Raw genomic sequence first — 60,948 nt, 5'->3', positions numbered from 1 at the left:
ATGCAGAATATAACAATTGCAAACGATAACCCTCTAGAAGGCTTCACGGTGCACCACGTATTCTTTCTGGAGTATGTGAGTTTATCTAAGTTTATTTAAGCCGGATTTTCCTCTCACATACTCACTAAATATTGCTCATTCCCTTGAGAACGGCGAGAACATGCTTGCCGAAACGTCGGGATTGGGTAGGCCCTTTTCAGGGCCACACACTTACCCCAGAAAGAATATGTGGTGCACCGTGAAGCCTTCTACCACCCAACGTTCTACCACCACGGAAGCCTTCAAAGATTTCAAGATAACCGTCTATCAATATGTCTGTCGGTTTTTGCTCCCTTAGTTTAATCATCGTTTACCTAAATCCCGCGATATGCTTTGCTCAATATCATTGTTATTCTCAAAGTTTTGATAGATCTTGTTGAGCCATGCCAGGAACTGTGTGGGACTATAGACTTTCAGTGGTAGATTTAAACACAGAAGCTGAAAACAACAGGTTCGCTACTCTTACAGAGACTGATCTAAACAACATCGTAGATGATAAGGACACAAAGAAAACAAAGGATGTCATCAATACGCCCTACGAATTTTGGACTCCTACTACTGTTCTGAAAAAGGAATCAGTCTGACGCATATTGAAAGCAAGTCAACCCAAGATTTGTGCCGCTTTCTCCGTACATTCTATGTGGAAGTGCACCGTGGAAATGGGGAATTATACGCTAAGCGCTCTTAGATCACACTACGCTACGGACTTCAATGACATTTTCAACACACTCTTGGCATCAACACTTGCAGTGATGGTGACTTCAATGATGGTGACTTGCTACACAAGGTGAAAATCAATGCCTAAAACGCCTGGCTTGTGTTTAAATCTGGTTGCACTTAGACCAGTGTTTCTACAATACATCATGTAGTCCTGGTCCTGGATTCAGTAGATCCACTAGCACTAGCTCTGTCGCTCGTAGATCTATAAAGGCTAGTCTAACGTTACAGCTGGACTCTCGTCACCCCATACTTCTCCTGTCAACATCAGCTCCAGCATAAATACTCACCAGCAACTTAATTTTCATGGGTGCAAAGTCAAAATTTATTATCAGAAGTAAAAGAACAATAGTTACAATAGTTAACATTTTCAACTTTGCAGACATTTCATCATTCACACTCCTCACAGACAACAGTTGGCCTTACCAAAATCACATATGATTTTTTTCAATAATGTGAAAGAACCATATTATATGACATACTAGATTGCATCCACACAAAGTATCAATAATGCCCAGTGAAATACTTGCACTAATCTTCAAGTCTACTCTGACATTCTATCATCCTGTATATGACTGACAACAACCGAACTCTTGCATAAAAGCTTGCTCTTCTGTAACAGTTAAACTGGCGAAGTGTACTGCAATGTTTAGAAATATGATCCAGAACAAAAAGGAATACATATTTCTTCTTATGAATAATCTACCGGAAAGACCTTGAGTTTGAGCACACAGGATAGCATCACATCTTGTTGGCATGACAACAAGATGGAGAAGATAACATAACTATGCAGGCGACGCTGCTGGAAGACACCATAACATTTCCAAGTCGGCAGCCTCTGGCGATGGTCATCTGCTCTCCCTGAGACGTTTCCACACCGCTGCACGCAGCTCTTCCAGACTCCCTGCCAATGTCTCCCTCCTGATGCTCCTCAGGGCGGAGGAGGGGCAGAATGAGATGCAGTGGTGGAGGAGGCGGGTACAGGACAACATCAGTTCGGTGGTCAGAACCTCACCCTATCCATCAACAAAAGGAGATCAAAGAATACAGTCAGGTCACAACAAGGAAAAGTAGAAATTACGTGGTGCGTAATATATGTCCCCGCCGGAAGTAGCATTTTGTAACAAAATGTGCAATATAGGTAAAAAATCAAGGTCAAAGGTCAAAGAAGTCAAAGGTCAAAATTCTGTGTAGAAGTTTTGAAGCCCTCACCTAGTGCCATCACATAAAGCAAATGGAATCGAAATTGGGTTAGAAATGGCGAAGGAGTAGCATTTTGTACCCAATGTACAATGTAGGTCAAAAATCAAGGTCAAAGGTCAAAGAAGACAAAGGTCAAAATTCTGTGTAGAAGTTTTGAAGCCCTTACCTAGTGCTATCACATAAAGCAAACGGAATCGAAATCGCGTTAGAAATGGCGAAGGAGTAGCATTTTGTAGCAAAATGCACAATATCGGTCAAAAATCAAGGTCAAAGGTCAAAGAAGTCAAAGGTCAAAATTCTGTGTAGAAGTTTTGAAGCCCTCAACTAGTGCCATCACATAAAGCAAACGGAATCAAAATCGGGTTAGAAATGGCGAAGGAGTAGCATTTTGTAGCAAAATGTACAATATAGGTCAAAGGTCAAGGTCAAAGGTCACAACTGAAATTCTGTGTAGAAGTTTTAAAGCTCCCATGTAGTGCTATCATATAAAGCAAACAGAATCAAAATTGGCTCATAAATGACAGAGAAGTAGCAAATTGAACATTTTGATCACACACGGACGCACACACGGACGGACGCACGGACAGACGGACGGACGGACACACACACGTACGGAGCCCGTTTCATAGTCCCCTGCTCGAACTCGTTCGGCGGGGACAATAAGTCCATCAATGACAAGACAGACATTAGAAGGTGATGTGTTTCCTCTTTGGTGGATAAGACACTTGAATGATGCCCTGAGGAAAACCATGGATGTATAAGGCTTTTTTTTTTTTTAATGGACATAACCGCCCTGATCTTTGAAGGACTTAGATAGCTCCTCAGCCAGTGTTCTCAAGTAGTAGAATACGAATTTATTAGCAAGCATAAAATTTGGTTTCCATTGTAGCAGGGATGTGACAACAGGATGACAATAGGCACAATGTTTTAATTCAAGATATACTGAAGAGGATACAGAGAGGCAGCATTTAAAAATACAATCTTTTCTTGAGGCATTCAAATAGTGAAAATAATAACATTCTACTGTGGACATATGCACAAGAATGACAATGTGCATCTAAGCTAGGAGACCAAATGTGTTCAAGTGTTCATGTGTTCAAGGAAGAAAAATGTCTAAAACTCTGAGCAATTCATGATTTCTCTCATCAATCAAATTTTCAGATTAATGTGCCAAACAATCAGTCATCTTAATGGCAAAGGATAGAGTTACAGACTGTAAAATTGTTCATTCAACATTCCATTGACATCAACTAATTAATTGATTCACTCATTCATTCATTCATGAATACATGTAAATCAAGTAATTAATTGATTTATCAATCAGTTCCTTCCAGGAAATATTCCTCCAGTCCCACCTCGTCGAGTCTGACATGTTTTCTGATCCCTGGGGTTGGCTGGGGCTGCTCCACCCCCACCCGACAGTAGAGCTCTCGCATTGCATTGTGGGACTGCAGTAGGGTGGCCATCAGCTGAGGATGCTGGGATAGCAGAGACTGCATTTGACCTTTCACCTCAAGGAATGACCTTAGAAAACAAATCAACAAGTATGGATTTACAGCTCATAGTACAGTCAAATGTGTGGGCAACCAGTAAATGTTGTACATCAAAGTGAAAAAGAAGAATGTGTTGCTTTGATTCAATTCATAACTGAACACTGTGTGCTCATGGCATATAAGGCTATTTGCCAATTTACATTTCAAAGTTTTCTCAAGAAACAGCATTGTGCTAGTGATATACTCAGCTTAATGCAAACCGTTGGGAACAAATGAATTAGTTGCCAATTAAACAGTTTGTTTCTTGCCACCAACATTGAATCTTTATGAACAGTAGCACTGTTTGGCATGTAGAAAGTATAATAGAGAATTTTGATCTTTTCCTTGAAACCTGCATATTCACTTTGTACATAATTACTGACTGAAGACCGAAAGAATAGAGGCCACTCCTGTTATAACAAAGTCCTTGTGACCAGCATTTTCCTCTTTTTTGGATCAAAATTTCATTACAGCCAAATAAATAAAGAATCTAAAGATATGTAGACGATGATTTGGGAACCTGAAGTTTTACTTTGTCTTAAAAAGAATTTCTCTATTACTGTGTTCATTATAATGGGAGTGTTTTGCATCATAAACTGATAGATAAAGTACACATACAGTGTAACTGTTGTGAATTCAAATGCCTGTGTGTGGACGTGTTTGTTTGTTTGTGTGTGTGAGTGTGTGTGTGTGTGTGTGTGTGTGTGTGTGTGTGAAGATTTGGTATTGGTAATTTCAACATGTTGAGAACCAACCTTAGGATGACAACAGGGTATAACGATGAAGCAGATTCAGAAACCACCCCTTTAGGAAGACCTCTCAGATCTAGAAATAAACAATACAAAAACAATGTGTGTGAATTTAGGTCAAAGCACATTTCAAAATGGAAATCAAATTAATGCTTTAACAATACTTCTCTAAAATATTAAATCACCATAACTACGCAAAAATAAGCAGCCTGGAAATCTCGATCCACAAAAACGATTATGTTTGTCTGATTACGTCTTTCTCCCTGTCTTTCTCTCTACACCCTTTCTCCATCTGTCTGTACCTCTTCCTTTCAATCTAGCCATTTATTCTTCTATAAATCTATCTACTGTAAAACAAGATGCATTCGCAGCATGAAATTTTCACAAATTGCCACTGGCATTCAATGCATATAGTGTAGATAAGAAGTTTCATGTGTGTTTTAATTTCATGACTCTTAGTTCTCATGAAATTCACGAAATTAAAATGCATGTGAACATTCCTCATTTTACAGTAATGTATCTATCTATCTATCTTTATCTATCTATCTATCTATCTATCTATCTATCTATATATCTTTATCTATCTATCTATCTATCTATCTTTATCTACCTACCTATCTATCTATCTACCTATCTATCTATCTATCTATCTATCTATCTATCTATCTATCTATCTATCTATCTATCTATCTACCTATCTATCTATCTATCTATCTATCTATCTATCTATCTATCTATCTATTTATCTTCTATCTATCTATCTATCTATCTATCTATCTTTATCTACCTATCTATCTATCTATCTATCTATCTATCTATCTATCTATCTATCTATCTATCTATCTATCTATCTATCCTCCCCCATAATTACTTGTCCTCTTGTGTCTAAAGTACTTGCATAACATATCACATGTTGTTCTTTTGTGATTTCAGACCTAAAATCTCATTTTGTGCAGAATGAACACCTATTGGTACTTTACGGTTCCTACAAGAAACTTTGTCATATTCCTTGGTTCGTGACTCCTTTACGTCAAGGCAATAAAGAAAAATTGATAAACTCTTCTAGGATGAGAGAGGTCACTGACCTGATAAAGCCTGGAGAAGGAAAGGGATGTTCTTGGTGATGAGATGAGTCGTGGTTGGATGATCCCATCTTTTGGTCTGTCCCTCCACCATACCCCAAGCCTTGTCTGCTATCAGACATTCAATCAGTCCTACACTGATCTAGGTAAGTTTAAATATGAAAGAAAAATATAATGGTGTTATGTTTTACCTTATACGTTTCAATGGGGATGATCGTTGTGCTACAGTGATGTGTATCCAGTCATGATTAAGCATTTCCTAAATACAAGGATTATGTTTTTCAATACAAGAATTATGTATGCAATACAAGGGTTGTGTCATTGCAACTGATTGACAAATTGCCCTACATCGAAATAAATATGCACTGAATTGATCAGTGTTTTAGTAGTAGCAATGATTTTTTTATCATGGCTACTACTAAAACACTGATCAATTCAGAGCTTATTCACGTCGATGTAGGGCAATTTGGCAACCAGTTGCAATGAAAAACATCTCGACCGAAGAATTTCATGAATTTGGAAGGATTATGTCATGTAGTGCTGCATCAGGTCATGTGATTTTGGAGCTTAAGTGCAAATTTCTGTGCGGTGATACTGGGCAAAATTTGGATAGGTTGTCAAATATGGCTTCTTCGCCTAACCCTCTGAAAAACCAGTATTTTTACATAACACAGACATTGCATGAAGTGCACTTACCGGTGGTAATACCTGAGTTAAAGGGTATAAATGAGAGACTGGACATGAATAGACTTTTTATGTCAGAAAAAGGAAAGGTCTTAAGAACACTCAATACATGCAGAATATTATTTCTGATAAAGGGCAGAATGAAAAATGAAATATGAGACTTGCTCCACAAAGACATATAGATGAAGAAATGATCAGCTTGGTTGTGTTCTGACCTCTGAACAGCTGGTAAAAATGTCAATGACATTCAAAAGATTGTCCATTGCTCATATTCGTGCTTTGGTTTTTGCACAAGTACAGGATGATATGATTCCTTGGTATTTCTTACAAACTCCTCTTCAATTCTATAACTTCCAGTAAATGAGCGACAACATTTACTTTCTGGAGTCCTAAAAGCATTTTGACACTAATAGTCATATGACAAGTCTGATGGTATCATACAAATTGACAAGTTGGTACCAATACATGCTCAAAGCTCAAAGGACAAAATGATGAAAGGGAAATACTGCAGATGCAACGAATCATCAAAGATTGAGGGGAAGGTGGTTGTTGTAGCAGCAATCAACTGCAAATGAGGGGATAAACAACGCTCAAAAGATTTGTCTTCTTGGAGGACTACTCATACCGATTGCTGCTCTTGGCGATCCTTGGATACCAGATGCAGGACCGCATCCAGGGTGGCACTTCTGTCTTCTGGTCTGCACTGCTGCATGACTGCCTTGTGGATTGCGACAGCACGTAGCCATGGAGGGGTTGCCGTGGAAACACCAACATCAGTTCTGACTCCCAGAGCCATGGATTTCAACAAACTAGATGAGGTAGAAAGAGTGGATGATGATGCTGATGTTCTTTTATGAATACTTCTGCCTTTCTTGACAATACCCTGAGCACTGTTAAAGAGATCCCTGAATTGCTGGAAAACCTCTGGAGCTGGTTTTTGCCCGTAGCCATGCATGATGAACGGCCACAATCGACTCCAATGAACCTGCGAGATGCAATGACAACAAAATACATCTCTTATAATGCAAGTAGGTGGTTAGCAGTCACAATCACAAGAAACGTACATCACATGGAATCAAAAAATTGAGTGAAGGTCAAAGGACAAATATCATAATTTTTCTGTGGTGAGCAGGAGATCACTGCAAAGTATCACAGCAAAGTTCATATGAAAGTTAAAGAATCACACTCTGGTCTGACATTTTTTTCTGACAATGCTTCACTTGTTTCTGGCAAAAAAACCAAGCACAGAAAAGTTGTGATATTCCTAATGTTGCAATTTTCCCTACCAGTATGACCACCCTGTAATATGACTGTATAAGTAAGAAGCACATTCCATCACTCTATTGTACTCACCAGTATGGAGGAGACCAGAATAGGACAAGATACCAGAAAAGACCTGAGGAGCGCATCACTGGTCTGTCTGGACACCAGCATCACACCCTGAGAATAATATACATAAGATATACTTAACATACAGCTTAGTTCCTCATTCCGTCAGAATGTCCACAAACATTTACATCATCCACTCACAGGTAAAGTTGTTGGAGATCGCAATTTGCCTTGAGTCACACATACTTGACCACATGATTGTTATGTATATTTGTATTATTTTGAGAAAAGGACAACAAATAAAGTTTTAGAGTATCTGAAAGCAACTTCATGTGTCACACAGTGCAGCAAGTACAGTTAAATCATTATCATATAATAATAATATATTACCCAGGGTAGTCTCTTCAGTGTTGTCACTGCTCTACCAGAGGGCCCTGCCATTATTATTACCCTAGCATTGCCAGGTACCCATTTATACACCTGGGTCGAGAGGGACATGGTGGGTAAAAGCATCTTGTCCAAGGGCGTAAGTACTGGGCGGGATTCGGACTTGGGTCCTCCGATTGGGAGTTGGGAGTCTTATCCGCTACGCCACAGCGCCCCATCATTGGCATCATTGGCATCAGAAGGGGTAGGGATAGGGATAGGGGGAGGGGAACGAGTATGAGTATGACAATTAATATGATAGTATTTATAGTATTAACTGAACTTACTGCAATGCTGTTTCATTACGGTAATTAAATATATACCTTGACAAGATGTGCAGTTATCAGGTATGGTAAGCTGCCCCATGCCTCCACACAGTGTCTTCTCTGGTGAATAAAAAAATATAAAGACATGATGTAAACAGCAGGTTATACCCAATCCCTGAAATAAACATAAATTTGAACAAATCAAACAAATTCAACATATGATTGAAGTCAATCTTCATTGACTAGGGGTGCGTTCGAGCGCTCTCCTAAAGCGAACTGTACGGTACCATACCCGTGCCAGAGGAGCGCTCGAACGCTCCTAAAGTGTACCGTACCGTACTGTACCGAGCCAAAAGTGGACCACTTCCCGATGTGCTCCAAAAGCGTACCAAAGCGTACCAAAAGTTCGTTGTAAAGCATGCACGTATCATGCGCATACGTCACAAGGCAAATGCATCATTCTCTTTGTTCGGGACAGGTGTAAGTAGTTCAAGCGCCAGGTGGATGACATTACTTGCTACAAACAAGCTCGACCTTTTCTAAAAATAACTCATGAGGTACGCTTTCTCCACAGAGCGCTCGAACGCTCCAAAACTGGCACAGTTCGGTACGGTACACTTTGGTTCAGTTCGCTTAGGTTTGCTTTAGAGCGCTCGAATGCACCCAAAGTAAAAACTACATATCATACTGAATGGCCAAAATCTACAAGTAATTGTATAGTTGATGAAAACTATTTGTACTGCGCATGAATTCTACAATGGAGTGCAAAAGCAGGGATGACTATCCAGGAATTTCTTGAAAACATAGCAGTATGAAGCCAGCATCATCTGCACCAACCTTCACGATGGAGAAACACAAACAAATAAAGGGATATCTGCTACACAAATATATGAAATTAGGCCATTTCAAATCTCAAAATGCAAATTACATTTACGTTGTGACAACAATTATATTAAAAGGATCGTATAGTTTTGGTTGAGACCTAATTTCAGGTTTCTATCATTTTTTGGTGAGATAATGAGACACCTCTTATGAAATATGAAAGAGCATGTAATTCCATGAGGAATATGTTTATTTGATGAAAATTGGTTTTGAAATGGCTGAGATATCCAAAACAGAGCGATTCTAATAAGTTTGAGACCCACACTTTATTACGATCGCTTTGTTTGAATTTGTTTTGGGATGTTTCAGTCATTCCAAACCCGATTTTCATCAAATAAATTTTGAATTCCTCTTAAAATAGTATGCTCTGTACTATTTCATAAGAATTTTCTTGATATCTCGCAAAAACTTAAAAGCCCCTTTCTCATCTCTACCAATACTGTACCATCCCTTTAACCCAACGAATACAAGTCCGGAGTATATATTTATCTGTCTCACTATCTATCTACTCATCTATTTGTCTATTTATCTATCTATTCATTATGTATCTATCTTTCCTATCTATCTATATTATCTATCTTTCCCATAAATCGTCCCATCTATCTGTCTATCTATTTATCTATCTATCCTACCTCTCTATATACCTATCTATCTCTCCTATATCTATCTATCTATCTATCCATCTGTCTATCCATGTATCATTCCTATTTATCTGTCTCTCTATCTATCTATCTACTCATCTATTTTCTATTTATCTATCTATTCATTTACATATGTATCTATCTTTCCTATCTATATTATCTATCTTTCCCATAAATCTTCCTATCTATCTGTCTGTCTATCTATCTATCTGTCTATTTCTATCTATTTATCTATCTATCCTACCTCTCTATATACCTTTCTATCTCTCCTATATCTACCTATCTATCTATCTGTCAATCTATCTATCTATCTATGTATCCATTTATCTATTTATTCTAATCTGCAAACTGGATGCAGAATGGCAAATAGTCAAGATAGCTCACTTAAGCCGTTCAGCTCAGGTGAGCTGGTACCGTAAAACGAAGACTGTTTGCGTGCAGTTTAATTTCGCGAGCGCCAACATTCGCAAAGTTAAAATGCATGTGAAAGTTCTTACCTACACAATATGCATTGTATGCCAGTGGCAAGTCGCAAAAATTTCATGCTGCAGGAAAGGCCGTCAGCTCCAATTCACGAAATTTTCATGCCGCGAATATATCGTGTTTTTCAGTAAGTACAACAGAGACCTGTATGTGATGACAAATGGCAGGATGGACTCTATCAATTTGTGGATTCTGGATCTTACCAAGAGTTGGTTGATGAAAGTAGACAGCTTCTGCAGACTGCTTTCACTTGGTACTTTGCCAGGATGAGATGAGAAGATCAGATAGGGTGGCAGACAACACATCAACCTTTTCAAAACCAGCCATCATGGAAAAAAAGAACACATACACAATATATGTCTTTATCAGACGTAGAAATAAAATGAAATGAAGTAAAGTACAAATGAAAAACTGAAAACAAGAACAAAGTGTTGAAACTGACTGACAAATTACCCTTCATTGACATAAATACACACAGATGATTTAGTGTTTTGAGTATAACAGCCAATCAAAGATTGGGCATAGATTCACAGGCATAGATACTTGGGTGGGAAGCCACGACATCCTGATTGCTTGACAGGCATCATATCCACTAGACTACCAAGCATTTTTGTCAATCTGTTGCAATAAAAACAATTTGACTATACAGTATGTCCCCAAAAAAAATACAATCAATTTTTTGCATTGATAACACCCAATATGATTAAACTGTCTAAATGCTACTTCAGGGTCTTGAAATATAACATCTTAGCTCTATTTTGCAGAAAACCCTATTCAATTTGGTTAGGCGGTCACAGAGAAATATGGAATGTTGTAAAGCCTGTCATGAGTCTGATTCTTCCAAGTTTAGCACTCTGATGCTTTTGTGTGTGAATACAATAGACAGAACTTGGAGGGAAGAGATTCTCGACATCCTCTACAAAATTCCTCATTTCTCTTTGACCACTGAAGCAAATCGAATGGGGTTTTCTGCAAGATGTGGGCAATGAGTTATAGTTTCATACCCTGAATTTGTATTTGGATTGATTCACTATTTTTAAAGATATCATTGAGCAGGGTCCTGTTTTAATTTTTTTGGGACATATCGTAGAATCATTAATTTGAATAAATATGCTGTACCTGCCATTATAAGGGATCAGAATCATCACTGGCTATAATTGGGAATAACCAAATTTTGAACAGAAGACATTGTTTGGCATAACAAGCATGAACATTAACCTAGCATCACTTTACTCATCACTTTAATGTGTCACTTTAATCATGTCAATCATGGCCTCACCTTGTAAATGACTGAACTTCAATGGCCTCTAGAGGGAAGCACACACCACTGGATGCAGAGTCACTGGTCCCTTTGGAGGTAACACTGTCCAGTCTCTTATTGAGAACTCCAAGCAGCCATATGTCATGTGACTTGTCCTCCTCACCACCTGACACATGGGTGGGGGCATCATCCAGGCCAATCATTGGAATGAGCTCCTGCCGGAAAAAGTTTGCAAAGGTGAATGAATTACTTACAGTGCAGATGATAAGTATTCTATCTACCAGTCACTTGAAAACATGAGACGCATATCGTCGCTGGGGTGATAAGACCTTGTATCTGCAATTTTGGTGAAAATGACTTTTTTGGATTAATGGTCAAATAATGGGTCAAGTGATGTCCTGTCCAAATCCCAACTGTCTTACTCCAAAAATGAAGCCATCACGGCATGTCAAAGGAAAGGCTATCCCATTCGCCACAGTGCTTTGGCCGTCATGTTTTTTGGCTCTCCTGAACATTTGACATTTTGTAGATTCGAGGTCTTATCGCCCCAGCGACGATATGCTCCTTGAATATTATAAGTACTATGCGAAATCTGAATAAATCTCACAATTCAGGACAAGCTGAGAAGAAATGTGTGTTAACTGTCACTCAAATGGATTGTCACAATGACTGAGTTAAGAGCATCTTTCAAGAATTTACACACTGCATGCACCGGTCAGTTAAAATACAAATAGTGAATGGTCACAAGTGCAATGGAACAAGATTTGGCATGAGGAGAAAGATAGAGGCGCTCTATTCAACGAGGTGAAGATGAGTTGCATAGTGCACCTCATCTTTTATTGAGTACAAAATCTTGTTTCACTGCATGAGTAAAGATCATACACTATTTGCTTTATTCAACACCCTATACGTCAACATAATGTCGTTCCCATACCGGTTCTTGAATTCAGTACAGAAATGGCAACCATTTGTGACCCGCTACAACAAAAAGGTCCTAAAGTCGCGCACGGTCGAAGCCTTGAAAATCGAGTTTGAAGTCAGAGCATCATAATTGGTCAAAATGTACGATTTTCTGATTTTGACATATTATTGGAGTCTGACATGTCTTCTATCATCTGTCGAAATTTTGAAGCAAAATGATGAAAGGAAAGACCAAAAAATAGCGTGTTTCTGGGCCATGTTTTTGGCGTTTCAACCATGCAGAAACCGGTTCGAAAATTTGGATTGAGCGCCACATACAGGCTCCGCCCCTAACAACGACCGGAGTGATCTCATCGGTCAGTTTGCTGCTTGCCGCTAACCGAAGCGTGAAGCTCGCATACAGCGAAGTCGACTGGTGCGTGCGGGCGGGGTGCGCTATGCCCAGCCGCTTCTCCTGGCATCCTGGTCACTGATTGGTCGGTGAGGAGACCGCCGACGCTGTGCTTGAATGAGCATTTCGGGGGTTGCTAGGGTTTACCTTCCGGAGGTGAAAACTGGCTACGTGCCCCTTGATCGCGATTGCGTTGCAAAGAAAAGTTTTAGGGCGCTTTTCTCGAAACAGTGATTTCCCATACGTCTCGACATGCTCTCTTTTAAACATCGATATCTCCGCACCCGATTATTTTCATAAGATGTGTTATATATCAATTTAAAGCAGAAAGATTAGGGAATTTTGTCATGCAATTTTCAAATAATCGACCTCACCCGACTTTAGGATCATTTTGTTGTAGCGGGTCACATTTTTTTTTTTTTCATCAAAAGGCAAACGAGCGGCACAGTACAGTCAGTTGTACACAAAAGCGATCAGTTGAAGTTGTGATCAGTAAAAATGAGTGACTGAACGTGCCCTTGTAACTGATTTAGTGCGCATGACAAAGGAATATCCATTGTGACGTCAGAGGCATGCAATGGTCCAAAAACTATGAGTAATTCTCACGAGTTCAACACAGGAGTCGATGTAAATTGGGGATGTCAGCTGTGCATTATCCATTTTCGCTCACACAAAGTTGCATGGCTCATCAGCAACAGTGTGCAATAGTCCATTGAACTGCATGTCACATGATGAGCAATCAACCAATCAGATAGCTAGAATCTTTTTAGATGTTGTATAAAGCCAGTCTGTACCTGCAGCATCTGAAGCAGTTCTCTCCAGCAGGTGTGTTGGTTGCCATGGGGATACCAGGGAGGGCATGGGGCAGGGTGTGGCTCCAAGAGGTCAGCCTCACTCGACCCTGCTGAGGTGCCATCCTGGGGATTAACCTCATTGTGTGTTGCCACGCCCATGGCCCTGGTCTGGTGGTCCAGCAAGCCATGCACCAGGTCCTCACACACCTGTCTGTGGGACCCTTGACAACCCCCCTGGGTCTTGGGGTGGGGTAGGAAGTGACAGAGGAGAGCCCACTGATGAAAGTCGTGCCTGGAGTTAAAATGAAACAAGTTTTCACAAAGCACATCAACAAACAATGAAATTCATTTTTTCAAAATTTTGTTTCCATTTTGTTTCCACAGACCAGGTTTCACAAAAGCAACATGTACAAAACACTGTATGTTGATTTTTTCTTCTTTTTCTGTCATTCATAAATAAGTAGACTGATACTTTTAAACATTTCATAATTACTGTAAAACATGATATATTCGCGGCATGATTTTTTCGCGAATTGGAGCCGACGGCCTTTTTTGCGGCATGAAATTTTCGCGAACTGCCACTGGCATTCAATGCATATAGCTAGTGTAGAAAAGAACTTTCACGTGCATTTTAATTTCGCGAATCTTCGCGCTCGCAAAATTCGCGAAATTAAAATGCACGCAAACATTCCTCGTTTTACAGTAGTCAGAGCAAAGTTTTAGATCCCTACTGTCTTGAGTTTGCCTTGTGTGGATGGTGCACCAACACTTTTTTCTTTAAGATAGCATGCATTTCTCCTCATTTCAGTTATAAAAATGGTGATCAATATCTCTAATAATACAAAAATTACACAGTAAAAAAAAATAAAAGCAGGAGGAAGCATCAAAACAAAAGAAAACTTACTCTGTCTATGCTAATAGTTATACTTACCATAATATTCAATTCATCATCATAATCATGACAGGAAAATGAATTTGACAGAATATTACATCTCATGAGGAAGAAACATAAAATGGGACACTCACCTTTCAGAGTCATTTAGGTAATCTTCATGAGGGAGCACACACAGTTCACAGGCTATCCACTTTGTCAATGAGAGCTGGAAGGTGTAAGCAGTAAGAAATGCAAGACTACATGAACACAGAACTGTGCTGAACACTTGTAAAGCAGCGTTCATCGCAAAGTTCTTGTGATAAAGTCTTGTGATTATAAAAATAATAAATAATACACACATTTCTAAAGTGCAGAAACTATATGCATTGTATGTATAATATAGCTATACATTCCTGTAGCTGTAAGAACTCCTTGTAGCTTGTATGATGAACTGATAAATCTTATCAGAAGGAACAAATTACTCTATCTGCAATCAACAAACATAAACCTTTTTTTATATACACATTTTTCTTCAGGCTGAGAAAAAAACAGCCAATCACTCTATAATCACTACAGTACAGTACTCATCACACTGATACACAAAATAACACTCAACGTACAAACCAAGATTCACCCCAGCACAATGCACACCGCACTGCACTGCACACCCTTCGCACAATTACTTCCCACTCAGTGAGTGGCAAGATTTTCTTTATGTATCTCTTTATTGTGCCCTTCGTACAATTACCCCCCACTCAGTGAGTGGCAAGATTTTCTTTATGTATCTCTTTACCTGGGACCATCTTCCTCGTCAAGCTTAGCTTATGATGATGGTCCCCTGCATTTCATTTTCATCATTTCCTATTGCTTCCTTTTATATATAATATTCGTTCTTGAAAAAAAAAAATGTATGTATGATCCAAACGTTACGAATATTAGCTCTGTAAATGACTACGTAAGTATTTTGTTGATTTGTTGATTTGTATTGATTTTGAAATGCAGAAATAACTAGAAATGACGCTTTGGCGACTGGTATGCCTCCGCCATAATGCATGATTTTCCCAATAGGTCTAGATAGTACATGTGGACAATGTGTGATTACATTTTCACAAAATTGGCAAAATATTGAAATGACAAGTTTGTCACAAATGTGTTGAATGTTCACCTTCCTTGACCTAGGTTTAATTGGATGAATAGGAGAGCATGTATCTGGGGATTTAAGGACTTTAACTTGACTTTGACCCATTCATACATTTAGGCATTGAGTTATTTTCAAGGTACAGGTGTGGAGAAAAAGTGCAATTTCTGAATTGAATAGTAAATTGTTACCATTTTCATCTGGCCCTTGACCCTAAAATTCATAAGATAATCACTTTTCAGGTAGAACATGCATAATATGTACTAAGTTTCAAGATAACTTGAACCACTTCGAGATATGGAGGAAAAAGTTAGTTCAGCACTCTCACTTGACCTTTTGACCTTTGAGGCAAAAAAAGAAGAAAAAAAAAACTTTCCAGAGAATTTCTATTAGGTTACACATGCATACACCAAGTGTAAAAAAATAATAACCCTGCTGGCATTGCATAAATATGAGGGAAATAGTAAAATTTTGAAGTGTTGCACTTGACCTTTGACCCCTGACCTTTGACCCCATGAACCCTACATTCTCTAGATAATCACTTCCAGTCAGTACATGTATATACTATGTTCCATGAAGATACCTTGAACAATTTTCCAAGGCACAGAGAAAAAAAAGAAGTTTTGATATTTTTACTTGACCTTTTGACCTTTGACCTCATGACCCAAACTTTCACCAGAGAATCTTAATTGGGTAATACATGTATACACTAAGTTTCAAGAAAATATCTTCAGGCATTCAATAGATATGGCGAAAATAGTGAAATTTCACGTATTTGACCCTGACCTTTTGACCTTTGACCTTTGACCTCATGACGCAAACTTTCACCAGAGAATCTTAATTGGGTAATACATGTATACACTAAGTTTCAAGAAAATATCTTCAGGCATTCAATAGAAAATAGTGAAATTTTATGTATTTGACCTTGACCTTTTGACCTTTGACCTTGAGCATGTGCACCCAAAAGTTGATAGGCACAACTTCACCCCCTAATACACATACATGCTAAGTTTCATTAGGATACCTCAACAGGTTTTGATAGTTACCTTGTCCACAAAATTCATTACGGACGGACGGACGGACGGACGGACGGACAACCCGAAAACATAATGCCTCCGGCACCACTTCATGGCGGAGGCATAAAAACTGAACTGAACTGAACTGAACTGAAGTACTAACAACAATAATAAATCACTTAAAGTTTCAAACATTCAATTGCCGGCATGGTGGTGAGAATTCATGGCCAGATGAAATAAAAGAATATGAATGATGAGTTCCATGTTGAAATCAATATGAGCGCAAGTATTACCATCCTTCTTAAAGCCTTTGGACATACTAACCGGAGTTCTACAAAGTTGACTGAGAAGTGATCGGGTAGACAGAATTCTCTTCCCACAAGAAATCAAGACATCTTCCTCTGAGTATGAGAAACACACAGATAGGAACAAAACAGTGAAAGAACATAAGTCAACTTTGTATTTTTGGACGAAAGTTTCAAAATGATTGAAGGGTCTGTAATCTGTAAGTCTGTCATGTATCAGTACAAGTTGTGACAAAATGCATACTTGGAGTCAAGAAGGCCTGAGCTTTTGATCCTAGAAGAAACTTTGTCAGAAGCAAAATGACAAACAAGTATGGATGCAATCACGTGTAAGGATTACAGGCAAGAAGAACAGTCTGGGCAGGGTTAGGAAGGGATACAGAACAAAGAGAAGAAAAGGGGGTGGGTTAGAAGTCAAAGGCAGGCCAGGAGCCAAACATGTATGGAGGGGGATTAAAGCAAGGGTGGTGAGTAGACAAAAGGCAGAGGTGGGCCAGCGATAATCCCAAGGATCATAAGGAGCAACCTGTGAAGGATGAAGGTGAATAGGGAGGCAACATCAAGCAACATAAGGAACAATAAAAGGGTGAAAAATAGGAAAAGAGTGTAACAGCAACAGCATGAGTGAAGGGGGGGGGGTAGTTGAACAAGCAGCAAGAAATACTTGATACATTTTCTACTGAGAAGATACATAAGACAAGGGGCCTGTTTCCTAAGAGTTACGATTGGTCTTGCGCTTGATTCATTGAGCGCAGGGAATTGAGTGTAAGATCAATCTTACTATCATTCTTCATGAGACATGCCCCAGATGTACAGTTTGATATATCAATATATTGGATCATACGAGATTATCATACTGCTAATGTGGAATATTTCATGGTATGGAAATTTTCACAAATTTAATGGTCTTCATAACTATGGCTTGGATCAAAACATGTGAATATTTTGGGGAAATACTGAAATATGCACAGGATTATTCTCATCCACAAAATCAAATGCAAGAGACCTTCAAACTTGTGAAAGTTTTCACTTTTACAGAATAGTATACTTGATATCAGATAAGACATAAACAGTGCATGCAAATTCTTCTTTATTTATATTGGTTTGATCATTTTTGACTAAGGTAGGTTTTGTATCTAGTTTCCAAAATAATCAATTTATATGCTTGTGATGGATGAAAACCACTCAATACCTAGTATATCATGTGACAATTTAACAGCAATATGAACATCTTTTTCTCACAAAAGCACACATACAATGTACCTTCTTGAAGACAGAGGTCGACTGCATAATCACTGCTCTCCCTCAACACAGAATGGACTCGAGGCATGATGAAACAGAACTACACAAAATAAAGAATAGTAGACACATTTTCTGTGATTAGACTGCAGCGACATCAAACTCAAAATAAAAGTGAATCAAAGTGGCAATCAACTCCCATTTCAATTTTGACTGTGATGAAAAGAGTAACTTCAGATATACAGGAAAAGGACTGCAACTAATTGACAAATGTCCTACATCGACATAAATAAAACACTGATCAATTCAGTGCTTATTTACGTCGATGTAGGGCAATTTGACAATCAGTTGCAATGAAAACATCTCAACGACATCTCAGCAACAAACTTTGCTTCCGATGAGTGACCGATAAGAGAAAATCTCTGTGGAATTGGGGTATAATGCAGATCACAGACTAGCAACAAACACTGTCCATCAAGGGTAAAACCTCACAAAAGGATCAATCATCAGATACTATAAAACACAATATTTTCGCGGCATGAAATTTTTGCGAATGGGAGCTGACGGCCTTATTTGCGGCATGAAATTTTCGTGAGTTGCCTCTAACATTCAATACGTATAGTGTAGACAAGAACTTTCACATGCATTTTAATTTCGCGAATCTTGGCTCTCCCAAAACTAAATTGCACACGAACATTCCTCGTTTTACAGTAATCAGAAGCAACATGGGATACGTACCTTGTCTAGAAGAGCCTGAGGTATGTCGCCCTCTAGAGAGCTAGTGGCCATCTGCTCAGGGTTATTGCACTTTCTTGTGATCAAAAAGAGATGCAGGATGACTGATGTAAACCTGGAGCAAAAAAAACCAACAAAACAAAACAAGGAAAAGTAGAAATTACGCGGTGCGTAATATATGTCCCCGCCGGAAGTAGCATTTTGTAGCAAAATGTACAATATAGGTCAAAAATCAAGGTCAAAGGTCAAAGAAGTCAAAGGTCAAAATTCTGCGCAGAAGTTTTGAAGCCCTCACCTAGTGCCATCACATAAAGCAAACAGAATCGAAATGGGGTTAGAAATGGCGAAGGAGTAGCATTTTGTAGCCAATGTACAATAAAATAATTTGTCTGTTCTGCACATGGAGACGGACGAGTAGTTGTCACTGCTCCTTCGGCTACCACTCTTATTTCAACACGAATACCTTCATTCGCGCTATTTTCGAAACCAGCGCTTTTCAGGACTACCCACATCCTTTCAACTTCGTCAGACTTTTCTTCTATTCTGTAATTTGGTGAATTTTCGACGTTTCTACCACTAACTTGTCATGGCTCCCCCTGCTACTCGCTCGAAGACCGCACCCAACACCCAACCAAAACCACTGGCTGACGAAACAGCGGAGAGCCAGGCCACCCCTTCTTCTCCGGTTGCCCACCAGCCCACGCTTGCCGATATACAGCGCAGCATTACGGAATCATCTGCTAACCTAAGCTCTAAGCTCGTCACCCTCACCAGTGAGGTTACCTTACTCAGAGGGAAAATGTCGGAAATAGAAGCTTCAGTGACCATGAATTCCGACAAAATTATTGAAATGGAGCGCAAACAACTGCCCGAAATTGAAAGCAAAATGGCGGCCGAAATTGCGGATCTGAAGGAAAAGCTTATGACTATGGAATTGTACAACCGGCGCTCTAACCTTTTGTTCTACGGCGTAGAGGAGAAACGTGATGAAAATATCTACCAAGTTCTATCGGACACCTTCGCCTATCTCGGCCTCGAAGTCGATGACGCCAATAACATCGCCATGGTGGACGCTCACCGATTGCCGCGACGCCAGGTTTCCGATGGCCAGGCTGAGCAGGATCGCCCACCCCAACCCAACCCCATTATCGCGAAGTTTGTTCACATGCGGGACAGAAACAGGATCCTAACGGCTTTTGAGGATCGTCAACGCAAGCCCGACCTCGCTTCTCAAGATTCTGTCGCGACTCCCTCCCCACCTCCCCACCAACGGAAAAGAATCACGGTCCGCACTGATTTGCCACCGGCCATGAAAATCACTAGAGGACAGCTAGCCAAAACTGCCTACAGACTGAGGAAAGAGAAAGGTGTGTCAACCAAGATTGCTGTCGTGGGAACGAAGGTAATCTTGAAATGGAAAGAAAAAAATACTAGCAAATGGAATGACTACAGTGATTAGAACGAGTCAACTTTGTTTCATGCATCCTTATTACTGCAACGAAGCATTTTGTCACACTCGTCTTATCATGTATAATAGATTTCAATACAGATAATTTCCTATGCATACAATCAATGCTTGTCTATGTTACGCGGTGATCCTGTTAATGGTTATAGTCGTTCGCATTGACCTCATAGACAGTTTTTTCTCCACAGATTTAATGCTTTGTTGAGATAAACGTCAGCAATGAGTAACGTTAAGTCTTTTTTTCGTATTGCAAACGAAATTTTGAAATGCAAGGAAAAATACTAACAAAGGAATAACTACAATGATTAGAACGAGTCAACTTTGTTACATGCATTTTGGTTACAAGAAAGAAATTAGTCATAAAATTTCGTCTTGTCACGTATAATAGATATCAATACAGATATCTTCTTATGCTACAATCAATGCTTGGCTATATTAAGTGGTAATATACATGTACTTCTCAACGGTGATAGTCGTCTGCATTGACCACCAAGACAGTTTTTTTCTACGAGATAAACGTTAGCAGTGACTAACGTTGTGTGTGTGGGTTTTTGTGGTTTTTTTTGCATTGCTCTAGTGCGTATGCTTGCTCAGCGTGTCTATACAGTTTCTCTGACTCCACTACCATTATCGTGCTTAATTGACATTGCTTTCCGTCAGTGTACAAGCTAAAAGATGCTGTTTTAGTTATTTGTTAAAAAAAAAAAAAACAGGAAGAAACTTCATTGATGTCGTTTTATGGGCATAACTAATCGTACTGCGAGTTTTGTGTAGGATTATGTAGGCCCATAGTGCTGAACACATCACTGCAGTCCGCATTTTGTTCATTGATTTATAGTTCAGCCCAAACTGGTGGCTGAGAGCAGACAACCGTGTCTTCTCTATGACGAGATTCTTGTCTAGTTCCTTTTTCCACTCCATTACTTGTGACCTTGACTTAGGTCCATGTTTCGTATCTGACATATATGTACATTTTTTCTTTTGTTTTTGTCTTGTCTTTCTGTTTCCGGGATCTTTCCCATGGAGTTTCGTTTGTACTGTATGTTTTTCTTGTGGAAAATTTATCAGCAGTTTCCGTTCACACAAAACACTAGCTGTATACGAGTACTCAAATAGCACTTTTTTACTTCTGATAGAATTAAGAAATCTCTTGTCTCTCACCTGGTTTACTAGAAGAACATTCTTGTGTACCACGCTCCAGAAGCATTTCTTATATTCTTTATTGATAAGATTCCTCTTACATATGCATTTGTGTGAATTAATGCATGACTCACCCGTTTTCGTAACGGCAATTTGCATTTTTGGCGTCAGTTTGTTGCTTGGTATCGCAATCTACCAACTGGCATTTCTCGCTGTTTACGTTTTACACCAGCTTGTCTTAAATGTCTCTTCCTATAATGGCAATGTCAGGTATTTTCTGCTTCCTTGTGAAATGTTTATATGCTACTTGGCAACGAAATCTCCCAATTGTTATTCACACGGTGTTTCCGATTCTGGCAAAGTATGTCAAAGTGTCTCTTTGTTTAGTACTAATGTCATGCTTTTCTCGTATTTGCAGTGTCAATATGTTACGCGATGTACATTGGAACCTCCCAACAGGTGTTATTTTCGTATGTCACACGTTTGGGAACCATGCCTCGTTTGTTTCTCCGTCCCGCAAGAAAGTGGTAGTTTCTTTGCTGTCAACTTTCCCTCCCCCACTAGTTGTAATCTAACTCACAATGGCTAATGACGTTAATATAAACTCCTCATTTAGGACCGAGATTTCAGATTGTACTGACAACCCTGGCTTTTTACGGTCAATTTATACGGCCACACCTGAGTTGCAATTTGATTTTGATCCCAATGATCGGTTAGTTTACAACATCACTACTAATTATCACTCTGTGAATGAAATGATTGAACAAATGCAAAAGACTTCCACAAGTGAACTTCTTCTTTTGCATTACAATATCAGAAGTCTTAATAAAAAGATTGATCAGCTGCAAATATTTTTAAACCAAGTGAAATCTGATTGTTCTGTTATTGGTATCTCAGAAACTTGGATAAACAATTTGCCGTCCTCGTTTTTTTCTATTCCTGGGTATACATTTCATTCGAATAATAGGCTTGATAGGAAAGGGGGTGGTGTAGGATTTTTTGTTACAAACAATTTGAAAGTTAAAATATTGAAAGATTTGAATATAATGTGTGATAGTTTGGAATGTATTTTTATTGAAATCGAATTATCAAAACAAAAGAATATTGTAGTTGGTGAAGTATATAAGCCACCGTCTTCCAATTTCCGGGACTTTCTTGATGCTTTTTCTGATTTGTTGCTAACGCCTTCCCTATACCAAAAAAATATTTTCATTATGGGAGATTTTAATTTGAATTTGCTTCACTACAGTGAAAATGTTCACTGCCAAGAATTTTTAGATCTGATGTTATCCAAATACCTTATACCGTTAATAAGAAAACCTACCCGTGTGACTGACACATCATCCACGTTGATAGACAATATTTTTTGTAACAATATTTCATCAGTATTATCTGGTGTCATAGTATCCGACATATCTGATCATTTCCCGATATACGCAAAGGTTCCTCTCGCGAAAAGTTGTTGTCTTAAGTCTCAAGGATTTACTTTTCGAGATTTTTCTGAAGGAAACATCGATAGACTCAGGGAGAGATTGTTGATTGCTAACTGGGATGAAGTCTTTGGTATTGATAATGATGTAGAAACTGCATTTAATATTTTTTTGGATAAATTTTCACTGCTTTATGACGAAATTATTCCTTTACGACAATCCACCCGTTTTACCAATAAAAAAGCACCAAGAATGCCTTGGATCACCAAATCCCTCCTTAAGTCTATCAATCATAAGAACAATTTATTTTGTAAATATAAGAGGAATCCAAATGATAAAACGAAAGGTAAATATGCTCGTTATCGTAATATTCTTACAACTACTTTGAGACTTGCTAAGAGGAGTTATTTCACAAGGCAGTTTGACCTTTACAAAAACGATACCAAGAGCACGTGGAAGGTGATTAATAAAGTTCTCAGAGTTAAAGATAAACCAGAACAAGTCAAGGAAATATCCCAGCATGGTATTTTGATCCAAAATCCGATACATGTTGCTAATGCGTTTAATTATTTTTTTGTTGATTTAGGCCCCAATCTTGCTAGTAATATCCCAGTAACAGATAAAGAATTTCATTATTTCTTATCTGATCCAAATCCTCAATCTACGTTTTTTACTCCCATCCAAGAATACGAGGTGAGGGATGTAGTTCTTAAGTTAAAAGCAAAAAAGGGTGCTGGACATGATGGTATTACGAATTTTGTACTGAAAAATATTATATCCGCAATATTGTCTCCTTTAACGTATATATTGAATTTGTCCCTTGCTACTGGCGTAGTGCCTAGTCAAATGAAACTTGCCAAAGTTGTTCCGGTTTATAAAAAAGGTAATAAACAAGATGTAAGTAATTATCGTCCTATTTCTCTTTTGACGGCGATTTCTAAGATTCTTGAATATTTGATATATTCTCGTGTAATTAAATTCTTAAATGAATGTAATATCTTTTGTGAGTCTCAATTTGGATTTAGGAAAAAACACTCTACTACTCACGCTGTGCTTGCTTTTATAGATAAAGTAGCCCACGCTATAGACGACTCATCTCATACTGTTGGTATATTCCTGGACCTGTCCAAGGCCTTTGACACTATCGATCATGGTATTTTGTTATATAAACTCTCACATTATGGGATACGTGGAAAGGCCTTGGACTGGTTCAGGAGCTATTTAACTAACAGGAAACAGTTTGTAAATATCAACGGATTTAGTTCCAGTCTAAAAACATTATCTTGCGGGGTCCCTCAAGGATCCCTTTTAGGCCCACTTTTGTTTATTCTTTATATAAATGACTTTAGAAATTCATCAAATGTTTTATCTTTTCTCCTTTTTGCCGATGATTCTAATATTTTCTTTTCACATCGAGATCCAACAACTCTTTTAGAAGTAGTGAACAGAGAATTAATGTCGGTTCAAATGTGGATTCAAGCTAATAAGTTATCTCTTAATGTAAACAAAACTGTTTATATGTTATTTAGTAACTCCGTTACGCATTTGCCTGGCGACATAAAAATGAATAATGATTGTTTGACTCAAGTTGAATCGTCCAAATTTTTAGGTCTTTATATTGACCATGAATTAACATGGAAACATCATATAGATTATTTGTCTAAGATGCTTTCGAGAAATACTGGGATCTTAAATAAGCTAAAACATTTTTTTCCCAAGTATATTTTAAAAAATTTATATTCAACGCTTGTTTTACCCTATCTCAGTTACGGTATACTTGCCTGGGGCAACTGTGCCAAATTACACATTGATAAAATTTTCAAACTACAAAAACGGGCTATTCGTTCAGTTAATCTAGCCGATTTTTATTGTCACACGAATCATTTTTTCTTTGAAAACAGACTCCTTAAGGTTGCTGACTTGTTTTTATATAACTTAGGCACATTTATGTTTCAGTTATCAGCCAACGGCTTGCCTGACGTATTTACCCACATGTTTCAGAAAAACTATGCCGTCCATGCTTACCCGACAAGACAAAGAGATTCATTTCACCTTCCACGTACTCGTACACTCCTTGCTCAAAAAACAATTGTTTTTACCGGACCTAAATTCTGGAATGATCTTCCCACCGATTTAATCAATTGCTCTAGTATGTTTATATTCAAACAAAAATTGAAATCAAAGTTAATAAATGAATATAATCAGTCTGATTAGAATTTTTCTTTGATATGTTATCTGCAGTATCCTTATTCAATGTATGATGAATCAACCTGCAGTTTATGATTGTTTGCTTCTGGTTTATGCTCCCATTATATAATCACTGCATCCGTACCATTGTAGTAACATATTGAACTCGTTATGAATTTGATTCTAGATATGTGTGAGTATATACTTGTGTATCTATATGCTAAATTAACTTTTTACCCTGTTGTTATTCCTTAGGTTCTTGGTTTTTTTCCTTTTCTTTTTCATCTCTTTTATTTTCTTTTTCCTTTGTACCTTGATAATCTAGTTTTTATATAGTTTCGTCATTGTTACTTTGTGTCCTATCTCCATTGAATGCATATCAAATTTACACTGGTATATTTTCTTGGAACCTGCGTTTACAAGCTTTGCTTTTGCGGTTCCATCATATTTCACAAGTTATAGAGAATTGTCTTATGTACATTATATACGCTGACACACTTTCTGTCCATGCCCCGATTTATAACATATTTTGTATCTTGCTTGGTTTGTATTCTTTTTAGTGTATTTTGATGAAATGTATATCTCATGTGAAATATGAAAATAAATATGCTGGAACTGTTTACTGTGTCTCGAGTGTAAGACCGGTGCAGTTTCAGTTATTCAATTCAATTCAATTCAATTCAATTCAATTCAAAATGTCGGTCAAAAATCAAGGTCAAAGGTCAAAGAAGTCAAAGGTCAAAATTCTGTGTAGAAGTTTTGAAGTCCTCACGTAGTGCCATCACATAAAGCAAACGGAATCAAAATCGGGTTAGAAATGGCAAAGGAGTAGCATTTTGTAGCAAAATGTAAAATACAGGTCAAAAATCAAGGTCAAAGGTCAAAGAAGTCAAAGGTCAAAATTCTGTGTAGAAGTTTTGAAGCCCTCACCTAGTGCCATCACATACAGCAAACGGAATCGAAATCGGGTTAGAAATGGCGAAGGAGTAGCATTTTGTAGCCAATGTACAATATGGGTCAAAAATCAAGGTCAAAGGTTAAAGAAGTCAAAGGTCAAAATTCTGTGTAGAAGTTTTGAAGCCCTCACCTAGTGCCATCACATAAAGCAAACGGAATCGAAATCGGATTAGTAATAGCGAAGGAGTAGCATTTTGTAGCAAAATGTACAATACAGGTCAAAAATCAAGGTCAAAGGTCAAAGAAGTCAAAGGTCAAAATTCTGTGTAGAAGTTTTGAAGCCCTCACCTAGTGCCATCACATACAGCAAACGGAATCGAAATCGGGTTAGAAATGGCGAAGGAGTAGCATTTTGTTGCCAATGTACAATATGGGTCAAAAATCAAGGTCAAAGGTTAAAGAAGTCAAAGGTCAAAATTCTGTGTAGCAGTTTTGAAGCCCTCACCTCGTGCCATCACATAAAGCAAACGGAATCGAAATCGGATTAGAAATAGCGAAGGAGTAGCATTTTGTAGCAAAATGTACAATACAGGTCAAAAATCAAGGTCAAAGGTCAAAGAAGTCAAAGGTCAAAATTCTGTGTAGCAGTTTTGAAGCCCTCACCTAGTGCCATCACATAAAGCAAACGGAATCAAAATGGGGTTAGAAATGGCAAAGGAGTAGCATTTTGTAGCAAAATGTACAATATAGGTCAAAAATCAAGGTCAAAGGTCAAAATTCTGTGTAGAAGTTTTGAAGCCCTCACCTAGTGCCATCACATAAAGCAAACGGAATCGAAATCGGGTTAGAAATGGCGAAGGAGTAGCATTTTGTAGCAAAATGTACAATATAGGTCAAAGGTCAAGGTCAAAGGTCACAATTGAAATTCTGTGTAGAAGTTTCAAAGCTACCATGTAGTGCTATCATATAAAGCACACAGAATCAAAATTGGCTCATAAATGACAGAGAAGTAGCAAATTGAAGATTTTGATCACGCACGGACGCACAGGACACACGGACAGACACATGGACACACACACGTACGGAGCCCGTTTCATAGTCCCCTGCTCGAACTCGTTCGGCGGGGACAAAAAAAACCAGACATGAATACCAGCTTTAACCCTAAAACATAGTTCTCTGATGGGCTCAAAATTCATCCTCCATCATTTGGAATTTGCTTGCAATACAACAAAAGGGTCTACCAAGAAACCTGTCAGGGTGATGAGATTTGGCAGGATAATGGGCTGTTGTGGAGTGTTTTGAGATCAAAAGTGTGAAATCATAAAAGTCGTTGTACTCAGCTTTTATTTCTGAAGCAACCTTCCTGTTCAGTTGTGGGTAGATTGACCATGGCTAGTTTATATGATGATTTAAATGTGCCCTGCAGTAGCATTCAATTGCATATGGTAAAAGCTGTGCAATTCACTCCCATGTAACGGATACTACTATGGCCCGATGTATTGTAATCAATGTAATAGATTTAATAAAACCACATTGCAACCGCAATCAGGAATACCTTTTCCTAGTGCTCTTGTTGTTGTACTGTAGCTTTATAGGGACTGTACAGTACAGGTTGAGGTGAGGATTCAGGTTTATAACATTTTTCAGTGAGATAATGAGAAACCTCTTATGAAGCATGTAATTTTGAGAAGGATTCAACGTTTATTTAATGAAAATTGGCATTGAAATGACTGAGATATCCAAAAAAGCAATCCTAATAAAATTGACAGGCTACAACTTTCATTGGGATCTCTGTTTTACCTTGTTTATATATATATCTCAGTCATTTCAAAACCGATTTTCATCAAATAAACTTTTGATTCCCCTTAGAATTGTATGCTCTTTAACATTTCTGTGGTAAATGGACAATGCTGTCTGTTATTGTTGCGTCATTGCGTTAGGGCGCGTTGTGACCATGCCAATGACGCAGCGTGCGTGTGGTTGGCATGGGTACAACGCAACTTTTATTTTCATGAGATAAGATGACGCAGATTTAATTGATTCTTGACTTTTGACTTTGACTTGTGAGACAAATGGACGTGGACATAGTCTCTGCGAGCTCTTTGGTGTCGAATAATCAAAAGTTCGACTATATTTGTTATTCTGTACAGAGTCTAGTCTTACTGGCGCATTGAATGTACGCATGAGTATAATACGGAGTAACGGAGTTCATACATGTATCGGCAGACTGAGACTGTTTGATTTGTTCAGTAAAATCTATGCAACGTCAACTGGAGACTGTCAGTGTCATCATTAACCCGGCTTACAACATTTCACAGTGGTTTCTAAATATTTTGCAAAATGTTACAAGCTGAATCCTCACCTCAACCAGTACTGTACTGTCCCTTTAAATGAAGACATCACCCATCAATAATGTGAAGTGTATAGCCTGATCTTACCTTGCAGTAAATTGCATCTGTGACGAAGTGCTGATTGATAGCTGCCTTGATACTTCTTCTAACAGACTGCATGCTCCCTGAATGAGAAAATGTGTTCACATCTGGATTAGATTTCACACGTAACTTTCGATATAATAGGGTGGAAACATAAGTGTACCACATTAAATGACATTAACACATTACACCTTCTCTATAGCATTCTGCTGATACTAAGAATGTTGCAACCTTGCTTGATGAATAAAGTCAATTTCTGATTTCACCACACAAATTTTCTTTGTATACAGTATGTTGCTAGATTTTAGATATTACACAAGAGAATGTTTCAAACTCACTGAATTTAAACAAACAATTAATACATGTAAAAATTGATGCATAAATAACATGTTGAAATTGAATAGATGCGCTTCTTCATCATGCACCCTCTACACGACCGCAATTCATTTGAGGATGTGTTAAGTTTGCATTTTGTTTTTGGTTCGAAACTCAAACATAGCAGTACATAGCTGTTTTACACAGATGCTTCTTCAAATGGCACTCAAGAAGTTAAAAAAAAAAATGTTGGGATGAATTTATTCTAGGACTGTTAGCAGAAACTCCAACCACAAGCATCTCTTAAACTGGAGATTCTCCTGTCTGGACCCCCAAACAAACGGCAGACTTTTGATGTATACAAATTAATTAGTATGTGCATGTAGTGCATTGAGGGTGCGCAGTGAAACCTCCCTTGCGGATAGTCTCAGGCTGTGTAAGTGCCTTGGAAGCTTTAGGGTTTTACAATCTCCGTAGTGCGATCTTAGCTTAATTTTTTGATGTATGACAAAACTAAAATTTGACAGGATGAAGCTAAAATCTTACATGAGAGAAAATACATCTTAACCAGTTGAGGATGGACTGATTTTGCTACAACATGCATTTCCCATAGACAGCTGCCTGAGTAAACTCATGACTCGACCTCAACGGGATAAACAGGAGACACACAGCTAGAGCAGAAGAACTTCAAACTCAAGTGGGAGATTTTTTTTTTTTTTTTTTTTTTTTAAAGAAAATGGCCTCAAAGCGAGAGATATTCCCCTGAAAGTGGGAGAGTTTCTGTGTGTGTTAGATATGAGTGAGCATGAGATACTTTACCCCACGTCCATTGGAAGGAAGAACAGGAGGGAGCAGGGCTTTCTCAAGCTGTAAGCAGACCAGGAAGCAGGCTAGACCGGTAAGTGTATCCCCACTGGTGGAGGAATCCTGAGATTTTTGGAAAGATGAGAGAATGAAACATACCACATGGTAGTAACAGAAGTCTTGGTAATTTCGAAGAAGTTTGATCATTGAAAACAAAAGTTTTGATAATTCAACATAGACATTTCTCCAGTCTGTTTCAAAGCTCGTTATTTCATAAAATTTTGCGAATATGTATATCAGGATTTGGAGGAAATGGCATAAGAGTGGGCAAAAGTTGTAACACTACAAGCTGACGTGACTAACTGATGTAAAGATCTGTCTACAGTAGTCTGTCTGATTACAGGCAATTTCCCTGCAGTTTGATTTCTTGGTTCTTGCCAGTTGGCCCAAGAGAAACCTGTACTGCAATATTAGTTATGACAAATAAAGGTATACAGACTTCCATCTTCATAGATGCTCTTCCAACTACCTGACATGAAATATGAACATGACAAACATGACTGCTGATATGATGGCATAAAATATTGATCAATAAGAAAATATACCACAATAACACCATGGTGTGTACCCACAAAACAATACAAATATATGTACTTATCTCTATTTATCCAGCTACTTTCTATCTATCTACGGTATCTATCTATCTATCTTTCTTTCTATTTATTTATCTATTTATTTATCTACCTATCTATCTATCTTTCTACCTAAATATATCTAAATATATCTATCTACCTGTCTATTTATCTATCTATCTATCTATTTATCTATACATCTATCTTTCTTTCTATTTATCTACCTATCTATCTATCTTTCTATATATTTGCCTATCTTTCTATCTATCTATCTATATATATATCTATCTTTCTATCTATCTACCTGTCTATCTGTCTATCTATCTATTTATCTATCTATTTATCTATTTATCTATCTATCTATCTATCTATATATTTATCTTTCTATCTATCTGTCTATCTTTCCATCTATCTATCTATATATCTATCTTTCCATCTATCTATCTATCTATCTGTCCATCTGTCTATCTATCTGTCCACCTGTCTATCTATCTACCCAGCTGTCTGTCTGTCTGTTTATCTATCTTTCCATGTCCCAATCAGAGAGATCAAGAGAGAGCACGCCAGAGGGAGACACATACACGCACAGAAAGACAGACAGACAAACAAAAAAGAACAGACAAAGTGGTATGGAGAGACAGAGCACAGAATGAAGGACAAATAATGCAACACACATTCACAGAGAGAACCAACCCCACCCCAAGTCATGGATTACCGCACCTGCTGACACACAGAGGTCCACACCCTGTGATAGAGGGCAGAGCACAAATCAGTGAACCTGCTCAACATGCGAACAGCTTGTCTAGCCCAGCCCATGTCTACAAACTTTGCTGTAGGCTCTGTAGGATTCTGATTTAGGACAGCCAGCTTCGAGCAGATGCTGCTGAAAGCATCCAGGATAACTTCTGCAACCTATGACAAAATGAAGAAAGACATGGATAGGTAGAGAAATAAAGAAAGAGGGGAGGGGGTAGGCACAGCTGCATATCTGAACTGTGTTTAAATAGAGTCTAGAGTAATTATCCCTGTTTGCAACAGAGTGTCTATTTGCATCAGAGGCTGTTTTATTCATTGATAAAGTAGCTAAAGAGCATCAAATGTGCTAGTCCCACTTTAGAACAGAAGCAGGAGTTACTCAAAAGTGTTATGGGAAGTAAGGGTACTCTCGCACAAGATCGGGCCTTTTCAGCAATGAATGAAAATGCCCCTGCTGCAAATAGGCACCCTGTCGCAAACAGGGATGATTGCTCTAGTATTTAGTAATACTATTTTTACATTAATAGTTTACAATCTGTAGATGGTCACGCAGTCTTTTTTGTCATGCAGTCTGTACTATGAAGCTAAGAACCAGGTAGAATAGCTCTCTTTCTGTAAGTTTTAGAAACAACAGTCTGTGACTGTACAACATATCTAACAGATCCATAGTACAATGATCATTTTACTTTGTTTTATATAGCTCTTCCTATTCTTTTTGGAGTTTAAAGCTGTATGTAAGAATGTTGGTCACACATGTGACATCCCCTCCATTTTGTATTATCATATGATAGACCTACTACCCTGGTCACTCCCAGGAGTCAGACCTGTTAGAAAGTTAAACATGGCCACTATGAAACTGCCCAGGTGCATTCAGCATCTTCGTGCCTCTCACATCTGGAAACTAATTAGATGCAGGAGGGCACTACAACTGTAATCTAACCTGCTGAAGAGCCGGACTGTGCTTGCAATTGGAGATATCGATTGGTGTCGTGCCACAGGCATTAGTAGCTGGTTGTGGGGGCGGGGCATCAAGACCCATGGCAACCGCAATCCGGTCGGCAAGGAGAGTCATCTGTGCCGTGAGCTCACCTAGGAGACAGAGGTGATCCAGAAAACAGTGTATGGCTGTGAAATTGACCCAAAGATATATTTGTATTAAATTCAATTTTTCTTTTAGCTTTCCATACAGTTTATTTTCCAATCATGCCCCTAATCATTTTTCTCACACTTAGCCTCCCATACATCCCAACTCCTTTCCCTTTCCTTGTGCCTATTATACACTTTCCAGTACCTTCTTTACTTCTCACCAATCTCCACATCCATCTGCACACCTCATGACTCTTTTGTTCTGCATACAAACATGTCTGGTTTTACAGTAAGTAAAGGCTGAGATACCACATGAAATAGATTTCTCTGTCTTACCTTCTCCTCCTCCTCCTGCTGTAACACATGTCTGCAGTTTCTGTAGTCCCACCTGTAGGGCTTCCTGTGGCTCCATACAGTCCTCCAAGGCATCTTCAGAGAATGCTCCTGGATGTAAGATGAACATCAAGACAGATATGACTCTGTTGCTACTGATTGACAAATTGCCCTCCATCGATGGAAATAAGTACTGTTTATTCAATGTATAAGTAGTACCTTAGCCATGATATATATCTTGGCTACTACTAAAACTCTGAACAATTTATGTATGGATGCAGATGAAGGCTAAGATGTGCCTTTGCCTTGGAATAATCCAATCTTGCAATTTAAACCTTTATATGCCCAGGGGGAACTTGCCAAGCCATTTCATCAGCCTTCAGTCATCCATCCAAACTTGACCTAGTTATAAAGTTAGCAAGCCCACTCAGGCATAGGAACATACTTCAGACCAATAAAGGGGCATGGTGGCACAATTAATCGGGATTAGGGTGATTAGGTAATCTCTATTCACTGACAGTTTAGTTTCCAGACATCTGTACCAACATTGATATGAAAAGCACAGTCCTGGTTTGGGAAATAGCTATCTGGTTTTGTGCTGCTGATATCATTCTTTGTCTTCGGGAAAGTTAACCGACAGATAAACTATGAACTACAGTCCACTGCAGTCACTCAACCAAAAGCAAGCACACATTTTGAAATAAAAGGATAGCCAGCATAAACAAATTTTACCCTCTAATCATCCCCCCCCCAAAAAAAAAAACAACAAAAAACAACACCTTATCTAAAGTTGTACAAAGAGAGAAAAGTTGTATCTCTCAGACACAACTTTAAAGCATATTACATGTCAGCCTCAAATTCAATGTGGTTCGCAATCTTTTGTGATACAGCTGACTCATCTTGTATTGCTTTTTTTTTTTTTTTTGGTAAGGACTGTCTAAAATCAACTTCAGTTCTCCATCATCACTGTTAAAATAACATAATACATTTGTAACAAAGAATAACAACAAACCTACTGCCATCATCACTGCACCGACAATGAACTTCAAAGCTAAGCAAACTTTTTTCAGAAGCAATGGACATGTAATCCACAAGGAGATGTACACTTGTAGAAACCTTGCTTGATTATTCTTGGCAAACGTTTAGTATGGAGATTGATATGTAACGCATGTAATTATATTACAGATGTATATATGTAATAAATATTTTTGAAATTGTACCAAAATAACCACATTGTGTAATGACACATTTACAAATACAATGTTTATTGAAACTGCTGGAAATTGATGTAATTGTAAAGCAGTGCCATACAGAGAGAGTAAATCAAATTAAATCTTATCAGATCAAATCACAACCTACCATCCAGGAGTTCATTGAGTTCCTTGGCACAGGCCTCCTCGTACTGACGGTAGAGACTGCTTGGAATCTTGTTAGCACTGTAAGAGATCCACAGTCACACACAGAACAGACTTCTTTCAATACAATAGCCACATGCTACACACACTCACTTTGCACTACCCTCTTTCCCCATCACAAATTCTAGAAGTAATGTCTTTCATGTCAATCCCAAAGTGTCAAAAGTCTTCTCAGTACATGGTGCCCACAACACGCTGCAGACAGTAAATTGCTCTTCATAAACCCTTCACTGAAACCAAGTAAGGAAGTCTTCTTTATAGTACATGGTGACCACATCATGCAGTAGATAATAAAGTGCTCTTCAGAAATCTGTCATTTACCGGTAAACAAAGTAATGACATAAATCATTACACATGAAATATCATGCATGTAGCAATTCCTTCCATTTAATAAATAGCTATGATAGGAGGGTTGACATCCTGTATCCTTCATAAAACTTATTTATCAAGACTTTCTTTTTTTTTAAATGAAGAGTGACAGACTCCTCATATCAACCCATTGAGGATGAGCTGATTTTGCTATAAAATGCATTTCCCATCATCACCTTTCTGATTATAGTTGGGACTAGTCTTCAATGGAGTAACCAAAGTCATGCACAAACATCATTTTAATAAATTTTACTGCAGGAATTTTCCAACTTGCCTCTTCATAGCCTCAATCAGCTTCATCTTTCCATCAGCAATGTCAGGCAGCTTTGAAAAAAAAAAACAAACACCCAAAACAAACAAACAAACACACAAACAAAGATGAAAGAATGAGAATAGCATGGACTGTTTTTCATATGCAATTTTGCTTCACATAAAGAGCACAAATTACCAGAATGCATATCCCCACACATTTTCTGTTAACGTGTAATTGTCAAATTGAAAAGAAGAGTTAACTCTTTATGTGCCATGTTCACAAGCCCGACTCAGTCGACGGCGTGCCAACTTCGCATATTCTGCTCAAAACCACAAACCCGCCCAAAACGATCGATAATTCGCCAAATGCCGCAGTACAATGAAAACAATTTTCATGATTTGTTTCCTGTTACATGTAGCTTACATTTTATGTGATGATTGACTATGAAGAGGTGTTCCTTTCCGGATTTGCGAGTAAGATCGAAGTTTCTGTTACCGTTTTGTGTCTGAAAGTCATGCCTTTTATGCAATAATTTAGCTACTGGTCATTTGAAAGAAAAACCATCACAGATTTGTCGTACAGTTTATAAGAAAGCAAAACTTGAAATTTTCACTACAACCAACTTTGCTAATGTACCTCATGTCCAGGCCCCATGGTAAGAAATTCTATAATTTGAATACAGAATGTTCTCCTAAAGCGTGACTACGTATAAATCTGTATCAGAATAACATGGCACACATATGGGTTTTACACCATGGCACATAAAGAGTTAATAATGTTGCATGCTACAATGGGGACCATATTAACGTAACTGACATCCTTGTTTACATCAGGCATTCTAATTTGCAAAACAGAGCAAGATCCTTGAATAAAAATGAGTATGTAGGAGCCTCAAAATGACAACTTCCAAGTCACACAGTGCATTCATTACAAAATTTCTGTTCATGAAGACATGCAACTGGCATCTGTAAAACTTATTGCATGGGGACTAAGAGAAGAGATGATGTGTGCTAATGCAATGAAATGTTATGAGAACATATGGGAACACAGAAGAGAGTCAATTCTTACTTTGAATGTGTAAATAATTTGGACTGTAATCAAACAAAAATATTTTGATACCTACTGCCATCACAAGACACAAGCTTTTGCAAGATACTGGATGAGTTTGTAGAGAACAATAACACCATAATATGTACAACAAACAGACTGTAATGAGAGCAATCCCAAGATATACTTTTCAATGATTCCACTGTCACTACATTCATATGTCCCCTACAGAGAACTCCACTTTCTCCGTATATTCATTATCAAATGGTTTAGTCCTGTTGGGTCTACACCCCTATTTTCTAGTTGCATCATGCTGACAAGATCAGTTACACGGTGTATCTCACATGTTAATTTTACCAAAATCTAAATCCTAAATCCAATCTCTATTCTTACCCCCATGACCCCAGTCTGACACCAAATCCTAGTCTTAAATCCACAGAACTAACTGATGCCTGATGAAAAACAGCAAACATGGGAGTCTACCAGTGTCACTAAAACTCACCATTCTTGGAGTTAGGAGAGCAGGAAGAAAGTGTGCCACGTAGTAAGGTTTCTTGAAAATGCTGGAATAAGGACAAGAAGGGAAAACTTGTACAGAGTGCAATGATAATTATACAAAGAAGTGTGAATTCTCTGTTCCATGAGGAATAAGGACCATTCGGTATAGGTGACTCCAGTTATGACATCCTCACAATTGAATTACACCATAAAATCACTTGGAATTTCATGTTTTCAACCAAATTAAGACTGATACTAGTCTGCTATGGCTCTGTCCAGATACAGATATGGGTGGTACTTCACACGATCTTCACTATGTTTGAGGACTTCATCTTGATATTGTTGTTTCTTATCATAAATAATTATATTGAAAATCTGCTTAGTTGATCACTGCATGAATTTGTTAGTTACTCTTTAAAAACAGATGTCACAACATTAAACATATGACTGCTTTATAATGTGTGACCAACACCCAACTAGTCTACCCTAGTTGGGGAGAATTCCACAAGATTCTTCACAAGTTACCTTGCCTCCAACACATTGGGAGGTATTCTTCCGTTATTCTCGAAGGAATCCACAGCCACATCCACATCCATGAGAGCCTGATCTCTTGGCTGAGGTAACAGACAGACAAACAAATTATTTGAGACAAACTCACTTTGTCTTTTCTTTGATTGTCTGAATTCAACTCTAATCACAAGTCTGTTTTACAGGGATTGACAGTTATTTTTCCTAATAACTATTTCTTCTGTAGAATTTTGGCATATACACCTATCAGAACACCAGCAGCTATATTACTAGAATTTCAATGTATGGATCCCCCCCCCCCTTCCAGGTTGCTAGAATCACCTGGACATTTACAATCCATGCAGAAAGAACTGTTTCTAGATATAATCTATCTGAAACCCGAACTTATTGTACAGCAAGCTATGCATGCAACACAGACTTCCAATGTACCTTTAGACTTTGCACGCCAGTCCCAAACTTGCCAACACGACCCGCTACAGTAGACTGCCATGGTTCCTGCAAACAAATGATGCATAATATTCAAGAATGTGAGGCATCAGTTGTTGTGTTCCTTGCTGTGTTGATACTCATATTTTGACAACCATGCACAAGAATGGTTTGTAAAGCTCCTACTTCACAACCACCAGCAGAGATCAAACCAGAGAAGCACTCAGAGAGCGCAGACCTCCGCCAAGCAGCTTATTTCCACCAATGATCTTGTTCTTCCATAGAGATCGGTGATTTCCACCCATACGTATGTATGCTGAAAATCGCCAGATTTCCCAATATAGAAGCCTTTGTTACATCATAAACCCTAAGATGCGCAGCGCACCTTGCCCTTGCAGAAGCTAGAGCACGCACTTTAGTGCGCGTATGAAAACCTAAAAAATGCACAGCTTGAACTGCCAAGTTCATTGACCCTACTTGCCAAAATGTCCAAAATCCTTCATAAAATCCATAAAAATTTCCGGATCACTACCAAAATTTAAAGGTCCTGTTTACCTTTGGAAACAGTGGTTAAAAAATTTTTCAAGATATGACATTTAATGCATATGTGTAGGTCTGTTGTACCACAAAACATCATCCTATCATAATGAATTATGAAATTTTCACGATAAAGCCTAAAATATAAGGAGATATCTGTACTTTTCTCAATAAACCGTAACTGTAGACGATTTAGTCTGGAAGCATTTTTATTAGAACTATTGTTCACATTTTGTATATTTAACAATATTTAACATTGATTTTACCGATTCAAATTTGTACAGTGGTTGTTTCTATCCCTAACTCACATTTTAGAATTATTCTAAAGCACTAATGCTGGGTTTTTGTTTCATCTGCAAATGGTAAATTATGCCTTTAATCATCTGTTCCTTGTGTCATTCTCAACCTTTCCTGCAAGTTTCATTCAAATCTGTTTGCAACTTTTTGAGTTAATTTCCACATGGACAAACAAACAAACGGTAATGAAAACATAACCTCCTCCCTTGGTGGAGGTAATTATAAGAGGTCATAATAGGCCTGTCTCCCTCAGACCAATGTTTCAAAATATTGCGCTATTTTGTGGTTAGGAAATTACCCCGATGTCAGATGAACCCACTATTTGTGCAAAAAGATGCAAATAGCACGATATTTGATTGGGAGAACTTCCTCCCAAATCTGGGTCTAGTTTGTAAAATGGCACGCTAATTTGTGAATTAGCATGCTATTTGGGTTGCATCTCCATCAGCTTGAAAATTTCTCGATCCCATCATTTGCACTGCGCACCAAGACCATACAACTCTACGTAGAGTTCTGTGGCTGAGCGAGCCGAGTCATGATGCAAAGTACGCATGTGCCAACTTCAGGCTAATTTCCCAAGCAGGCTGTTTTCAAGCTGATAAAGATAAACTAACTTGGAGATTAGAGGTTTTGTGGTATCATTGAATTCGTTACTAACCTTGAAACTTTAGTATCTATGACATGAATTAATCAATGACTAACTGTGACATCCTGTGTGACTGTCATATAATGATTCCATGACTAACTCTAAAGATTGGGGTGTCTATGGTATCAATGAATTCATGACTAACTCTAAAGACTGGGGTGTCTGTGGCATAAATTCATTCAGGACTCACATTGAGGTCTGACAGCCTGGTTTTGGCCAACATCAGGTAATCTCTCAGAATGTCCTGGCATTTGGCTGGTGCTGTGGGTGGATTTTGAATATGTGCCTGAAAAACAACAACAACAACAACAAACAAGGATGAGAGTATAAATGCTTGACGCCATGCAACTTTCCTTCCAAAAGACTAGGCAAGAGGCTCCTACCAGATGGAATAAACTCAAGATACATAGGCAGACTGAATTCAAGACAAACTGACAAACGGCACGTAACAGAATGCCTCCAGGAATGTTATGTGCAGAAGCATAAAGACATACATACACACACATGATCGTGTATATTGCTTGCCGATTGGAGCGCTTTCTTTACCACTTGACAGAGATGTCTGAAAACTAATTGCCAATGAATAGAGATTAGCTAACTCCCTAATCCCTATTGTGTCACTATATCCTCCATAATCCCTGTTGGACCAAGGCACAATGCTACACCTGAGTGGGCTGGCTAATCTACCAGGTGAAGTTTGGAGGGATTACTGCTTGCTGATGAAAAAGCCTGGTATGTTAGGCTAACTGCCTGGGCACACATAGAGGGTGAAGTGTATGTCTTGTGCTGGTTCTTGCTTGGACAAACCAATCCTACACTGAACTAAACTAAACTGAACTGGGGGCATTTCATGAAGCAGTTTGGTTGGATATTTTTCTGATTAACTGTTACAAGCTACCAAAATCCTTGCATCTCATTGGCTGAGAGCAAATTTGTCCCACAACTTTGTTGGACAAAATGCTTCATGAAATGCCCCCCTGAACTGAACAGAACTGAACTCAACCGAACTGAACCAAACCAAACTGAACTGAGCTGAACTGAACAAGCTGGCAAACTAGAATGAACTACACGTGTATACATTGCTGGAAGGTTTGCATGGTGAAGTAAATGAGGGAAATGTTTTTTTGGTAGCACCATCGAATGAACTAGCTGCATCCTCATGGAGTCAAAGAGTCAAAGAGAACAGAACACCAAACCTACCCGCAGAGAAGATGCCATCTCATGAGGCACGAGGTTGGTGAGGAACTCTAGGAGGAAAGAGAACGCCTTCTTGTTTGTTGATGATGGTCCAGAGGAAAATGTCTCCTAAGAAAAGAAAGACATAGGAAAACACTCATTTAAAAGTCAACAGGAACACTTCAAAACAAGCAAACAGAACTTTGGGTCAATATCCTGCAACATCTCATGGGATTTCTACCCAGTCAAGTACTATAAAGACAGACATTGTGATGAAATATACCAATATGTTATCACGATTCGCTCGTGCCCTCTCCTGAAAGTAACTTTTTCTTTGAGGGAAGTTTGGGTCAATATCCTGTAACATCTCATTAGATTCTACCTAGCCAAGTGAAAGACAGATATTGTGATGAAATATACTATGTTATCACGATTTGCTAGTGCCCTTTGCTGGAAAGTAACTTTTTCTTCGAGAAGAGTTTGGGTCAATTATATCCTGCAACATCTCATTAGATTCTACCTAGCCAAGTGAAAGACAGATATTGTGATGAAATATACTATATTATCACGATTTGCTAGTGCCCTTTGCTGGAAAGTAACTTTTTTCTTCAAGGAGAGTTTGGGTCAATATCCTGTAACATCTCATTAGATTCTACCTAGCCAAGTGAAAGACAGATATTGTGATGAAATATACTATGCTATCACGATTTGCTAGTGCCCTTTGCTGGAAAGTGACTTTTGTTTTGGGGAGGGGGAGGAGGAGGAAGTGGAGGAGGAGGTAGAGGAGAAGGAGGAAAAGAAGAAAAAGAAGAAGAAAACAAAATTGGCTGTTTTAGGTACTGCATTCTTCCATACTATCAGAGGTATATTAATATGCCAAGAAACTGATGTCTTATCACAACTCATCTTGGTTAATCATACACAAAAATATCTGTAATCTTATTATTCCATCACTATTTATTGACTAGCAGCAACCACAATTATTTGATCCTACTGCTAGGGATATCAATGCAATGAATACAGATATTATGTACAACTCTTCTCACAGAAACTTGACCGAAATAACCAGACTACCTTAAACCATGAGGCATATGGTGGAAAGACATGAGGCCCTTCATTGGCTGCTTGTCTGACCAATAGGAAGGCAGAGATGAGGGGTCCCTCTTCATAGCTCTCCAGGGCTTGCTCCACAAATTCCTGAATGCATGCTGCATGAGTAGAAGACATGGTAGCAGAAAGAATGATGTGAGATATGCAAGGCTTGTAACATTAGAAAGCACGTGCAACAAGCTGGAAAAGAGACTTTAACCCGTTGAGGACGAGTCCCAAGTATACTCGGGCAGGTGTCCATGGGAAATGCGTGTTATAGCAAAATCAGCCTGTTCTCAACAGGTTAATCAGAAGGAACAGAGATGCTTACAAAAAATATTTTTAAAAGAAAGTAGAATGGGAAAATCAGGAGACAGAGTATGTGTTTAAAATGAATGTGATAATCAGAAATCAAGAAACTCACATCTGATCAGTTCTTGAGCTTCAGGAAAGTAGATCAAACCTGTTGAAGTGTAGATCAAAGCTGACTTCCAGTTGACCTGTGTGACATAAAGACAACAGAGAGTAACTATGGCAACAGCTGTCACTGACCAGAAAGTAAACTTTGCTGTAGGTTTGGACAGTTTATCAACATCTGAAAGCTAGAAGAAATTCATGGATATTTCATATCCCGATTCATTAAATTACTGGTGTCGGGATCATTGAACCCAATTTCTACAGTGGTTCTTGAGCTCCAGCAAACACACAGCATTCCAAACTCAAGTGAAGACGATGAATATCATCCCAGTGAGAGGCGGCTCCCTCTGATACTTTTGTCTTGAGGATGTCGGGGCTGCCAACTCTCACGCAATCAGTGTGAAACTCACACACAAATTTTAACTGTCTCACTCTAATGAGAGAATTCTCTGGCAGAACCCTCAAAACAGGAACGAAAAACAAGAAATGTCCACCAAATCCCTGATAATCTGAATTTTCAGTATTCCCAAGCCAAAACTTTCAACATCCTCCCCTTCCACACCATTCCCAACTCCCCCCCCCCCCCCCAACCACCACAACCACCACAACCACTGTCACTTTGATCGATCAGGTTTGGTCACTCACAACCTCAAAGTGTCTCACTCTAAACTCTCACTCACGGTTAGCAACCCTGGGATGTTAAACTCAAAGCATGACACTGGGCCACCGGATTACCCACATTGCAGATGATTGATTTATGATGATATCACACCATTGCTTGCAGTTAGTCCGTTGAGGACAAGTCCTGAGTATACTTGGGCAAGCTTCTATGGGAAATGCATGTTGCAGCAAAATCAAACTATCCTCAACTGTCATGTAACAGTCTTAAGAGTATGTCTTAACTTCATTCAATATTTAATTATTCTACATGATATAAGAGAATAATGCAAACACAACTGATATGGTTTTGTCTCACTGTACCTGGTCTTGTTCCAGCGCTCTCCTTAGTAGTCCCACTGCATCACTTTCATGTAATGCTAATAGCAGCTGTCGGAAGAGGCTGACCACGTACGGTGATGCTTTGGCAAAGGTCCACTCATGCTGCTGACCGAATGTATCGGTGACTGCTGTAAAGTCATAAAAACATTCATCAAGGTTAATAAAAAACCTCATCCTTTCTATCTGTTTCTATTATTACTTTTATAAACTGTAAAAAGAATAAACACAGTGTGATGGTAGGTACAAATGTTTTCTCTGTTGTTACTGATACTGGCAATACTTGGACCTTGTTGACTGGCAGGCACAAAGGATATCTGAACATTGAGTGCCATATCACCAAAACATTTTGAGAAATCTGTATTTTTTTAAAAGTAACTTAAATTGTTTAATTTAATCATGTGCGTTTCCCCATATATCTCTCAAATTAATTTCACAAAAATCATTAACAGGAATAACATCATAACTCTTACCATTTTAAGTTTATTATCCAGCTTATTATTGCACAATGTTATAGGACATATTCTGGTTGTGACTATTCATATTCACAGAGAAAAACACTTTTATTGTATTTTTTCCTTTTTGTTTTGTTTTGCTTTGCTTTCCTTTAAAGATGCTGAATTCAAGGAGCAACTGGTTACATGATTTTAAAAGCTAGCTAATATGCTCTGCGAGCAAGTTCTATTATGCAGCATACATATAATGCAATATGGAACAAACTGTGTATGAATCATGTAATCAAGAATTTGGTAATCATAAAAATCTGATTGTATTCTTTCATTACTACACAAACAATTTCAGTACATACATTTTAGTCATCACACATTTCTGTTTTTGATTGTAAACCTTAGTATATGAAAAATAGAATGCAATGCTCAACTTTCTCAAGACCGAAATATGAAAATGCTGTTAACATTACATTTCAGGTGACCAATGGCAACAACAGGGTAAATGATAATGGCCAGCATAAAGTCAAAGTAAGAATTGTGATATGAAGATGATACCCAAAAATGCAACTTTGCCAAGGTTCTGACTTCAGCTACTTTTACCTGAGCTGCCTGTAGTGTGGCTGAAGAGCTGAGTGATGTGGCGAGAGGCAAAAAGCCGACAGCTCTCCGTCGGGAGCAGGGTTTGGAGTCTCGACATTGGAAGTACGTCCTCATGGCTTGGGGGCTCACCACACTGTTTACATGCAGCCCAGAAAACTCCTGTGTGGACAAAAATGATTGATGCAAATAAAGGGAATCTGACTAGAAATGCATACAACATACCCAGTAAATGAAAAATGAACAAAGAAAACCCATTGGATTCAAACCTGATACCTGGACTGCTAGACAATGTCTCTTACTGACAGAGCAATGGAAAGCACTCATACTGTGTTCCATCCTAGAAACTGCTAAATTCTCAATGCATGTATGGTAAGAAGCTTCCATAAACCTGAAATTATTCCAAAGGATAGAAATCAACTTGGGTATAAATGTCAAGGATCACCAAAGTGATGCAACTTTTTGAATACATGATAAATGTAAACAAAGGGAAACTGACCACAAAGGCACATGACTTAGATGAAAAATGATGCGGAAGTTGTAGAGACCTTCTCAAACTGAGCATTCACTTTCCTTCACAGAATTCAGTTACCCATTTGTCATGTGACAATATGAAATGTGTCAGGACAATACATACTTGTTATAATCACTTCAATATATGTCACTGCTGCATCCTCTACATATTGCATGTCTAAACACATGATACAGTATCCTATTACAATCTACATTCACTGTTAAAACATTTAACAAATTGAGGACGGACTGATTTTGCTACAACATTCATTTCCCATAGACCCATGCCCGAGTATACTCGGGACTCTTCCTCAACGGGTTAAACATTTGGGGGAAAAAGCCTGATTGACCTTATTTCAAATTTGTTTTAATGCTTACTCCAGAATGATTTAAGAAGGACCATATCTATTATAATATAATGCAAAAGATAATAATCAAGTGCCCTGTGAACAAACTGAATTCACAGCAGTAGTTCAGATTTAGTTCAGAGATTATGCAAATTTTGATTGCATTTCTTCAGATGAAATTTTTCACATAAGCCAAGAGATGTCCTATAATGAATGTGCATGTGTGAGATATGCCTATTTCAGTGTTTTGTTCTTGTTTTGGACAATGGACAAAACTTTGAAATGCTGTAACAACTTCGGTAACAAAGCCTAATTACAGTACTCTCATTCTATTCCCTGGAAGCAGTACAGCCAGGCTGCCGTTTTCTGGCACATACATGTTAAATACACAATAAATACATCATTATTTTTAAAAATATTCATATCTAAGAAAGAGAGCAGCATAAGATTATTTGAAAGTTCCTTGGCAAGCAGGCTATTGCTAATGATATTTGCACTGCTATTACATCTTTGCCATCAAAACTTCATAAGGAATTTGGAATGTCATCCTTGGTCATTGTTGCAAGTTTTTTTGAAAGCAAAGGGAACTGTATAGAAATTCAAGAGAGTTGGTAGACACAATACTGATACAGATGAATCAATACATCTTTCCTGTATTTTGTTGTGACAGATGAAATGCATGTATGCTCACTTGCAAAGACTTGCTCAAGAATCCTTTCAGCAGACTGCAAATTTCACATGAAAATGAAAGACAGAGAAAAGAACAAATTGAGAGAGAGAGAAAGAAAGAAGGGGGTGGAGGGAGAAAGAAAAAAAAAAATGTCATACTAATCTGTGACAAGCCCAACTTACATCATCACATTGAACGTTACATGCTTCTTTTCTAGCAAATTCAAATCTAGTGACAGAATATTTAAATGATAACCTGGTTCTACAATAATTTGTCTAATGACATATATATGCATACCATAAGCAAATAACATGCATGCTGTCCCATTTTGCCCATGTTGTAGCTTATTGCAATTCTGGTTTTTACATTATTTTGCCTAGAATAATACCCATGCACAAAGGTTGTACAAATAATGTAAATCAATACTTACTATTATTTTGCTGAATATTTCATTGGAATATGTAATACTCTCAAGTCCACTTCCACATTTTGATGGAATTAAGCCCTGACATTTAGCCCCAAACCATTATACAGTTTCGTCAAAAGTGAATGGGTGAAAAATTAACATCTTTGCTGTCACTGTGCCAAATTTCCAGAATATATAATCAAACACATAAACATTTCCCATCCTCCATTTTCAGGAGCACAGATGTGATAATATCCAACTCACCTCACAAATCCCTCTGACTTCAGGCACATCACTGGAAGAGGAGTGTGCAATCTTTTCACGATGGACAAGTTGAATGAAACAAATGAGGGTGTCTGAGGAGAAAGACATATGTAGGAAAGCAAAAGAGTTTACAATGGTAAACTTGGGACCAAAACACACCCAAGGCTGTGTACAGGAGACGCATGTAGGAGTTGCGAGCACGTGCTGTCGAGATCATGTAGACACATAAAGTGAAGATAACAGAGTTGATGCCATTGCTTACTACACTAATGACTAGAAATGCCTGTTGTCATGCAATGGAAACCGTGTATCCCTGGGTTGCTGCGAAATCTCTGCAAAACAGAATAACCTGATTTGACTACGATAAACATCTGTAGGAAATATGAACGAAATCCTTCACGAAATGGGGTTGGGAGTGACCATAAAGCAGGCCATCAAAAAAATCAAGCTTTTTTTGTGCATGAAGACAGAATAAGTGAGGACACTTTTCACCTAAAGGGAGCAGCATCACTAAAAACAACAAAGGGGTTTAAAGGGCATGTACAGTTCTGGTTGAGGTGAGGATTTAGCTTTTAACGTTTTGCGAGATATTCAGAAACCACTCTATGAGATGTCAAAGAGCATACAGTTCTAAGGGGTATCAAAAGTTTGTTTGATGAAAATCGGTTTCGAAATGGCTGAGATATCAAAAAACAAGGTGAACCTAAGAGATCCTAATAAAAGGCGTGGCCTGTCGCCTTTTATTATTTTCACTTTTTTTGATATCTCAGCCATTTGAAAACCAATTTTCATCAAATAAACGTTGAATCCTTCTTAAAATTACACGCTCTTTCATATTTCATAAGAGGTTTCTCATTTTCTCACTTAGGAATGTTCAAAACATGAATCCCCACCTCAACCACTACTGTACAGTCCCTTTAAGTTTTACCATGATGCACCTCCAAACATGCTTTCAATAGAAATTTTCAAGTTCATGTTCAGTGTGTTTGGAACATTTCTTCAGACATCTTGGCTTTTGAGCAAGTTCTTCATGTAACTGACTGATATTCACCCATGAAAGTAAATAAAAAAATAGTTCATAGAACCATTTTATGAAACAAATAATACACAGGTTTAAGTTTGTGATGCTAGTGGAGATGCAGCTAACTCTCAGGTATTCACAATGTAGAGCAACATGCACTCGACTGCGCATTTGTGTATGTTACACCAAAGCAAATATCCTCAAGTGCGCTGCATCTCCACTTAAAAAAATTATATGCTCTCTCACCTGTGCATATTTGTATACTATACCACCTTTCTTTACAAGTCTATAATATCACAAAAATTAAAAAGAAATGACTATGGTTGATCAAATATTCATATCTTATTGGTATCAGAGCTCTTACCAATTGTCATTTGGTGCAGGAAGTCACATTTTTCAGCATCCGCACCCCTCTCCCAGCTTCCCTCCCATACACTTGCAATGTCTCCAGCCAGACCATCTAGAACAGCTTGATGTTTGATGTGAGAGGTCAGATAGAGGTCAAAGGTCATCAGGGATTCCCTGTGCAGGTGCCACAACAACTCAAGGGGAAGTCCCTGCTTGTTCTGCGATATCAGTTAGGCATAGGGGACGAAAGGAAGATGACACAGGCTGAAGCATTACCACAGCATGACAAATAAATTGTAAAAATTTCACCATATTTCAAGCCAGATGAGATTATCATTACGGTGTCAAGCTCTCATATTTATTCCTGGCAAATATATTTCCTTTATATCATACTTCTTACAAGTTTCTGACAAAGTAAATTGATCTCAGCAAATTCACCTATGCAATCCACTCAAATTTGGTCTGTACTTGTGAGAGACGAGACTTATGAAGAATGTGTTTGATTGTATTTCTACGTATTTCTACCCACTAATTCAATGGACATTCCACAATGTTTCAGGTAAACTATATCAAAAAGAAATGTGGGACTGTTCACATCTGCTGGTCTGCATGCTCATCAAACAATTGGATTGAAATCTACAAGGGGGAAATCACAAAATACCATAGAAAACAAGACATTCAATGAGCATTACAATGAATGGTAACCATGAGCAGATTCAGCAAGAAATGAAACATATGTTTTGACTTCATCCATGCCTGCTGGTTTACGTCCCCGTCAACATTTAATTTTGATTACCCTTCTTTTCAAGAGATGAAGAGCACAGATGATATTGATTTGTTAACTGTCATGTAACAGTCACATTCTGTAATGAGCACATGACCAAGAACACAATTAAAAGACAAGCAATGCTTACTGTAAGTGAATTTAGTTCTTCTGCGAAGCGCCCTCTGTGGAAGATCTTCTGTTCAGTCAGTGAATTGATGAGACTGAGAATTTGATCCACCTTGGTCTGCAATTTGAGCAATGCAAAATACCATCAATTAGATCTGGTCACTCATAGAAGGAAACACTTTCCTTGTAACATTTGTTGATGGGTGAAGTGTGGAAAAGAATCCCATAAAACCCTGCCACCTCTTGAATGGGCAATTATCTTTATATTCAAGCAGTTAAATTTTTCACTCTACCGCACTATCAAATCCAAGAGCACAAAAATTATAATCCATTTTGTCTCTTGAAAAGAAATTAGTGTTAATTCCAATACATTGCTTTCTTGTGAAACAAATGCGTTAAATTGTTGTGGAGGCAATCATCACACAGAGCTCCTGGTGTGAGACACTGCATTTTTTAATCTTAGCACATGATCCAATTTTTCCAGACTTGTTTCAGCCTTGTACGTAAATGACTATCTCATAGATTGCTCATATCCTAATTTACATTTTCCCTTAAACTTGGTGAGATTTGGGGGACTTCCAGGACTGGATTCACCATGAATCAACTTGAAACTACAATCACCTATGTATCATCTCACAGCGCTAATTTAGCTCTATCACTTCTGGTTCTCGAGAAGAAGAGTTTTAACCATTCTTTAAATTGGGAACTTCTGCCCAGAGTTGATGAAAACAATGTCACTTAACTTAAATTGCAAAAGTGATCACAAGATTGTGACATGCCATTTTATGTGATGAATTTGTGAAGTTTCACGACGCCTCTAGATTTTCAACACACTTTTCTTTGATACATCTCCATCACTGACACATTTTGCATCAATGCTGGTACACTAACCTTTGCCTCCAGTGTAAGGAGTCCATGAATCACATGACTGTCTCCTGGCAACTGGTTGCTACCGGCAACAGTATTGAGGAACTCTGCACACTTCTTGGCAGCCAGCAGCGAGACAGGCATGCCGCTCAGTTCTGCTTGCTGCCGTAAACATGACACAATAGCTCCGGCTGACATTTTTAATAGAAAAGTGGAAAAAACACAAAAAGAGGGAAAAACAGATACAAGCTGCTTAGTTTGTGCATTGTTTCTTTTTTTTTCATTCTATATCCTTGCCTTTATTGTACTCATTCTTTTGAGCAACAGTAGCAATCTCTAACAAATTAAGGATGCTCTAAGATGTTGTATAAATGAAGAGAATTGCACTTAAGAATAGACTTACTTCAACTATGAACTCACAGTCTGCAGTTCCAGCTTATATTTACAAGCAAAAATGCCCGCATTGAGTGCATGATCAGTACATTTACAAATATTGCTTCTGAAGGCATGCCATCCATCAGAACTTACTTCTTACCTTCAAAATTACTGAAGCTGTGGAAATACTGAAAAACATTGATATCACAAATACTTGTCCTGAATTGCTTTATTTCAGGACAGTTTGTAATTCTGACCATTTGTCAAATGAAGAAGAGACCATATGCACTCACAATCCTACAGGATACTCAATTTCAAAGAGACAATCTGAAAAATTAATGCACAAGAATCAGGAAAATCTATGAAGAGGCACAAATGCATTTCAGTTCAGACAGATGCACAATGGAGTGAGAAACTTCTAGGTATGTTACCTTGAAATTCATCACCATCTGGTGAAATGTTCCCATGCATGCTGAATTGGGCAGGTGAGCCGGTGAGAGCCACATCAGATCTGCCTTCATCCTGCTGGTAGCTTTGCAAAGGTTTCTGTCACAATCACAAGTTACAACGGATGATTTTGCAGTAATAATGGCTACTGCTTCACTTTGGATTTACATAACTGCTGTGCATAAAGAAGATATTGTGGTTGCTAAATATTTGATGGGTATAACAATGTGCAGATTGGGAGTTGTATGACCTTCTCTCCAGTGGCTAAATTTGCGATTAGGAATGCAAATATTATTGTACTGCACAGCATAATCATGATATTTATTATATACAATTGTACAATTGTGCATACCAGGTGTGTATAATAGGCCAGGCATCTGTAAGACTGTGTGCAGCTGCTGCCTACCCATGCTGCATCGTGCTCATACTAATTGGTGGTGGTGGTGGGGGGGGGGGGGGGGTACTTTGGGAGATTGTTAAATTTGCAAAAATAAAATCCTAAAGTAATATTCAGCACCCACAGTACCATTGTTTGATATGAATGTGTGACACAGCTATGGAGGCTTCAAGTTTTTGCGGTGTTTGTTACATACACTACGTGCGGTATTCCCAATCTTTTGGAACTTCCAAAGAATATTATTAAACAGCTTCTTTCAAAAGTTGATGATCATTACTAAAGCTGTAATCAGCTTTCATGGAATAGATTTGCCATACCTAGGACATGACTGTCTTCACCTTTATCACTGTAATACCAGTACCTGGGTCTCCCCCTGCATTTCTTGGAGCAACTTGTTGACATCTTGGTGATGATCCAAGAGCCTGAGGGCAGCATTCTGCAGGACTTTCTTTGTCTTTGATCCAGCACCTTTCCTCAGGGCCTTCCTCTGCTCTGTGGTATTTAATCATCCATGGAAAAAAGCTTACTTTGTAAACCACAACACTTTCATATCTCTCCTATTATTGATCTTGATTTGCGGCCTATTCATTGTGGACACTAAAGATATAAACATGATATTGCCTCTACCTTGTGTTAATCCTCTCCAAAAAGATTCGCTGGGGAATATGACCAGAGGTTACAGCGCAAGCAGAAGTAGACAAAATTTGAAGGGTTTTTATTAGGGCAGATTTGTAAGATGTACCACTGCCTTTAGCAGCCTAGTAGGGCCATTGTTCCAAAGGTTGATTGTTTTTTTTGGGGGAAAAAGGACCGACTGAAGGGTACTGAGGAACACCAAAAAATGCAGAATTGCTTGTCATCATCACTTCTGCTTCTTTGTGGTTTATACTGGACAAATACCATGGGTAGGACATCTACTTCTCCACTGAACATTTGAAGAACTGGCGCTGACAAAAAAGATCAGTCTATATGGTCAGGGATATGTTCTGTGGAAACATGTATGGCTCCATGGAAACCCTTCCCCTATATAGACAAAGTCTCCCATACCTGATCCTGTGGGCTGTAGGGGTGCTCCGCCCATGGAAACAAATTGGCTAACAGATTGATTTGCTGAGGATCACTTATCAGCATGTCGACCAGGCTTTCTGGTAGCTTTGTCTTTTTCCATGAAAATTCCACCCAAAATCTTGGACATTTCCAAGTTTGTGAGCAACTGGTATTCCAGTCTGTACTTATATACAGTATGCAATTTTACAATGTCAGTTAAATTTGTTGATCTAAGACTGTGATTGTGAATTAGCTGTAAATGAGGAGAATGAGTGTTGAAGGGGTTGGCCAAGGAGATCAGTTACCCCATGGCAATCATTTTCCAAAGATCTCCGAGTAAGGAAGTTGAACCAGTGGAATGGAATACTAAGTATGGGCAATGTGACACCGATCCATAAGAAAGGTAACAGTCAACATGCTAGTAACTACAGGCCTGTAAGTTTAACTTCTATTATTGAATATTCATGCAGTGTCGTGGAAGTCTATCACAAGGAGTAGTGCTGTGAAGGACCACATCAGTGACAACAACCTACTTCATGATGCAAAGCATGGCTTTACTCCTGGTCAACCATGCAACACTCAACTCATGAGACAAGTCAAGGATTGGACAAACCTCCTTGACCTGGGAAGACCTTCAATGTATTCTACATTGATGTGAGTAAGCCCTCTGATACAGTGCTTCACCAATGTCTACTCAACAAAGTCCACATTTACAGTATCAATTGCAGATTCCTAAAGCCTTCCTCATTGGACAAGTTCGGAGAGTGTCAGTTAATTGAAGTGGCATAGTTTTTTTGTTTTTTGTTTTTTCCCCCGTGGACTCCAATGACCAGTGGCGTGCCCCAAGGGAGCGTTCTTGGGTCTCAACTCTTTGTTCTTTATGTGAACGATCTGCAGAGTGTGGTTCGCACTGACATACAAATTTATGCCGATGATACCAAAATAGGAGAAGTCTCCACAATTGCCCATCAGAGACTAATGCAAGACGATCGAGTCAAGGTTACTCTCGGGATGAATCCTGGCAGCTCACCTTCAACATGGCTACATTATGCAAAGTCATGCACATCAGAAGAGGTAATTAATGCTACAACAGCATTCAACACGAACAACCAGGTCTGCAGGAAACTTCTCTGGAGGACCTTGTTGTAATTGACAATGAACTAACCTTTCAATGATGCTAGGGCTTATCAAGAGAACATTCAAAAGCTTCTCCTACAATACATTACCAATTTTTTTTTTTTTTTCAAAGCTCTTGTCTGCCCTCTTTTCAAGTATGGTGATGTGATTTAGCATCCCAGGGTTAAAGCTGATGCTGGAAAGATTGAAAAGGTTCAATAAAGAGCTCACAACAAAACTAATCCGGCTCTCAAGCATTCACCTTATCAAGCATGACTTATGAGCCTTGGCAGGTAGGCCTACTCCCAAGTAGAGGTGACATGGTTGAAGTATACAAGATAATGAATGGACTTGTGAACATTGATCCCAAGATTTACTTCATCTCAGCCATGCATGAAAGTACTAGAGGACATCACCAGGAGTTATGCAGACAAAGATCCAACACAGCTCTGTATGAGAAGAAATACTTCCAAGTCAGAGAGTGACTGACTCCTTTAATAGTCTCCCTTCATCAGTAATCTTGGCTCCATCACAATACTTTCAAGTCTAAGTGGGAATAGAATAGGTCCTCCCAACACCAATCTCTTTCCCAAGGGATATACTATTACTCGTCTGTTCACTCACCACACACTGTATACACTTAGGATCATGTACCATGTGAAAGAATGACCAGAAGTCTCAACAGGACCACCTAAAAGTGATGGTGATGATGAAGCACCTCACTCCTTACATCCATTTCAAACTTTACATCTGTAAAACTTCTCAAAACAGACACATTCTGTCTACCTCTCTCTGGTTTTCCACTCCACTTCTTAGCTCTTTATACTACAAAAGACTCGACTTGTTTGTAAATTTATACATAACTCATTGCACACTTTACATGTCATCAGGATGCCAGTTAATCAAAATCTTAATATTAAAGGCCAAATCTTGGTTAATGTCTCCACTCTCTAGAGCATACTGGTACGCCTTTACTTTGTGCCAAGTTCATGGAGATAGGAAGATGTTACCAGCAGTGATGAAATGAATGGCAACCATGAATGGAGTACCTTGGTACAAGACCAGTGGTGACAGAAACAATCAATGATCAATCAAAAATACCGTCAAGTCTGTATTAATGTAAAAGTGGACATTTCTTGCATTGTACTGTGGAAATTTCCATGCATTTTGTGCAACCAGAAATAAGCACAGTCACAGATAAAAGCATGCAAATATTTTTACTTGTCACATGTTCCACTGAATGACCTCGATTCCACGGAATTAAAAAATTATGCACAAAATTCATCTTATTCTGCACAGCGCCAAAATATCCACTTTGAGTTTTACAGTGAATTACCGAGTATTAAAGAAGAGTCACACCTTGTGCATAACAATTCTCATATCAATAGATAAACTTTGATACCAATTTTTTATCAAATAGATCTAGATCTAGGGGCCTAAACGTTGAATCCATGATAGTTAAAATAAATTTATTCCATCCTCCCTCTTGGAATTATTAAATTTAGTGTCCTTTCATATTTCAGAAGGGGTTTCTCATTATCTCACTAAAAAATGTTAGAAACCTGTACCTGAAGTTACGTACAGATGCACGCTTCCCCCACCACTTGCTAAAATAAATGTCACAGAAAGAGAAATACCCGTGCACATTTTGCGTGGCGTAGCACGTAGCTATACAGTCTGACAGTGTAGACGCTGGGGGATCTAACGCTCACGATACTTGCGGAACCTCACAAAAATATACGAATGGGACTGAGATTTAGTCGTCTGCATTGTCATTGAATGAGCACTCACGGTTAAAAATGTGTAACATTAACTGCAATATTTCCTACTTACTTATCAAACACCGAAGAGGTGTAGTGGCCCTTGGCCTTACAACCTCCGAAGGTGATAAGATACCGTGTTCGTGATTATTTGATACATTCATCACACCGGCATATTCTTCTCTGGGCTTATGGCTTCTTCGATCGTGTGGTCTCTCCCTGTCTGTGCGGCGGATGGGCGCATGGCTGAGAGGCCGGCATGCAAGCACATCGACGAAGACGCTCGATCGTCGAAAGTCGCGCGGATGATGTTCCGAGAGGCGCGCGTCGCCTCCCTGTCTGTCCAATCGCAGCATGCCTCCTTGCCTCATAACCTGCTTGGCACGAAAAACAACAGCCCTCTTGAACTGCACTTGCTACTTACTAATTTTTCAAGATTCTAACGATATTCATGATTACTAAATGCTAAGATTGAAGAGTAAAGAACTAGTCATATAACAAGAGCAAATCAAGTTACATGGTTAGCGAAAGTTTAACAAAGTTCCGTCACATTTTTAATCATAGTAAATTAGATTACGGAATTTTTGATTTCGCTTTTTTTTTCTCCGAACAGTGATATAGGTCACATGTCACTATGCAAATAAGATGAGGCGGTAGTGCCACGGCCTCTCAAATCGCCCATACAATACAAATAATCTTCATCTTTATAATCATTTTATGAACGATATCATCAAGAAAAGGTGTGTATCTTAACCTACATTATTTTGTTCTACAGCTTATGAAATTATATAATTGTTATGCGAATTAGGGGTTATAGCTGATGAATTATTAACAAATAATACATTTCTGGCATTAATGTTAATATAAATGTTTTACATCGCATATAGGCCTATTAAGTCTTCCTTTATACAAATCGTCAGCAACTTCAACACAGGGCAAAAAAGTATTTTCTTCTGATTTACTCGAATTATAAACCCAGTCTCTAGTCACAAGTCAAATAAGGGCTGCTTTCTATTACGTTTTCTCCCTGGGGAGTTCCGAGAGTTTGTTGACCTTCGCATCATCCAACATCTAGGCTGATGCACGCACGTGATTGGTGAAAAGTTCGTGACCCATGGCATCGACGCATAGAATCCATGGATGTACGCGTATGATCGCAACAAAGAGCACACTGCTCGTTGTATTGCGGAATAGAAAGAGATTATTTGGGCGCAATGTACATTACAAGGAGTTGTGGCATTTTCTGCATGTTTTTGACAGGTCTGTCCCTGCTATGGTAGTACATGCTCACGCCAAATGATATTAATCCATTGTGTGACGTGTCAACTTCACTAGTTATGTAAACAGCGATATGACAGCCCTGGGACTCGTATGCCAGTCACCACTTGCCATATTATAAATGGCAAGATGAAAAATTTCGGGTAAGCGCCATGGGTAACCTCTGATCAACTTTCATTCTAATCTGATGTCAAACTGATTTATGTGCATGCCGTATAGAATTTCATTAAACCTGATATGCTAAAGTCAGGTAATTTTGTAACCAGCCAAGTGCCAGGCATATCGTAGTGCAATGTACACACTGCTACAATAGTTCCAAACCAGGGAGGTGAGGGTATCACCTCCCTGCCCAAACCAAACAAAGAAGAATGAATGAGGAAGGTAGACTCGTTCACAATTGTCTATTGTCATTAAAAAAAAATATCAAAGTACCAACAGATTAGAAGCATGACCTCCTCGACCTTTATTGAATCCCTGTCCAGCTGCAGGGGTTGTAAAAATGCAAAATTTGCCAGATTGTTTAAAGATGGGCAAAAACAGCCACAAGTTTTACTCGCAGATTGCATCAAGTACTGACTGGGTGCCTTGAAGAGATGTGTAATATCTTATTTTCATTCCCAAAATGATAACAGTATGTGTAACTTTAGGAACCAGTGCAAAGTTTTCCTGTCATTAAATCAGGACTAATAGTATTAGTCTCAAAATGACTGCACATAAGCATACAATATGAAAAGGTTTGTAATGATTCAAACCAAACTCAACTCGGGACAATATCTTGAATACCAAATTACACGATTATAGTTTCATTTCGGTGGGTGCACACAATTTGATTTTCAATTTGTTGTCCAATTATGCACTCTAGGTAGTGATGCCCATCCTGTCACCAACTTTCACAGTATCACTCTTGAACAACTTTTGTCACTTCAAACACATCAGCAGGAGTGACAGTGGTGGTAGGAGAGGAGGGCGGGGGTATTCTCCAACCTGCATGATAAATCATGCCAAACAAAATTGTGAAATGCCTCTTGATATTCCTTTGTATGATAGCCCTTAAAAATCAAACTCGTACTGGTGCTTTCAGCTGCAGAATATTTTTGCACTTCTCAGCAGGTGCTGAGCACTGATAGTTTGTTTATTCTGATAGTCTGAAAAGTGGATGGGTTACTTTGATAGAAATTGATATGGGAATTCAGCTGGAGATTTGTGATATGATTTGTGTCCATGTTTAGCCTTTTCCACATACAAATTACTTTTGAGAAATATCAAAATGGTTAACCATCTTTGTTACTTGATGTCAGAAAAGATGACAGCCAGGCACCTATGTGTTTACCCTTGCCTGCTGTCAAATGCATCTCTTCAAAAATTGTTCCTGTACCTCTTACTTGGTATGTGTCTATACATGTGTGGCAAATTGATAGCAAGTGAAAAAAAAAAAAGTAATAGGCACTTCAGTCTTTTGTTGAGTGTTGGCAAGCCATAATCCAAATGTAGTCTTAATTATCAAACAAAATGTTGTCATGGAAACCATCCATCGAGAGGATGATGTTTTCAAAACTACTCTCACTAGAAAAGGGGAACAATTATTCATAATCTATACATTTGGATTTGCTATATTCTACAAAAAGTATATGAAAAATATGTATAAAAAACATTTAACACACACACACCCACAAAAATCATATTCATTCAGTTTTCTCTTGTTGTTATGGTTTTGCCTCTTCCATTCTTTCTCTTTAATTTTCTCTTTTAATTCACAGAACTATGCAATCAATGAAGCACAAGGATGTATAGTCAAGCAACAGGAACAAACACTGGTTTTCTTTGAAGCTGTCCAAAGTTACTGTTTTAACATCATCAGCATCAGGAAGTACCAGCTGCCAAGTGCCAGTCTTGTGGTGATCTTTCTTTGCAGGGGGTCTTGCTCTCTCACTTTTAATTCTCATGATCACATAGGCATGAATGGCAGTGCATAGCCACCACAAATTGATAGGCCAGATATCTCTAAGCCAACATGTAGGTCAGTGACTGCCAAGAAGCTGTTGACCTTGCTTTTCACCATGACTCACACCATGCATATATTTGGCCAGCTTTATATGGCAGTATGAATAGCCTACTGTTAGGCTTTCGGACTAATATGGACACTATTGGTGCACTTGACTGCACAACAATAATGTATGATGTCAACTGTTTACAGATACACAAGATGAGTAGTTGTTGAGTGGTTCTACAGTAGCTCTTAAAGGAATAGGAGAGGAATAGTGATTGCTGATGAGAACCATAGGGGTTACTTCTTGCTCAGAAGTTTGAAACTTCACTCAACATACGCTCTATCCATGCATCAATTTCCAAGAATTACATCTGTATTATTTTGACAGTGCACATCGTGATAAGGGACATGAAAGGATTGTGAACATCTCTTGCAATCACCTTTAGTTAGGTGTGTCATCATAGAAAAGATAGAGCTGTGCTCACACAGTATTCTTAAAGGACAAGTTCACCTTCATTAACATAAGGATTGAGAGAATGTAGCAATATTAGTAGAACACATCATTGAAAGTTTGAGGAAAATCGGACAATCCATTCAAAAGTTATGAATTTTTGAATAATGACATTTTATGAAGGTGAACTTGTCCTTTCACATTGATAATGAGAGAACCAGCTTTATAAATCAAAATTTTGTTATCCCACTTACAAATGTATTTTGGTATGTGATCAAGACAGATGTTCCTCAAGCTTGCCAGTTAACTTGCACTGGTTTTTAACTTAAACTGTACTGAGTTTCCTGAGCAGTCTGTCAAAGTGTGGCACATGTCATTATTTTACATGAACCAGGGAGGTGCCACCTCCCTGCATGAACCACCAATATGACATCCTTACAAACCCACAGGACTGACAAGTGAAGGATAACTTCATCTCCCTGTTTAATTTGCATGTGGAATTATGACCAATCTTATTGTATCCTGACAGTATGTGTGGGCAAATTCTATTTTTTCATTTTCAATTTTATGTTTGACTTTGATGAAATTTTTGGACATTTATAATAATGGGAGTGTATTTTAGCATTTTAGCTTAATATACCAGTGGAAAGAAGCTGACTGCTTCATCATGCTGCTTAATGGGTTTTGTCTTCGGTTTTGTTTTTGAGTTTGGAGTAAATATAAACATATAACAACAACCTCATTGTGATTATTTTAAATTGTACAAATCAGTGAGTGATATGGTAAAAATTAATATGGAACAGAAGAAATACTCAGTAGTGACTGATGACATCAAGAGAGAGAAAAAAAGATAAAAACAAAAAACAACCATCCAAACTTGTTGCAATATTATGCAATACATCTCAATGGGAGCATAACTAATGAAAGTCAACCAAATTTATCACAGTATACTGAGAGGCAACCAAACTTATCACAGTACATAGTGAGGTGATATAGAAGGGCACACAGATGCTTGCTTGATAAATCTAATGAAGATAAACATCCAAAGATTTTGGGGCTATAATCTAGATTTCTGCAGTGCACAGTATAAGTGTATTACAGAATGCTTCATTTGTGTGATTATGAGAAAAAGCAACTATGATGGGGGTAATTTGCAGTTATTGTGATAACTGAAATATAATACCTGAAATATTGTTTGTTTGATATCAAGGAAAGTTGTTGATATATTTATTCTGAGTCTGAGCACTTTACTTAGATGTTATTAAAGGAGAATTCCTGGCCTGTTATTCTTATAAGATAGAGTAAAATCTCACAAGTACAAGAGTGAAGATTTGGTCACAATTGGATGAAAAATTGGGAAGTTATGAAATTGTGAAGTTTCACTGATATCTGCAGAACAGTTCTAGTACAGTTGATGTGAATATGCAAATGAGTGAGCTGATGATGTCATCACCTCACAATTTTCCATCAATTGTGTAAAAAAAATGAAAAAAAATTCAAGTCTTCTGTTGTCGAAGTGTAAAACATAATGTTGTTTTTGATTGAATAAGTTTAAAATGATGATCAGTCAGTATATATAAATCAAGAATTTAGACTAAGGCCTAACTGTGTTTAAATGATAAACTTGAAATATCAAAATTTTATATACAAACTCAGTGGCGGATCCAGCGGGGGGCGCACCACACACGTGCCCCCTCATTATTTTTTGTTTAAAAAAAGAAAAAAAAATGGAGGGGAGTGGGTGTGCATCTCCCTTTAATTTCGTAAAGGCACCTACTCTTTACGGAATTCCTAGATCTGCCCCTGAAACTATATCATGACAAGTTGTGAGGGGATGACATCACCTCTTCAGTATAATGCATATTGTTATTGACTGTCCAAGAAATGTTTTTGGGAAAAATTAGCAAAACTTCAAAATTTCATAACTTCCTTATTTTTTCGTCTCACAATTTTGATCAAATTTCCATCAGGCTAAGAAAATTATACTTCTTTTCAGACTAACTTTCCACTGCACTGGAATTTCCCCAACAGCTTTCTGTGGCTGAAGAGTTTGTTAACAAAGGCTAGAATTATTAAAATTCTTGGACTGCTATGTTTCTCTCTATGTAACTCCCTTGATTACAGTATTTTAAGAAGCATATCTAAATTAGGTACAGAACAAAATGTAACTATACTTGAAAATATCAAAGATACATCTATATATGAGGTGTCTCATTCTGGTCAGGTGCAATATGCAAATTCAAACTGGCTGCTCCCACAAGGTGTATTCACAATTAGGGGTGGATCCAGGTATTCCGTAAAGGGGAGGCGCCTTTACAAACTTAAAGGGGGGGGGGGGGCGCAGGCACCCACCCCATTCTTTTTCTCATTTCTTTTGTTAGAAAAAAAAAATAATAAAGAGGGGGTGCGTGCCCGGTGCGCCCCCCTCTGGATCCGCCACTGACAATGGCGAAACACTGTGGTTTTTCATAATGTGAATGTATGCAAATACAGCACAAAACACGTGACAAATCGCCATGGTATTTAGGATGGTAATTCAAACTTTGCAAGAATATGCACGCGAGATTTGATCGAGAACACATCGCGAAATGCCATGCTATTTAGGGTGGTAATTCAAACTTTGCAAGAAATATGCATACGAGATTTGATCGAGAATAGTGTCACAAGATAACCAGTGATCCTATACAGCAGCATATTTCTTACATGACCTGACATACTTCCTGCATTGTCACCACAGAAGATGTGTGCATGCACAGTGTTTACCAGAAATAACATGCTACATGTATTTTGAGAATGAGAATGGTACTTAGTGAATTACCACGGCATCCAGATCTATTACTTTGGTATTTCACCAGTGAAAATCGTACCAACAAATTACTGTAGTATTTAATACTATGGCAATTCAAATGTGAATGGACCTACTGTTACATACTGCTGATACAACTTTCATGTTGATCTATTACAGAAAAAAAAATCTACACAAAGGTGTAACTTGTGAACTCATTCTAGGATTGGCTCTATTAATTGCAGTGGCAGATCCAGAAGGGGGTGCACCGGACACGCGCCCCTTCTTTATTTGTAGTTAAAATAGAAGAAATAAAAAAACAATGAGATGAAACCTGGATCTGCCCCTGTAATTATGACATGGTGTATGTTGAGGTGTAGTATACTAGCAGCAGACACTTATGTTTAATGTTTTTACTGTTTGAATTTATATTCGTGTATTGATTTGAGTCTGCCATGGGGCCTTGTTTACTCACATCATTGGTCCAAAGAGTACAAGGAAGCGTTATGCAATCAGTTCCAAGAGAAAGATGCCTCTTCTGAGAGATACTGGAGGAGATATTAGACTGGTGACATCTGTAGTACTTCTGTTGTCATCGCCACATGACATGTTTTGATCTTTGCTGCCAAACCCTGCCGTGAAAACAGGAAGGTAGGAGGGATACAGCTACCTAGGTGCCTCTTTAATCCCCTTTTTGGCAGTCATGATTCATTTTTCACCACAGGCTAAAACTCACTGATTGTTTTTATGTAAGGCAGAGAGCTTGACTCACAGGGTTTCAGCTTCGTGGAGCTTCATGGAGGTATGGCACTTAGAAAACACATTTTTTTCACTAGACACGTACACTGAACCTAGGTATGGCATATAGATAAAGCCTATCTTGAAGAGTACAAAAAAATCTTTCTTTTGTAAAATGTTCTTGAAAGCCATCAAGATATGTTGGAAATGTGTTGAATCTATCACATGAAATGTGTAAAAATGCATAAGATCCTATTGACAGGTTACCTGGTAGAAATCAAAGAATTTCTGCAATGCCTCTTCATCTTTTCAGTT

At 38.3% G+C, this 60,948-nt stretch overlaps 1 protein-coding gene across 1 annotated transcript; it reads right to left on the bottom strand.

The window, feature by feature from the left end:
- Nucleotides 1-209: 209 nt before the first annotated feature.
- On the bottom strand, nt 210-50,552 carry LOC140233373 (Fanconi anemia group A protein-like). The gene is made up of 37 exons (XM_072313478.1): nt 50,519-50,552; nt 49,833-49,963; nt 49,059-49,173; nt 48,277-48,443; nt 47,408-47,503; nt 46,510-46,711; nt 45,125-45,216; nt 44,476-44,509; nt 42,928-43,086; nt 41,864-42,006; nt 40,890-40,965; nt 40,451-40,584; nt 39,401-39,505; nt 38,391-38,486; nt 36,292-36,380; nt 35,771-35,831; nt 34,243-34,292; nt 33,544-33,620; nt 32,188-32,295; nt 31,706-31,854; nt 30,730-30,921; nt 29,398-29,500; nt 28,265-28,341; nt 19,357-19,490; nt 18,711-18,822; nt 17,990-18,075; nt 14,427-14,531; nt 13,401-13,692; nt 11,313-11,509; nt 10,237-10,342; nt 8,085-8,147; nt 7,360-7,446; nt 6,632-6,991; nt 5,326-5,464; nt 4,247-4,316; nt 3,315-3,483; nt 210-1,772 (listed from the first exon to the last, which is right to left on the bottom strand). Exons 1-37 carry the CDS (start codon nt 50,550-50,552, stop codon nt 1,605-1,607), a joined length of 4,578 nt encoding a protein of 1,525 aa, XP_072169579.1. The 3' UTR covers nt 210-1,604.
- Between the last annotated feature and the right edge of the window lie 10,396 nt (nt 50,553-60,948).

The sequence above is a fragment of the Diadema setosum genome, chromosome 9, assembly GCF_964275005.1.
Source record: "Diadema setosum chromosome 9, eeDiaSeto1, whole genome shotgun sequence".
NCBI lineage: Eukaryota > Metazoa > Echinodermata > Echinoidea > Diadematoida > Diadematidae > Diadema > Diadema setosum.
This window is presented reverse-complemented; position numbering and strand designations above follow the sequence as displayed.

Excerpts from the sequence above, each read along its gene's own strand:
- LOC140233373 (XM_072313478.1), bottom strand. The coding sequence starts at position 50,552 with ATGGGCGGAGCACCCCTACAGCCCACAGGATCAG. Across the intron at positions 49,964-50,518 it reads CCTACAGCCCACAGGATCAG|AGCAGAGGAAGGCCCTGAGG; the intron begins GTATGGGAGACT and ends TAAATACCACAG. Across the intron at positions 10,343-11,312 it reads GAAGTTCAGTCATTTACAAG|GTTGATGTGTTGTCTGCCAC; the intron begins GTGAGGCCATGA and ends GGTTTTGAAAAG.